This window comes from Sciurus carolinensis, chromosome 3 (assembly GCF_902686445.1).
Source record: "Sciurus carolinensis chromosome 3, mSciCar1.2, whole genome shotgun sequence".
NCBI classification, from domain to species: domain Eukaryota; kingdom Metazoa; phylum Chordata; class Mammalia; order Rodentia; family Sciuridae; genus Sciurus; species Sciurus carolinensis.
Window position 1 is genome coordinate 164,398,402 of NC_062215.1, and position 70,836 is coordinate 164,469,237.

Here is a 70,836-nt window from a genome sequence, read left to right on the forward strand (position 1 = left end):
TAACTGGGATTACAGGAGTGCCTGGCCAAAAACCATACTTTGAATACACATGAAACAAAGGATTCATTAAACAATACTTTTTCTTCTTGCAGTTTTTTTTTTTTTTTTTTTTTTTTTTTTTTTTTTTTTTTTTGGTGCCATTTTATTCTTTTTATTGAAAATAATTTTGGTCACAACCCACTAATTCTGGTTTCAATTTGTAGTTTGAAACACCCTGCTTTGGACAGGCTGGGGAGGTGTACGTGTGGGAAGAATTGCATTTTTGAAACTCCACTAATATTTAAATTTCTTTGTTCCCGGCTCCAGGGGTCAGATGACCTTGGCCGTTGGGCTTTCTCCTAGCTCAGCGCTCGGATTCCAGGATCTTTCCCGGAGACCAATAGGAAAAGCCAGCGGGCAGTGGAGCCTCGGAGCCGGTTCCAGGTCGGTCCGGGAAGTGCGGACCGCTGGGACGATGGCGCTGGGCCGGCCGCGAAGGCGGATCTCACTGGGTGGGGCCTGCGGGTCCTGGAAGTGGAGGACTGTACTCCGGCCTGCGGCTCAGAGCCTGCGGGAAGTTTCCCTCGGGCGTCTGCGGGAGCGTGGGCAGGCAGCGCCGGGGCGCTGTGGGTTCCACCAAGTCCCCTTGTCCCGCTCCTGCCTTCTCCCCGGGCCCGGGGCTTCCACCCCGAGAAGGTGGCTGCCGTGTGTTCGCTAGGCTGTACTTTGCTAGGGTGAGGACCGCGACGAAAGTGAGCAGGGAGTCCGACCCGCCTTTCCTTGGCCCGTCCCCCGGGTCAACCCTGCCTTTGAACCGCCCCTCAGTTCAGCCTCGCTGGCTCGCCCGGGTCGACTCCAGAGTACCATCCATGGCTGCGCTGGGCTGCGCGAGGCTGAGGTGGGCGCTGCTGACCACGCGAGCGCCTGGCCGTGGCCTCTGCCCACACGGGGCCAGAGCCAAGGCCGCGATCCCTGCCACCCTCCCGGCGGACCAGGCAGCCGAGACACCAGGCGCGGGTCCTGGCGATCGGCGGCGGCTGCGGAGCTTGGAGGAACTTCCTAGGCAAGGGCAGTTGGCCTTTTTTTTCCAGCTGTTCGTGCAAGGCTATGTTCTGCGCCTGCATGAGCTCCAGGTAACCAGGTGGGGGTACCAGGGAACCTGAGGGTGCGAGTGGGCAGTGGGACAGAGAAGCTGGAGGTGAGGGAGAATCGGACAAAAGTAAAGGGGACTTAGTTAAGGAAGTTAACTCTGGACCAACTGAGGAGGCTACGGTCATAAATTGGAAATCTGTAGGGAAAATGTGCAAAAGGCAGTTGAAATTAATAAGCAGATGGTGGCATGAATAAGAAGGGCACCAGCAAACAGGTGACTTGGAGGTTAAACTTGAAGTGGACAGGCAAGGTGGCACACCTGTAATGTCCGCTACTCTGCAGGCTGAGGCAGGAGGATAGCAAGTTCCAAGGCAGCCTCAGTCTGTTAGGGACAGCCTGTCTCAAAATACAAAATAAAAGGTCTGGGGATGCAGCTCAATGGTAGAGCATTTTCCTAGTATGTGTGAACCCTAGGTTTAACTCCTAGCACCCTCAATAAAAGAAGGGAGACAGAAGTTGGGATAGCAGGGAGCTGTCTTGAGAAGAGAATGGCGGATGCAAGTGTATAAACTGACAGGATGTGGAATCATCTGCAGTGATGTTGGCTGCCATGAACCTCTTCCAAAGGAAATAGCTTCAGGAGGATCAGCGCTACACCCTCCACACTTGCCTATGTGGCTGCCGTCTCTCTTGCTGTCTCTGTTGGATTCATGTTTCTAAGACTTGGGGGACAGATCATAAGGTATTGAGAGAGGATTAAGAAATCACTGCCTGCGGATTTGACTCTTTTAAGCCAAGACACCAGAGTCCTGTGAAGTTCCCCTGTTTGATTCAACCTCTAGAAATGTGAAAGGCCCAGTGAATGCCAAAGGCTAGGGACCGAGAATTTCTCAGAGGGAGATTTGCTCAGGATTAGCTCTAGAGCAGCAACTACCAACGAAATTCTAGATGGCCTTGGGAGGAGGAAGAGGAAGCAGGAGAAACCCAGGGATGTGTGGTCTTTTTTTGGGGGGGAAGGCTTAGCAGGGATTGAACTCAGGGGCACTCAGCCACTGAGCCACGTCCTCAGCCCTATTTTGTATTTTATTTAAAGACAAGGTCTCACTGAGTTGCTTAACACCTTGCCTTTGACTTCTCGTTCATCTGGCCTCAGCCTCCCGAGCCACTGGGATTACAGGCATAGGCAACCGTGCCCGGTTATATGTGGTCTTTTAAAGGATAGCCCCCAAAGATCTTGGATCACATGAGCCAGAGTTGCCCCATAGGAAATACATTAGCCCTCCCCATAACAGGAGGCTGGTGTAAGGTAATAAAGAGCAGAGTGTTGTATATCTGTAAAACCCAGTTAATAGCTCTATTAAGGAAGAGGATGTTTCAGTGACATACTTTGTATCAGTTATAATTGTTTTGGTTGCTATTCATACTGACTTAAACTCTAAGCACTTTTATTTGCTCATAGGATGAAAAACTTCAATAGTTGAATGTCCTTCAAGTGTAATTTGCTCTAGAGACTTGTCTTTGTCTTGTGTTGTTGTAACAAAGTATCCAAAACTGGGTACTTTGTAAAGAAGAGTTTATTTAGCTTGCAGTTTGTGAGGATGAAAGTCCAAGGTCTACAACCCCATCTGATTAGCCCCTGGTGAAGGCCTTCTGTCTGTGTCTGTGTATGCCACGGCAGATGGCATCTCCTAGCAGGAGGGTATGCTTGAGGGAGGTCAAATAGTGAGAGAGGATGCAAGAGACGAGTAAGGAACCAGGCTTCCTCTTTCATAAGAACTTGCTTTTGTGGGAATTAATTCCCCCTTGTTAGACCAGCGTTAATCCCTTCACAAGGATAGCCAGGGCCCAAACTCCTTCCACTAAGCCCCACTTCTTAAAGGTCCCACCACTTTTCAGTACTGCTACATTGGGAACCAAGTTTCCAACTCATAAACCTTTGAAGGGACAAAACATACCCACTGCTGGCCCCCGAAGTTCGTATCCTTTGCACAATGCATTCATTCCATGCCAATAGTTCTCAAAGTCTTAACTTGTTTTAAGTATCAACTGAAGTCCCAAGTCTCATCTAAGACACAAGGCAAACTTCTTGCAGAAGTGAACCTGTAAAATAAAAAACAAGTTCTCTATTTCTCCGATGCAATGACAGGACAGGGATAGGATAAATATTTCTGTTCTCTGACCCTCAGCAAGCCTAAAACTCAGCAGGGCAGACATTAAATCTTAAAAGCTCCAAGTCCTGCGTCCCTTGCACACTTGGGTGGGGAATGGTCCTCCAAGGCCTCAGGCAGCCTGCTCCCCTCTTCCCCACCTCCCTGCCCCAGACTTCCTGACTTCCAGAGGCTGAGGCAGTAGGATAGCTTGGTTGCATCTGGCACCTGTGACCTTCTCGGTTGAGTGTTGCACACCACAGATTGCCCTGGCTTTCTGGGGTCCTGGCTGTGTCTTCATCACTTTTGTGACTCTACTGGGCATTTTTTGAAGTACTGGTGTTTAAACCTGGGGTTCTATACCACTGAAATATATTCCCACCCTTTAAAAAAATTTTTTTTAGTTGTATATGGACACAAAACCTTTATTTTATTTAAGGTTGCTGAGAATCGAACCCAGTGCCTCATGCATGCCAGGCAAGCGCTCTACCACGGAGCTACAACCCCAGCCCCGGTCCCACCCTTTTTATTTTTGATTTTGAAACAGGGGCTTGTTAAGTTGCCCAGGCTGGCCTTAAACTTGTGATCCTCCTGTCTCAGCCTCCTGAGTAGCTGGGATTACCCGTGTGCCACCACAGTCAGCTTCTACTAGGCATATAATGGAGATTCTCTGTGGTGGTTCTGCCCCTGTGGCAAACTTCTGCCTGGCCCCTATGGTTTTTTTTTTTTTTTTTTTTTTTGAATTTTATTTTTTAATCTCACTGGAAGCTTGTGGTCTTGTAGCTCTTGCTTCCTGGGTCCTGCAGAATTAGCACCATGTGGACTCTGCCGAGGCCTGTAGCTGGCATCCTCTGGAGCAGCTGCGCACATGGCACCAGGGCCCATTTCAGCAGCAGCTGGAGTGGCCGAGTTCTGCTCTGGGTTAGGAAAAGCAGGGGCCCCCGAGCACCCTGGGTGTCAGTTCCTGGGTATTCTCTGAAGCCATCCTGCCCTCTGGGTCCTCTGGGACTGTGATGGAATGGAAAATGTGAAAGATTTCTGGGATGCCCTTGGGTCCTCTCTCCTGGCGTCCTGAAGCCCAGCTCCCTTTATCTGTCCGACTTCTTTAACAAGTAGTGGCTCAGCTTTTTCTTTTTCCTTTTGATGTACGTAGACTGACTTTTCCAAATTTGTACACTTGCCTTTTCTCCTCTTCCACCTCAGGTCATTGCCATTGGTTCTGAATCTTACTATACAGTTTTAAAAGTACCCAAACACCTGCTTCTGTATTTTGCTTAGAAATTTCTTTTGTCAGATGCCTATTAAGTCATCTCCTAAATTTGGCCTTTCACAAAGCTGTAGGGCATGGAAACCATTCAGCTAAGTTCCTTGCTACTTAATAACAAGGATGGCTTGTTCTCGATTTCCAATAGAATATTTTTCATTTTTATTTGAGATCTGGTCTGCATGTTCTTCACTGTCCTCATTTCTATCATCATTCCAGGCACAACAACTTAGGCAATCTCTAAGAATATCTAACTCCTTCTCAGTCTCTTTGTTTGCACCCTCACCAGAATTGCCCACAGTGCTTTGTTTAGAGCAGTATAAGTCTTTCCTAACCTGTTCCTCCAAATTCTTCCAACCTCTGCTCATTACCAAAACCACTTCTAATTCATAGGTATCATAATAGCAACAACACTACTCAGTGATAATTTTCTGTCTTAGTCCATTTGGTGTTGCTGTAATGAAACACCTGAGGCTGGGTAACTTTAAAAAAAAGAGGTTTATTTGGTTCATAATTCTGAAAAGTTCAAAGAGCATGGTACCCAGTGTCTGGTGAAGATCCCCTTGTCTGTGTCATGTAACATGGCAGAGAAGTAGGAGGGGAGGTAGGTATGTGCAAAGACAGAGGTCGCATGGCTAGAGAGGAAGAAAGAGCAGGAAAAGGTCAGCTCTGCTCTTTTATAACAACCTGTGCTCACTGGAACTAATCTATTTCTATCATGTGAGTGGTCATGACCCAGCCACCTCCCATGAACTTCTACTCTTACAGGTCCCACCACTTTTTAACACTATTAGTTTGGGGACCAGGCTTCTAGCACATGAATCTTTGGGGAGCAAAATACATCCAAACTATAGAAAGAGGAGTGAAGTTATCAAAGCTACAGTTTGTTTTTCTGCAGTTCTTTTGGATCTCCTGCCTTGTAGAAGTTGGTTGACTGGCTTGACCTGGGTTAATTGCCCATTCCTGAACCCATCATAATGACTGGAACAGATAGACACATTTTAATTAGCTTGGCCCCGTGCAGTGTCACTCCTAAAGCTGGGGTTGAGGCCCCGCACCCAAACTGGGTGACTGTCACACAGTGGAAGGTATTAAGGTAGCCAACTACAATGTCCTCTACACCCTATTTTTTAAAAAGCAGGGGCTGAGGGCATAGCTCACTGGTCAAGGACTTGCCTAGCATGTTCCAGGCCTTGGATTTGGTCCCTAACATGGGTGGGGAAAAAAAAATCCACCCCCCAAACCTCACAAAACAAACAGACAAAATGCTCCACATTATCCCACATAAGAATAACAAAATCAGCTTAGGGAAGCATTGAAGCATTTAAGGAATTGCCAAAAAATATTGTTAACAGTGCCAGAGGGACTGGGAACACAGCTCAGTGGTAGAGCACTTGCTGAGCATGTGCAAGGACCTGGGTTCAATCTTTAGCACCAAAAAAAAAAAAAAAAAAAAAAAAAAAGCTAGAAAAACAAAACATGCATATATATTAAATCTCTATTAAACATTTATCTTTCAAAGATGTTGATCTGAGAATTACGAGATGTTATCTGTTCTAGCTCTGATTATGGGATTGTGGACTACCTGGACTGGATTGGGGGCCCCTCCTCTGGACCCTGATTGCCTGAGCACATATTTGTCATTTCCCATATCATGTTTCTTGTCATCACCTGTTTATACGGCTTAGAGACTGGGCTGGTAAAGCTCCCAGAGCTGAACCTACGTCTTTTCCACCACTGTCCCCAGCACCAGGCACAGTCTTAGGTTTCAGGAGTGGCAGTGAGCGGTGGACGCACCTGGCGGTAAACTTCTTTGTGACACTTGACTTCCCAGCTCCCTGCTCCGTGTAGTTGGACCTAAGGTTCAGTGAAGGCGTTGGGCAGATTGGTTGAGCCTGGCCCTTCAGTTCTCAGTGGAAATGAAACTGGGGGCGGGGGTTTGAACCCAGGGGCACTCTACCATTGAGCTATACTCCCAACCCCTTCTGTTCTTTCTTTGAGTGAGGGTCTCACTAAGTTGTCAAGGCCAGCCTCAAACTTGGCAATCTTTTTGCTTTGGCCTCCCTAGTAGCTTGTATTACAGGCATGTGCCATCACACCTGACTCAGAAACTAAATTTTGTCAGCACATTCAGCATGGCAGATTTTTGGGGATTGACTCACATTGACCAAACCCACAAAAACAGCAGTGTGAACCAGAGTGCCCCTGTATTTATTTTGTGAGGAGATCAATCCTCTCAGGGTCATACTCTGTCATACAGAAATGCCCTGTTCTGGTTTTGTTGCATAATGACCTATCCCCAAATATAGTGGGTTAAAACAACAAACTTTTTGCCAGAGTCATGATCTTGTGGGTCAGGAATTTGAGCAGGGCACCATGAAGATGACTTATCTGTATTTTATGACAGAGTGTGGTTTCAGCTCAAATGGCTGAAGAATTGCTCAAGTAGAGCCTTATATCTGGGCCTCAGGTCTGGCTTTTGACTGGCATGTCACATCTGCTGGGGCTAAAATGACCAAGAAGGCTTCCATGGCATGAATGGTGGCTAGGCTGGTTTGACCTAGAGTAGCTGGGTCTCTGTCTCTCTGCAGGGCTGGCTTGGGCTTCCTCACAGCATAGAGGTATTAGGATAGTGCTCTTACATGGTGCTGACAGTCCTGAGTGAATGTTCAAGAGACAGAAAGTAGAGGTTATCAATTTCTTAAAGCCTGGGCCTGGCAATGGGCACAACAGCATATTCAGTGTATTCCATTCATCAGAGAAGTTACAGCACCCATAGACTCTGGAGAAGATGTAGACCTTACTTCTGAAGGGGAGGGATGTCCAAGAATCTGTAGCCGTGTGTAATCCACATGGTACGGATCCAGGTACCTAGGGAGAAAAGTGAATAACTGTATTAGTGGATTGCTTGTGTGCAAGGACCCAGAAGTAAGGAGTGGAATCATAGGAAAGGAAATTTCTTCTGGGCCTTGGAGAAACCTGGTCGAATGAGCTTCTGGGAAGTCCCTCCACTAGGTGAGATGAGGCTGTCCCTTGGATGGTGAGAGGTGAATGCTGCCACAGCCTTGCCGTTTGGCTCCCCTCTTCTGCATTTTGCAAAGACCACCTCCATTTTGTTAACACATTCTTTTTTTATTGATTGGATAGATCTTCTTCCCCAACACTAATGTCACCTTTACGCCTACCAGAGCTTATGGGAGTGTTTTTCAGTGCCATTTGGCAGACAATAACAGGTTGTCTATGAGGCTATGGGAGAATAGGGTCCGCTGCCTTTAAGCCTCAGAGATGGGAAATTGGAGCCTAAGTATCAAGGTAAAAAAAAAAAAAAAAAAAAAGTGGGAATCATACCAGCTTAACAATTGCACTGCTAGGGTTTTATCTTACACAACCACTGTGGTCAACGAGGTACTGAAGAATATTCAAGGCAGCATTAGGTGATTATGTGTGGTTGGGAAAGGTTAGAGTGACTTAAATGTTCCACAATAGAAGACTAATTAAATTATGGTCCATCCATAGGATGGGGTTTTAAGCAACCTCTAAAAAGAACAGGGCAATTCTTTATATTAGTATGAATTGTTTGCTAAGACTCAGGAAAAATATAAGGTAAAAAAAATGTAGCATGCCATCTTTTATGGATAAAGAAAAAGAATGAGGCAGATGTGCATAAAGCATTTGTGTATGCATAAAATATCTCTGGAGGACTGGGGGTGTAGCTCAGTGGTGGAACACTTGCCTAGCACGCACAGACCCTGGGTTCAATCCCTGTCACCATAACCACTGTCATTGCAGTCATGACGAGGATCTCTAAAAGAACACACAAGAAATGGGTAACAAGGGTTTCTTCTGTGTAGGGGTTTTGGACTCTGGAAGGGAGAGTCAGGAGGAAGACTTCCTTGCCATCATATGCCCTTTTGTATTCTTTGGATTTTAACAGTGTGCACATGTTTATTACCTTTTGTGATTAAAAACAAACAAACAAAAACAATAGCAGCCAGGCACCATAGTACACATGTGTAATCCCAGGGACTTGAGAGGCCAAGGCAGGAGGATGACAAGTTCAAGGATAGCCTGGATAACTTGATGAGACCCTGTTTCGACATAAAATTTAAAAATAGCTGGGGATGTAGCTCAGTGGTAGAGCACCCCTGGGTTCAGCTCCCACTAGCACAAAACAAAACAAAACAGCTAAGAAAATGAGAGCAGGAAATGAAATGATGGCTGACCATATGTATTTCTGTCCCATGTAATGTTGTGGAATCTTTTGGCACCCACTCCCATCCTGTACCCCTACTGGGCTCTGAGTCCTTACTTTTGACATCCTCTTTTTACTTTTCGTCAGTTGCTGGTCATCCACTCTTCTTCATGGCGTTCTCACTGATCAGCCTGGCAGGGTTAGCCCCCTGAAGGTTGCCTCTGGTTGCTGTGGGAGTTGGGCGTAGGGGTGGACAGTGCTTGTGGATTCTTGGGGGTCTCCTTGAGGGCATTCTAGGCAAAGCCTTTTCTTGAATCACACTGGGATGCTCCCCCTCCCTTCATTCCATTATATCCCATTGTTTTTCTAGGTCGCAAAGTCAGGGGGAAATTCTTACTGTCCACCTCTCTGGTATGTATCTTTATGACTTATGGTAGTTCTGTATTCTTTCATAAAAAACAGATACTTTGTGAGTATTGAAGTAATGGCATACACAAAAATGTCTTTTCATAATCTTTGTTTGTAAAATAAAAAAAGAAAAAATCATGGCTGGCCTGTGGTAAAGCACTTGTCTAACATGCATGAAGCCCTGGGTTCAATTCTCAGACCAAGAAAAAAAAAAAAGATCAGAAGTGTTAAATGTCCATCAACAATATGGATAACGCAAAGCAAAATTGAGTACAGAATAATATATACAATAGAATACCGCTTCTGTGATTTATTTTTGTTTGTTTGTTTGCTGCAGTACTAGGGGGATTGAACCCAGGGGTGCTCTATTACTGAGCTATGCCTCCAGCCTTTTTTACTTTTTATTTTGAGACAAGGTCTCACTGGTTGCTCAGTCTTGACCTTGAACTTGTGATCCTTCTGCCTCACTTCTATAAAGTGCAAACTACGCAGGAATTTTATACGTTATCATTAGATACATAGATATGTGTATCTACATGTTAATTTGTATGTGTTCTTGTGTGTGTGTGTATAGTAAAATTTTGTAAACATTAACAGGAAGAATTCACTTCAGATTCATGGTAGTGGTTACTCTGGAAAGGGAGGACAAAGGAACTGAGGAAGACTAAGAAGGGGACTTTGTATCTGAAAATTTTCATTTAAAAAATATTTGAAGCGTACAGGCTGGTGATGTAGCTCAGTGGTACTACCAACATTTTTTTTTCCATGGGATATTATTAGAATATATATGTATAAAGTCTTTTAAAAAGTCTAATTTCTATTATGTTATACTTTAGTTCAGTAATTCATGTTTATAATTTGAAAATAAATACATGAATATTGAAAAAAATATTTGAAGCAAATATGAGAAACATGAATATTTAATTCGAGAGGGTTGAGTACATGGGTGTTATACTGTTATTTGTTTGAATTCTCAACCCTAAAACATTCATAATAAAGAATGCAAGTAATCCTGCTCGTCCTGAGTCCAAATCACACCACCGACTTGCTCTGATCAGGAGGAGCTTGTTCACGGCAAGGTGCAGAGTGAGGAGAAGCTGGGAATGCTGTTAATTATTTAGCACCTCCTGTCACTTGGAGATGTGGATTCCACTTGTGTGAGGGGTTGGGGTTACCTCCTGATGACACTTTGGCAGCACTCAGATGGGGCTTTCCCCACTGTACTCTCCTGAGTGACCCAGAATGGGCCTTCTTTCTGTCATCTGTCAGCTGCATAGACACTAGTGACCTGTGCCTGAAGTTAGGTCACTCTTGCTTATCCAACTGATGGCTGCTAGATTTCAGGGCCTGATTCGTTGACCCTAGCAAAACAGTGCTGGGTATTTGTGAGTTTGCTTTGGTCGTCAGGGCTATTTCTTCTGCTTTTAGTGTGGTTTTGCTGAGCTGAGAGCTTCCTTAAGGAGCCACTATCAGAAAACCAAACAAACCCCCAACTAGGACACCATCCAAAAGCAGTCATTGGTTTTTTGATGGGAAGTAGTTTTCAGGTAACTTTAATTTCCTTTTTTTTTTTTTTTTTTTTTTGGTAACAGCTTGAGATAATTGCATACTATGCAATTTACCCATTTAGTAATTAAATGGTTTTTAGTATATTTACACATTTATGCAACCATCACCCTAGAGAAAAACCTGGTACCCCCTTAGCAGTCACCCCTCATTTACTCATCTCTCCCAGTCCCAGGTGACCACTAATCTACTTCCTGTCTCTGTGGATTTGTGTGTCATGAACATTGCATGGGAATGCAATCGTGCAGCATGTGACTTTTTATGACAGGCTTGTTTCATTCATGTTTGCAAGAAGCTTCATCCATATTGTAGCATGCATCAATACCTCATTTGTTTTTATGACTGAATAATGTTCCATTGTAGGAATACATCATAATCTGTGTATCCATTGTCCATTGATGGATATTTGGATTGTTTCCACTTCTTGACTCTTATCACTTCATGAGTTTTCAAAGTACACAAAATTCAGAGCTCAGTTATCTAAATCTGGGAGTTCCCAACACTTTGAAAAGCTGAATGCTTTTTCTCTACAGCATAAATAAATAAATAATAAATTTTAAAAAGAAAGTTTGTGCATAGCATATTATGTAGGACTTCAGTTCTATCCTCCTGACTCCCACCTTTACACCTCCTCAATTACAACCCTTTGCCTTGGAGGCAGATTAGTGCTTTCTGGACACCATCCCTATCATTTAATTAACAGCTTCCAGGGCCTCTTTGGAATTATCTACACTTTACAGGTGGACTAGCCACCGTGCACCTTTGGGGTCCACTGGTGGTATATTTCCTTTGTTTACCTGATAAGAAAATACGTAAGCTCACACATACAAGATAAGTCAAGGACAAGGCCTGAGAGATTCAACCAGGAATGATACAAAGAGCCACTTCTGAATTTGGACAGTTTATTACTTACATAGACAGTGAAAAAAGAATAAGCCAAAGGGGCCAGCTCCCCAAGGTCCTTGTCTCATGCACCTAAAAGGACAACACTGAAATACAAAGAGACAGATGACTGCAGCGTGGGTTGCAGGGTGTCCTCGGGGCCTCCAAGCCCCTTCCAAGTTGCAGCCAAGGGACTTTGTATTCTGCAGCTCTTTTCTGAGGTGGGTAGGGTTGAAAGCTTCATGTCTTGTGGGAGCTCAGGAGGCAGGCAAAGAGATGCGCGTTCATGACAGTCTCCCAGGTGAGATGAGGGCTGAGTAGAAGAGGAGGCCTCAGCAGCTCTTTACAGGCCTCCCATTCTGTCTTGTTCTAGGAGGATCACATTGTTCCCCACCTCCTCACCACTGGGGCTAGAACCCAGGGCCTCGTGCATGCTAGGCAAATGCTTTACCACTGGGCTATATCCCCAGACTTTTTAAATTTTTATTTTGTGACAGGGTCTTGCTAAGTTGTCCAGTCTGGACTTTGAACTTGCCATCCTATCTCTGCCTCCTGAGTAGCTGGGACCACAAGCACGTGCCCCCATGCCCAGCTTGTTCTGTTTGTTTTAGGCAGCATAAGATGAGAGTATGCACAGCCATGACTCCATGCAGGTTGGTCAGGCCTATTTGGAGGACAGACAGCAGCCCAGCACCCATTTGGAGTGCAACTAAAGCTGTAACCACCTGCACCTACCCTCATCAGTCAGCGGCAGGAACTGGCTGATAACCTTGGAACCACTTGTGACAAGTGTACCAAAGAGGCCAACAATAACAGTAGGAGACCAAAGAGACCAAATCAGAAAGTTAATATTGTTCTGCCCTTTTTCGGGGGGAGGCACTGGAAATTGAACCCAGGGGCACTTTACTACTGAGTTACATCTCCAGCCCTTTTTATTTTTTATTTTGAGACAGGGTGTCCCTAAGTTGCTGAGGCTGGCCTTGAACCAGCAATCCTCTGGTCTCAGCTTTCCAAGCTGCTGGGACTACAGGGGTGCAGTCTCTACAACCACCACTTCACCCTTTTCCCTAATCTCATGTCTTATCCACACATGTACCTTGGTATGTCCCAAGGCAAATCAGTAGATTTTATTATTATTATTATTGTTTAGGTGGCACTGGAAATTGAACTCAGGATGCTCTATCACTGAGTTACACCTCCCATTCTTTTTATTTATTTTTAATTTTGATGCAGGATCCTGCTAAGTTGCCCAGGCTGGCCTGGAATTTGTGATTCTCCTGCCTCAGCCTCCAGAGTAGCTGGGATCACAGGTGTTCTCCACTGCACCCGTCTCAGTAGTTTCTTCTTGTTTGCCTTTTACCATTTTATACAGGCTCCCACCCTCTGATGTGTGGACCGCATGAGGATCATCTTAGAAATTATCACCTTATACACATGATCATTATCATCACTATCCAAGATTGCCCAAGACCAGCAAGCATAGCTGGTGGCAAAAGAAGCACCAAGTTCAAGTCATTCACTTCCTGTTTTTGTTACTTGCAAATTCTAGTAGCTTAGTTTCCTAAGGAGTAGGAGTGGCAAGAAAAATAGCAGAATGAGAGGAGTTAACTATCTGGTTTGTGTCTCTTACAGCCAATCAGGGCCTCTTCTCACCTCCCCAATCTCATAATTAAAAATCATGCTCAATGTGAGATACTCTTGTGATGAATTGCCACATTCGCATTCCAAGCTGACTTTCTTATGCATATGATCAAGTGGGGGCTGAGCCCTGGTGGCCTTGTTAATCTTTTTCAGTTTCTCCTTTAACACATTAAGTCCCAAGTTTTCATTTCTGCAGATATCACAATGAAATTGACAGGGATGCATTAAAATAGGTTGGAAATCATGATCTAGAGCTTATTACATAATTTATTATCATTAATTATAGTAATTATATGACTAATATTATGTTATGTGAATATTATAATCACTCACCTATTTTCTTAAAAGAATAGATCTCTAAAAATGTAAATATTTATTTCAAAGTTATATGGTATATTTGCTGCTCAATTTAAGCTTTTTAGGTGTTCCATGAATGAGATGATGACCCTAATAAGTTAAGAGTCCATTCATAACTCTTAGTTCAGAGAGACAGTACATGGGTTAGGGTCCCTGGACTGTCCCCTGAAGACGTGAGGAGTAAAGGGCAAGTGTGACAGGCTCACAGGTCACTGTTGCACACAAGTCTCAGGATTTCTGCACAAGTCTTGTCCATTCTTTGAGCTCTGCACGGGGGTTTGCACTTGATATGATGATCTACTCATGCGCTTTGGGTCCCTCTGCACTCCACTCTGAAAAGATGGTGGACGTACTCACTACTGCCACTCCAAGAAAGTCGTACATAGGTCTAGTTCAGGCATGTTGCACACATGGGGGTTTTGGGAAAGCTTGTGGGGAGGAGTCGGCAGCTCCTTAACCTAGTCATTGGCGAGAACATTTTTTTTTAAAAAAGCAATTTGCCTTAGGTGGAAACCTTGGGGGAATCAGGAACCTCCCTTCTCTGTCCCTCTGCTGCCTGAGGATAATACAGGACATGAACGATGCAGCCAGTGTCTTGTAACTGCCACTTCTGGGTACTTTTTGCTATCAAGGTGGCACCGTCGTCTGATTAGATGCTTTGGGGGAATCCACATATGTAGTGTAGTCCATTTAAGGGTCTGTGAATAATTTACTGTGTGGATGAAAATAATGGTGCCATATTTATAGTAGTTAATACCTAGCAGTACTCTTGAGAAAATGGCAAGGGATCTATTAGTTTATTTTGCAGGACAGGTCAACACCAGTCCCCCTCACTGTGTCCCAGGGTTTCCCTTATCACCATCTTGTGTGGCTTGCAATTTGGGCCTATCTGTCAGGCTTCCTTGGCCTCATGTGCTATGATTCCTAGATTTTGTCTTGGGCTCCAATCTTGAATTGTACATGAATTACCATACCCTGTGCAATGGTGTATTCATGTGGCTATGGTCTAATAAGCTTGTTGATTCCACTGATGTTCATCCTAGGAGACTTTTTCCATGGGCTTCTGTTTAGATCACAAAGGCAGGGAGACGTGTGTGGATCTGGTGTGATCTGCTGCCAAAATGGCTATCTCCAGAGAGGCTGAGACATGCTAATCCAGTCAATCTGACTGCTGGGCACCAGCCCACACTGCCATGAGTCAGTGAAAATGTGATAAGGCACTTTTCAGTGTTTTTTTCCTAAAGCTAGTGCCATAGCCAGGTCCACTGAACAGAATCCTCTTTTCCATGCCAATTTTTTTGGGGGTACTTGGATTGAACCCAGGGGTTCTCTACTAAGTTGCATCCCTAGCCCTTTATATATTTTTTATTTTGAGATAGGGTTGTCAAGGTATAATCCTCCTGCCTCAGCTTCCCAGGTAGCTGGGATTACAGGCATGTGCCACTGTGCTTGGCTTCATGCCAGTCTTGAACAGTTTTTACTGGTACTACACAGTAGCAGTAGCCTAGTATACCCCACATGCCTTCAACTTGGCTGATCCCTCCCTGAATCATGCCTAGGAACCATCAGTTATCTCAGTTTACAGAAGCTCCCAAGAGACCCAAGGTGCTGACATAGACGCTGCATCTGGGTCAGCACCTGGAAAGTGACTAACCAATGCTTGGGTTTTTTCCTGCAATTTTTATTTGTGCATTATAGTGCACATAATGATGGGATTTATTGTTACATATTTGTGTATGTGCACAATATAACAATATAATTTGCTGATATAACTTCCAGGCACATCCCCCTTCTCTCCCCTCCCCGGCCTCTTGATCCCTTTCCTCTTACTCATCTCCCTTTGATTTTTAGGAGATCCACCCCAACCTGGTTTACGTCTTTCCTGGACATACCACTTCCACTTAAGAAGGAGGCTTGATAAGGAAATATATATATATTACAGTAGTCCTTGCACTCCAAATGGGTGCTGGATTGCTATCTGTCCTCCAAATAGGACTGACCAACCTGCTTGGAGTCATGAGTTGCATACTGTCATCTAATGCTGCCTAAACAAACAGAACAAGCTGGGTGTGGGGGCACGTGCTTGTGGTCCCCGCTACTCAGGAGGCTGAGATAGGATGGCAAGTTCAAAGTCCAGACTGGGCAACTTAGCAAGACCTGTCTCAAAATAAAATAAAGAAGTCTGGGGATATAGCTCAGTGGTAAAGCATTTGCCTAGCATGCACGAGGCCCTGGGTTCGAGAGTGCTCTACCACTGAGCGACAACCCCAGCCCAGCTAGCCACTCTTCTCTCTCTGTTAATTTGCTCAGGTTGCCACAACGGTACCACAAACTAAGTGACTTACACAACAGAAATGTGTAGTCTGGACACTGGAGGACAAAAATCAAGGCATTGGGGCTGGGGCTAGGGCTCAGTGGTAGAGTACATGCCTAGCATGTGTGAGGCACTGGGTTTAATTGTTAGCACCACATATGAATAAATAAAGGTCCATTGACAACTTAAAATTTTTTTTTTTTTAAATCAAGGCATTGGCAGGGTTTGGTTCCTCCTGAGAGCTATGAGCAGAAGATCTGTTTCAAGCCTTTCTCCTTGGTCTGCAGATGTCTGTCTTCCTGTTCCCAGGCATTCTGCCTGCACGCACGTGGGTCTGCCTCTGAATTTCCCCTTTTCATGAGCACACCAGTCTTATTGGGTTAAGGCCCACCCCAGTGATCACATTTTAACTTGTTACTTCTCTAAAGGCCCTATCTCCAAAGAAGATCACACTTGGAGGTACTGGGGGGTAGGAAAGCAACATAGGAATTCGAGGGAGGGACATGATTCAGCCCTTAACACTCTTCTTATCCTGAAGGGCACTCATCTTGACCTGTGTTTTCCAGAGCCTATCTCTGGGCTCTAAAAGTAGATTTAACTGTCCCCAGTGCGCCCTTTGAACAAACTTTTCAGTCTAGCTGAGCATTTGGGTTCTTGTGTTTTCCATTACAAATCCAGGTCAGAATACAGTGGCCTTAAAGGAAGTTATTGTTTCCGTCTTGACATCCATGAGCCCTCCCCAGGTACTGGAAACTCCTCAGGTGGACTGCTTCCTTAGGGAGTGAAGAGGTGGCAGCAAGTGCTGCCTGGTCTTCTTCATGCTGGTGTCATCAGTTAAGGTGTTCCTGAGGTATAAAGGCAACCTCAGCACACCTCTGAGGAACCGATTACCCTTGATGGCCAAGGAGGATTCTACCTATGACCACAGCCACGGGTCCCAGCAAAGCAGTGTCACTTTCCCAGTGACATAGAAGGGTGCAGAACCACAGAACGCTTCTCCTGACTTTATAAGACCCTCTTTCTTGACCTCGAGACAGCAACACAACTCACTGGTCCTCTAAGGGACAGTGGTCAAGGACTGGTCACTAAAAGTATCAGCAACCAGATTTGTGACTACCTTCCAGGATTCTGTACTCTACTTTGCTAATTGGTATCTTGGGTTATGCTGTCCTTTTTCCAAAAGGACACTTCCCTCAGCCTTGGGGAAGAGAGGGTCAAACACTCCACAGACTTAATCTGTAGTTAATCTGCTGGGAGCAGGTGGGCAGCTCCCCTGCTACTGTGGCCCTTTTGGCAGGCACAGTTTCTGTCTGAGGATCATACTAGTAGGTTCTTTCTTTCTTTTGTTTTAGTTGATAAAAGACAGCAATTTTCTTGGGCTGCCAGAGATTCAGTGTTGTGACTCCAGTGTTGTTTAGAGAACATTGACTTGGCAAGCAGGCCCTGAATCTTGGCAAGAAAGCTGTTTGCTAACCAATAAGATATTAGTATGCAGTGCAAACTTGGCATACCAGCACTTTATGAACCCTCACAATTAAGAATTTCCAGATTGCTCACACCTTTTGCAGCAGAGCATAGGTGGGATTGGCTCATAGGTCTGTCTCTCTTCCTTTTTGTGTTCCCTTCACTGTTTTTTGTTTTGTTTTTGTTTTTTCAGAAAGAGAACAAAGGGCTTTTACACAGGCTCTCCAGAAGGTCTGCAGTGACTGGAAGGAAGCTCAGGGAATCCTGGGGAACCAGGCAGGAAAGAGGCAGCTCAGAGGGAGCAGGTCTACCAGCAAGCACAGATTGGCACAGATTTGAAGTGGCAGTTTGTTCAACAAGAGCACTTTTAGCAGCCTAAGGTGCCATCGTGCAGCTGAGTCAATGCTCCTTTTGACTGTGTGACCTCCAAGGGATGTTGACAGAATGGGTAGGACGTTGGAAATCCCTACTTCTCTGCCTTCCTGGACCCTGGGAGTCATGTCTCCTAATCTGGCCTATGCAGTCCTATAGTGGGAGGACCCTGGCTCATCTCACTCTCTACCTGTCCTATCCACGGCATGTGCCGCTAGATCCTGGGACTCTATCTCCTAACTTGGCTCATGTCTTCAAAAAGGGCATTGGGTCCCATGTGGGGCACCAGATGTGTCAATTTCACACATAGCAGATGCACCAAAGCCAAGGCCTGGTAAAGATTCCATGAACACTTTGAGATTCAGACAGTTCATTATTTATACAGATAACAAAAAGGAAACCAAAGATTCCAGCTCCCCACAATCCTTGTCTCATACACCCAGGACAATACCATAACAGAGGGGCATATGATTGTAGTGGAACTCCATTGCCAAAGTGCCCTTTCTAGACCATAGGCACATGGCTTTATATTCTGTAGTTCTTTTCTGAGGTGGGCAGGGCAGAAAGCCTGTATCTCCATTAGAACCAAGGAAAGAGGTGTGACTTCATGGCAGCCTCCCAAGGGACATAGGGAAGGTAGTGGGGAGCAAGAGGAGGCCTCCTCACAGCCTCGTGCAGGCCATTCTCTCCTGTTCCAGAAGGATCACAGGGGCTTCAATCCTCAAGGCTTAGGGAGGGCTGGGTCCAAGCCTTTGTGTATAAAGACAGGTGCACAGTCCCAAGTGTACCCTGGAGAAATCACGCAGGCTGGTAATGCCGGGCTGGAACTAGAACAAAATCTCATGTCAGGCATTTTCTGACCCTTCAACTGATACTGCCAGCTGTGAATGACTGAACCGAGATAAAAACACATGGTGATTACACAGACACTTGTTTTTTCCTGTAAAGATGACCCTTGGTTGAGGATGATGTTAGAGCACTTGCCTAGCAAATGTGGGGCCCTGGGTTCTATCTTCAGCACTGCAAGGGGAAAAATTATCCTCGTTTTTAAGAAAATTATGTAAATATGTGTTACATGCTAATTTGTAATTTTATACCACATTTAAGAAAAATACCATTTAGACTTGTTTGAAATAACTTGCAGAAGTAACGCATGCCTATTTTAGAGAGATCAGAAAATAAAAAGAAACTGAAAAAAGGAAAACTCAGATCTTCCATAATCCCAGCCCCCAGCACAAAGCGTAGAGCCTGGGCTCACAGGTGCCTAATAAGCATTTGTGAAATGAATACATAAACACATCCGTGGTGTCACTCACAGCTGTCGTTGCCCACTTCCCATGTGTCATTGACATCTATGTCTGAAGTTTGATAAATACCATGTCACTTAATATTAATAATTCTCAATTATTTCCTTGGAATAAAACTCCTAAATGGAATTATGGTAAAAGATTTTGTTTGTGTGTTTGATATGTATCACTACCAAACTGTCCTCCTCAGAAGAAATTGTTTTTTTTTTTTTGAGATGGGTCTCACCATGTCCGTCACCCAGGCCAGCTTTGAACCCATGGTCCTCCTGCTTCAGCTTTCCAAGTAGCTGGGATTATAGGCATGCACCACTGCTCCTAGCTGTCCTTCCTTCAGAAAAGTTACAAAGGGAGTAGTTTTGTGTGTGAGAGAGCATGCTCATTAAAAATAAACCTGCAGAACTGGGTGCAGTGGTGCAGGCCTGTAATCCCAGTGACCCAGGAGGCTGAGGCAGGATGATCACCAAGTTCAAAGCCAGCCTCAGTAACTTAGCGAGACCCTAAGCAACTCAATGAGACCCTAAGTAGCTCAGTGAGACTGTGCTGCTAATAAAATATAAAAATGGGCTGGGAATGTGGCTCAGTGGTTGAGTGACTCTGGGCTCAATCCCTGGTATCAAAATAAATAAATAAATAAACCTGCAAATATCATACTTGAAAATGCTATGTCTTTGTGATACATGATCTACATGTCTTTGTGTGAAATTCACGTCACATACAAATATTTATTGGTACTACGGATTGAACCCAAGGGTACTTTATCACTGAGTTCACATGTCTTTTGTAAGTTCACTATTCTTACTTTTATGTCTACTTTCATAACATGTTTTTCTAATTTTCACATGGATTTCAGCACCCTCTTTATATAGGAAAGTTATTAACCCTTTCTCATATAAAGTGCAAATATACAGTCCTGAGTCACTAATCACATGGATACATTCTGAGAATGCATTTTAGGCAGTTTTGTGGTTGTGTGAGTATCATAAGTGTGTTTACACAAACCACGATGGATACTATGTTGATAGGCAATATAATTTTGTGGAACCATTGTCATCTATGCAGTCTGACATTGATCAAAACAATATGTGACTCATGATTGTCTTCCTGGGCTGATGTTTTTATAATTTTCTTTAATCAGATCAATCTTTGTACTGTGTTCTTTGAATTTGGGTGTGGTATTACAAAGTTCTTGCTCCTTGAAAGACTGTACAAATAGAATGTTCCTTTGCATTTTCTTCTGTTATTTCTTTTGAACTCTAACCCATCTGGGATTAATTATGAAGTATTGACCTGAGGTCTGCAGGACATAGGCACCTGACCAAGGGGATAAAGAGCAGAAATGGAACCTGCCTTGGGCTGTGACCTGGGTTATAAAGACATCCTCTTAGATCAGGTGCCTCCTCCTTCCCCTTCTCCCTTTTTTTCTCCTTTTCTGGTGCTGGGGATTGAAACTAGATGTGAAGGCCCTGAATTCCATCCTAAGCACTGCAAAAATATAAAAAATTAAAAATGTCACAAGCTTAAGCCATACACAGTGGCACATGCCTATTATCCCAGCTACTTAGGAGGCAGAGGCAGGAGAAGTTCAAGGCCAGCCTGGGCACTTCAGCAAGACTCCGTGTTAAATATAAAAACAAATTAAAAGGCAAATGAAACCAAGAAAAATTCTTCTAGGCTTAAAAAAATGTTGGGGCTAAAATTCATATTACATACAACTATTTATTTATTTATTGGTACTGGAGATTGAACCCAGGGGTGCTTTACCAATGAGCTACATTCCCAGTCCTTTTTATTTTTTATTTTGAGACAAGGTTTTGCTAAGTTGCTTAGGAACTCCCTAAATTGCTGAGGCTGGCCTCAAACTTGTAATCCTCCTGCCTCAGTCTCCAGGGTTTCTGGAATTACAGGCATGTGCCAAATTCAGCAACAGTTGACCATTTTAAGGTGCACAGTTAGATAGCATTTAATGTTTTCTCAATGTTGTGCAACCACAACTTTTTTAATACTTAGTACTCGTGCCATAGTAAACTATGGGTGTATTCAAAGAGGTTGAGGCAGGGGGATTTGTGGGGAGATGCCAGGGATTGAAGCCAGGCTGTTTACCACTGAGCCACATCCTCAGTTCTTTTTATTTTGAGACAGGATCTTGCTCAATTACCCAGGCTGGTTTTGAACCTGCTGTCCTGCCTCAGACTACTGAATTGCTAGTGCATGTGCCACTGCACCTGGCCTTTTTGGCTATTTGTATATCTTCAACAGAGAAATGTCTGTTCAAGTCCCTTTGCCTATTTTAACATTGGGTTGTTTGCCTTGTTGTTCAGTTATAATGGTTCTTTATATATTCTGGATATTAAACCCTTACCAGAAATATAATTTGCAAATATTTTCTCCCATCCTATAGGTCATATTTTCACATTCTTAAAAATGTCCTTTGATGTACCAGAGTTTTGAATTTTTTTTTTTTTTTGTACTGGGGATTGAACCCAGAAATACTTAACTACTGAACCACATCCCCAGTCCTTTTTAAATATTTTATTTAGAGACAGGGTCTCCCTGAATTGCTTAGGACTTCACTTGGTTTTGAACTTGTGATCCTCTTGTCTCAGCCTCCTGAGTTGCTGGGATTATAGGAATGTGCCACCACACCCAGCCAGAGTTTTAATTTTTATAACGTTCTATTTATCTGTCTTTTCTCTTTTTATTGCTCAGGCCCTTAGCATCAAGTCTAAGAATCCATTGCCAAATTCAAAGTCATAAAGATTTATTTCTGTGTTTTATGCAAAGAATTTTATAGTTTCAGTTCTTATATTTAGGTTGTTGATCCATTTAGAGTTAATTTTTGTATATGGAGTGAGAAAGAATTCGGACTTCATTCTTTTGTGTTTGGTTAAACTGTTGCCTCAGTGCCACTTGTTAAAGAGACTTTTCTTTCCTCATTGAACAGTCTTGGCATTCTTGTTGCATATTAAATGACTAGAGATGTTTGGGTTTATTTCTGGACTATCAATTGTATTCCACTGGTCTCTATGTCTATCCTTCTGCCAGTACCATACTGGGTTTTTTTTTTTGCGGTGCTGGAGATTGAACCCAGGGCCTTGTGCTTGTGAGGCAAGCACTCTACCAACTGAGCTATCTCCCCAGTCCCCATACTGTTTTGATTACTGTAGTTTTGTAGTAAAATTTGAAATCAGAACGTGTGGGCATTCCAACTTTGCTTTTTTTTTCAATATTGTTTTGGCCATTCAGGGCTCCTTAAAATTGCATATAAATTTAAGGATCAGCTTTTCCATTTATGCAGAAAGGTCATTGGAATTTTATGGGCTTTATAGTGAATCTGTAGATTGCTTTGGAGAGTCCTGTCATCTTAACAGTATTAAGTCTCTCAGTTCATGAACATGGGATATCTTTCTATTTATTTAAGTCTAAATTTTTACAGTTGTCATTGCATAACTCTTTTACTTTATTGGCTAAATTTATTCCTAAGTATTTTATTCTTTTGGATGTTGTTGTCAAAGTTGTCAGAATCAAAATGGAGTCACATTTGTCAAACCCTGACCAAAATAAATAAATAACTAAATTCAGGATCTTATGAAAGAGGGGATCTCATGTATGTTTGCCTGGATAACAAGAGCTAGTCATGAAAGACTCTGCCAGAACCATAGTACTGTTGCAACTTTACACAAAAAGAATACTTCTGTAAGGACATTTGCCCAACAACTGTCTGTTTAATCTTGGGGCAATGCCACCCTTATTCCTGGTTTTTGTAGCCAGGATGATTATTTCAGAATATCTTATGTAGTCCTCCTTATTTCACACGTAAAAATTTACCCTTGCCTCAATCTCTTTGAATACACAGAGTAAACTATATGCATTCTCATTGCAAGAGATTCTTTGGAGAATGTCTCTCTGGTTGTTATTTGGATTAACACTATGTATCTGTCTGCTTGGGCTGTCATAACAAAATACCACAGACTGGATAGTTTAAATAACAGAAATTAATTTTGTCACTGGGGAAGTGGCTCAGTAGTAGAGTACTTGCAAGGCATGTGTAAAGCTCTGGGTTCAATTCAATTCCAAAAACAAATTCTTTTTCCTCCCCATTCTGAAGGCTAGAAGTCAGAGATCAGAGTACCAGCATGGTTGGTTCCTGGTGAGAACACTCTTCCAGGTTTGTATGTAGCTGCTCAGTGCTTGTGTGTAGAGAGGGCGCAAGCTCTCTGGGCATCAATCCTATCAGATCAGAGCCCCTATCTTTATGATCTCACCTAACCTCAATGACTTTCTCTGGAGTCCCCATCTCCAAATACAGCCAAACTGGAGGTTAGACTTCCAATATAAAAATTTTGAGGGGATGCAAACATTTCGTCCCTAGCAGAGGCTATTATAAAGGAAATTGTTTTCTTAATTTTCTTTCCAGATGGTTCTTCCAGGTTTCTAAAACAAATGTCTACTGTGAAAGAGTCAGTGTTACCAGGATCCTGGCATTCTCTCCCTCAACTCCTGCCTGTCTCTGCCTTGTCTATTTTTGTAGTTTGGTTCCCCTGCTCCTGCTCCCAGCCTGGTTCACTGACAACTGCTAAGTATTTATTGAGAGTCTATAATGTGCCTAGCATTTTGGAGTCAAGCAATACAGAAATATGACATGGTTCCTGCCCTCAAGGATTTTCAATCTAGTTGAAGGGACTAGACATCCACAAAATCATTAGAAAATCATTTGGGAGCACATGTAGTTAAATTCTCACCTATTCAGCACATGCACCAAGATGCAAACTCTCTAAAGGTAGGTCTTTTCTGCTGTGTGCTGTGTCCTTGTCCCCTCAAATGGTATAAAAGAAACAGATTAGGAGTTTAATAAATGAATATTGAATGAATTCAGCACTTGCTCTTTGGAGTTCCACCAAGTGAAGGCTAGTTCTCTCATTCATCCTGAAAGTGGATCTCCGTTCTGCAAAGTGGTTATTAGGGCCCATCTGAGAAGCTTGGGCTTTCTAACTGGCTCACGTTACCACCTAATGGTAGGCACAGAACATGTCTCTCAGCAAGTACCCCGGTGTCTTTCTAAAATAACTTCTTACATAAGTAGATCCTTGTTAAGTTCTACCAGTAAACTGAGAAGAGAAATATGAAGGAAGAAGGAAGAAGGCATGACCTGGACAAAGGGACAAATGTCCTAGGAATCTCCACACCAACAGCCAGGAAGTGGTCACAGAAACTTTGGATCCCAGGGAAGAAGCTAGTACCCACGAAAACGAGTCTTTAGTCAGTCTTTTTTGTTGTTGTTGTTTTATTTTTATTTTTTTTAAATTTTTCTGCAGTGCTGGGGATTGAACCCAGGGCATTGTGCTTGCAAGGCAAGTACTCTACCGACTGAGCTATCTCCCCAGCATTTAGTCAGTCTCTTTAAATGTAACATTTTTCTTTTTTCTTTCTTTCTTTTTTTTTTTTTTTTTTCTGATTTTTAGATCATGGTAGAAAATTTGAAAAACAAATCATGGTGTAAAGAAGAAAATAAATTTATCTATACATTGCTCTTTGCCACCACTGAGATCACCACTGTTCACATTTTTATAAAAATGTTAAATGTAATTTTACTTGAACGTTGAAGGAAAAGAAACCTAAACTTCAGAGGACTAGTTCTTCAAAAAGGACTATTATTTCCTAAAAAGAGTTTTCTAAAATTAAAAAATGAAGAGGCATTTTAAGAGGTTGAGCTTGCTGTAGTGATTTTCAACCTGAGGTGATTTTGCCCCTCAGGAGATATTGTGGCAATGTCTAGAGACATTTTTGGTTATTGCAACTTGGAAGATACTGCTGGAAAGAGGCCAGGGGTGCTGCGAAACAGCTTGTTCAGTAAAGGACAGTTTCTCAGAACAGAATTATCCAGCCCCAAATGCAAACAGTGACCCAGGGGAGGAACATGGATATTGCATGGTCACTGTAGTTTCAAAATTGCAGGTGTCTTAAAAGGGTCTAAGTTTGTTTCCAGTCGGTAGGACACAGTCACTTTTCTCAGGGATCAGTGGACTAAGTGGTTGAGAGCGTGGCCTCCAGCCAGGTGGTCTGAATTTGAGCCCTGACTGCCACTTACTGGTAAAGGGAGCTTGAGCAACTTCTTTGGGTCTCCGTTTGCTTATCTGCAAATTGAGGTAATATTAAACCCAACTCATGTAACTGTAGTGAGGATTAATGCGCTAATTTAAGTAAGGTTCTTGGAACAGTGTCTGGTTTATGGTCAGCTTCATAGAAATAGGTGTAAATATTATTATTAATGTCATAAACCACACTGGAACACAAATTAAGCATACTTTTAGCATAAGACTCCTAAGGAATTTAATAGAAAAAAATAGACTTGTATATAAAATGTTTTTTTTTTAAACTTTACTGATGCAATTAAGTTAAAGAGTTTTTTTTTTTTTTGTAGTTATAGATGGACAGAATGCCTTTATTTTGTTTATATTTATGCCATGCTGAGAGCAAACCCAGTGCCTCACACAGGCTAGGCAAGTGCTCTGCCACTGAGCTATAGCCCCAGCACTGTAAAATGTTTTATTTATTTATTTTTACCAATATCTATCTATTTATCTATCTATCTATTTATTTAATTATAAATATGGCTAGGGCCCACTTATAAATCTAAGGAGTTTATATGTGAATTCAGAGGTTCAACAAGGTTTTCCTGCCTTCTGAAGTTATCTGATCGATACTGGGTGACTTGCTGTTTTGTTTTCTTTTAAGTTAAAACAAATTTGAATAGGTAATATATTCTCCTGGTTCAACTCTCAAAACAATATAACATGATCTACATTGAGAGTATTCTTCCCACTCCACCGCATCCTCCTGTAGGGAGTCCTACAGTTCTTACATATCCAAGCAGCATTTCTCTATAGACGCAAATATTCTTATTTAGTTGCTCTTTCTTTAACAAAAGGTGTTATACTTTTTTTTTATTGTAAACAAATGGGATACATGTTGTTTCTCTATTTGTACATGATGTCAAGGCATACCATTTGTGTAATCATAAATTTACATAGGGTAATGTTGTTTGATTCATTCTGTTATTTTTTTCTCTTCCCCACCACCCCTCCCACCCCTCTTTTCCCTCTATACAGTCCTTCCTTCCTCCATTCTTACCACCCTCCTTATCCCTAAACCTAACCCTAACCCTAACGCTAAACCCCTCCCACCCCCCATTATATGTCCTCATCCGCTTATCAGCGAGATCATTTGTCCTTTAGTTTTTTGAGATTGGCTTATCTCACTTAGCATGATATTCTCCAATTTCATCCATTTGCCTGCAAATGCCATAATTTTATCATTCTTCATGGAGGAGTAATATTCCATTGTATATATATATGTCACAGTTTCTTTATCCATTCATCAATTGAAGGGCATCTAGGTTGGTTCCACAATCTGGCTATGGTGAATTGAGCAGCAATGAACATTGATGTGGCTGTATCTCTGTAGTATGCTGATTTTAAGTCCTTTAGGTATAGGCCAAGGAGTGGGATAGCTGGGTCAAATGGTGGTTCCATTCCAAGCTTTCTGAGGAATCTCCATACTGCTTTTCGGCTGCACTAATTTGCAGCCCCACCAGCAATGTATGAGTGTACCTTTTTCCCCACATCCTCGCCAACAAAAAGGTGTTATACTTTTTCACTTAACAATATGACTTGGGTATCTTTCCATATTAGAACATAAGGAAATTCTTAATCTTTTTCTAAGCTGATCTAGTATTTCAATATATGGACATCCTGTATTTAGTTCATTAATTTGTTAGCAATTTTTATAAATAGTAGTAAACTGCCCTCTAAGAAAGGATATGTCCATTTTAGCCTCCCACCAGCAATATGTGAATACAGTTACTTTCCTGAAGGGAAAGACCATCAGGTCTTCAGAATCCTACCACACTGGCAGGTGTTTCTGGGAAGGAGAGATGGGAAATGAGCCCACGTGGATGTTGGGGGTTTGTCATGACTGTCTTCGGGAGAATGGGCAGAATCAGCCATTATTTCAGGATGGATTCTGAGCAAGTAGGGAAGTATCAGGAGTCATTATGGTCTTAGGAACAATGCAACATAAATGATATTGGCCAATAGTGAGATTCAGTAAAGACTGGCATTCTTCTCACTATAAATTGGGTAATGTTTGATAGATTATAACTTCAGTGTCTCTTTTTTTTTTGGTGGTACTGGGGATCCAACCCAGGGCCTTGTGCTTGCAAGGCAAGCACTCTACCAACTGAGCTATCTCCCCAGCCAACTTCAGTGTCTCTTTACAGAAGCCCTCTGGCTTCATTTCTTTAGTGCAACAGACTCTGATCCTCTTTTTTAAAAACAAAACAGAACTCTTCAATAGCAATTGTGAAAGAGGGAGTACCTGGGAAACCACTGTTTCTTTTTCTCTCAGTTTGTGCATATGACTTAGTACATTTTTGTTTTAGATTTGTGGATTCTATTTGTTTCACTACCACTCCAAATACCAAAATGTATTTCTTTCTGTCTCATTTTCAGCAACTATAAGTACACTGTGGCAATATCAATTTCATAGATGCATGAGTTTTAGTTACCAAGTGCTTTAGAAATTCTGGATAGTTTCTTGCTTTTGTTTTGTGCTTGGGCTTTGTGTATGCTAGGCAAGTGCTCTACACTGAGCTACATCCCCAGTCCTTAAGACATTAAGATAAAATATTTGGAAATTATGTAACACAACCAATAAATGTTTTTGTTTAAAAAATACACACTACAGAGCTTACTTCATGCCTTTCTCATCCAGTTTCTTGTTTTTCTTGGAATTTCTCATCATGTAATGTTCTTTTTTTTTTTTTTTTTTTTTTCTTGTCAATTACACAAGACATTTATCTTCGTCTCAGAGCTACAAGCTGCAGTAGACTTAAATGCCGAGAAGGAATCAAAGACTTTCTACCTCATCTTACTAAAGGGTTCAGTTTTCCTAAAATGCTGGGTCCCAAATATCTACAACTCAACGTCATGCACATTCCCACATATCTTTATTACTTCAAGGATCTTGTTCCTCCAGCTCCACCAGATGGGCCTTGCTCTTAATAGCCTTGCTCTTTGTGTGGCGGTTTTTTCCAGAATTATGCCTCCAGAACCATTGGCCATCCCGCTGCCCGCCTCACACTGCATTTTGCTCCGCCCGTTTGCTCTCTAGTGTAGCCACGCCCCCATCTCCTCTCAGAAATGCCTGCCTCGCCGGACCTCAGTTATTCAGTTTTGGTTGACTCCCACAGGTGATGAACAAGGCCAAGCATGGGCCAATGTGGTTATCCAGCTTTGGGTCTCATACCCTTGTGAACCTGGCCAGCGCGCCACTCGTGGAGCAAGTGATGCGGCAGGAGGGCAAGTACCCCGTAAGGGACTACATGGAGCTGTGGAAGGAGCACCGGGATCATCAGGGCCTGTCGTATGGGCCCTTTACCACGTGAGCTGGGGCCTGAAGGGACTGGAACAGGGCCTCAGAGGACCAGGTCAAGAGAGTGGGCACAGAGCAGCCCGTGGGGGAAAGGGCAGAGTGGCATCTCCCTGCATCCTCTGAGCCTGATACTCAGTGTGGAGCAGTTGTTGGGACTGGCTGAAGCCCAGGGGCCATTCACTGGCTTTTCCCTTAATTCATTGCATGACTTTAGACAAATAGATTCAAATCTGAGTATGTTCTTGACTCAAGAGCCAATAGAAGTAAATGGGGATCATTGGCGATAAGCCATGCCCAGTGCTGCAGGTTGTAATTGGTTATATTACAGCTTTCTTTTTGCAATAGTATATTAACAGAATTCCAAAAAACGATGGAAGGTTTTCCCCATTCATAATCAACTTGACAACCATGTTTTAGTTGCTTCTCAAGGGATGAATGTTGATCCTGGTGTAGACAACCACACTACTACAATGGTAACTGTGTGACACGGCAGACACCAGGCTGGTCTCCTTACATTTATTATTTCTTTTTATCTTCACAACAAACCCATGAGTGGGTTGTATTTTTGGATCAAGAAACTGAGAAAAAAATAAAAATTCAAAAAAAAATTTTTTTTAAATAAAAGAAACTGAGGTTCAGAGAGGTTTTACATCACATGTTTGAGGTGACACAAGTAACCATGGTAGAATCAGATCTTTCTGGTTCTGGAACTCAAGAACTTAAAACCTTGAGACTTTGGGAAAGAAAATGAACCTGGTGGAGGGGTCATCTCACCTGTCCCTGATGGTCACACAGTCACTCTCCCATTGAGTGTTATTCTTTCTTTTTCCTGGTTTCTTCATAGGTAGACAGTTTCAGAACTAAAAGCAACCATTCCTGGGCCCTTTATTCTGAGTTCCCGGAACTGAGTAGCAGATGTCTGTTCTTTAAAACGACCTCTTTAACTTGACATCTGATTCAGAGGCAAGATTTGGATCCCATGTTTTCATCAAAACAGGCCACCTCTGATTCAGTTGAGCACTATGTAGACCCCTTTGTGATCTTTTTACAGTTTTTACTCTGAAGCCAGTTTGCTAAATATATTATATCACCAGTATCATACCTCTGATATTTGGAGTTTGTTTTGGTTTGTTTTGTTTTAGCATATATATTTTTGAAATCTCATTTTTCTCTCAGTAAGTGGCTTAACAACCACAGAAATGCTCTCAGTTAAGTTCTGCAAATCTGATTCCTGCTGTGGGAGAGTTTTACTCTTGTAATAGCACAGTAATCCTTGCCTCTACCCTCTGCTTGGCTCAATGTATCAAGAGGACATGGAGGTCCAGAATCTGAGCACTCCAGGAACCTAATTTGCTCCTATTTTATTCCTTGATTTCCTCACAGAAGAACTGGACAAGTGCAGCTCCCCCTTATTTTGCATATGGGAGATTCAAGAGAAAACTGCTTATTGGCAACATTCATTAAGCATTCTCCACATGCTGGGAACTGACCTAAGACTTTAATGATGTGCACAACCCTACTACGATAGGCATCGTTATTATCCCCAGTTCATAGGCACACTGGAGTTAAGTTACCTGCCTAAGGTAATGCTCAGATCTGTGATTTGGTTCTAGAAGTCTGGTTCTAGATGTGCACTTTACCCACTTACACTGTGCAGTAGTGAGATTTTCAAGTTTTGCAGTTCTGATTCTGTCATTGAAAGCTCTGTGATTGTGTAATTCTAAATTCCAGGAGCCACATTTCCCTCAATTCTATGGAGGCTTTGGGTGGGAAGATAGCATTTAACCAAATCCCTGTCAGAGGCTTACGTCTGTGCTGCCTCTGGTCTGGCAGACAAGGACAGAACTGGTACCAGCTGCGCCAGGCTCTGAACCAGCGGATGCTGAAGCCAGCAGAGGCTGCGCTCTACACGGATTCTTTAAATGAGGTGATCAGTGACTTTATGGTTCGACTGGACCAGGTGAGAGCGGAGAGTGCCTCAGGAGATCAGGTGCCCGACATAGCTCACCTCTTCTACCACTTTGCCTTGGAAGGTACCCTTGCTGGGAGAGGGGCTCAGAGTGGGAATGAGGCAGGGGAAGGAGGTGCTCCTCCTCTTCAAGGCCCCTGGGTTTTGTGTCCCCTGGCTCTATCTCCTGTGATGGCCTCTGTTCTTCCCAGCTATTTGCTACATCCTGTTTGAGAAACGGATGGGCTGCCTGGAGACCTCCATCCCCCAAGACACTGCAGCCTTCATCAGATCTGTGGGACTCATGTTCCAGAACTCAGTCTATTCAACCTTCCTCCCCAAGTGGACTCGTCCCCTGCTGCCCTTCTGGAGGCGATACCTGGCTGGCTGGGACACCATCTTCTCCTTTGGTGAGGACTCCCACCCTGGGGTCAGGGAAGGAAGCTGGGCTTGGCTCTCAGGTCTGTGCCTCTCCGAGTCTCGCCCAGGACCATCTCCCTCATGCTACCAGCTGTTGCAGTGGTGTGACCCTTCCTTTGTTATTGTCCCATGCCCCTGCAGGGAAGAAGTTGATTGATCAGAAAGTCAAGGAAGTGGAGGCCCAGCTGCAGGCTTGTGGGCCAGACAGGGTCCAGGTATCTGGCTACCTGCACTTCCTGCTGACCAGTGAACTGCTCAGTCCTCAGGAGGCTCTCGGCAGCCTGCCTGAGCTGCTTCTGGCTGGAGTGGACACGGTGCGTGAGCGGGGCTGGCAAGGGGACCAAGGACTCCCAGCTCCCATCCGAACCAATTCCCCATTACCCCCGCCTGACCCTGACCTCTCTCCCTCAGGTAACTTCTCTTTCTGTAATATGGATACGATGCTGAAAGGGGAAAAGTCATTCAGCCCAGCCGAGGCAAAAGGGCTGGTCCTTGTGTTAGGGGGGATCCCACCACCTCTGAGGGCTCCTTGCTCTCTGATAGTGTGGAAGTGTCATCACACACCTATGCAACTCTCTCTCGCTGCTTATCCATGGAGCGTGTCCATGGGCACCTTTGTCCCTAGCAGATCCCTTCTGAGCCCCTTTGTCACATGGGGCTTCTCCTTGCTACAGTCACCTGTTAAGATGCAATTCTTCATTGTACCAGTCCTTATCCCATTCATGTTTAGCATCAAGGTCCCCGTGAACCCTCATCTCCTTGCCTGCTGTATTTGTGGCAGATTAACTTTCTCCCACATTTGTATGCTTACACTGTACAAATCCTCCCCGCACCTAGCTAGGCTCTCCTCTAGAAATCCCCCTTCACTTTATCTCCCATTCTACCTCCTAGACTTCCAACACACTGACGTGGACTCTGTACCACCTTTCAAAGAACCCAGCGATCCAAGAGGCCTTGCATGAGGAAGTGGTGGGTGTGGTGCCCACTGGGCAGGTGCCCCAGCACAAGGACTTTGCTCACATGCCTTTGCTCAAAGCTGTGATTAAGGAGACCCTGCGGTAGGATGCCATTCCCGTGAGCTCAGGGTCTTCGGGTTGGGGAGAGCATGAGGGACAGGAATGGGCAGTGGCAGTTGCTGAAGGGCCAGGGCCAGGAATAAGGGTGAGATGGGAAGAGGGGCTAGGTAGGGAAGGAGTGGGCGCTCTGTCCCTCCTTGGCTCCAGAGGCAGACCCCAGGCTTTCTGTTCCTTGTAGCCTCTACCCTGTGGTCCCCACAAACTCCCGGATCGTGGATAAGGAAATTGAAGTTGACGGTTTCCTCTTCCCCAAGAATGTGAGTGGGCCTAGAGCGTCTGAGTGCCTAGGAGTGTCCAGGAGTGCCCAGAGCCCTATGCTGATGGATTCACGCTGCTCACTCCTCCCTTGTAGACCCAGTTTGTGTTCTGCCACTATGTGGTGTCCCGGGACCCCAGCTCCTTCTCTGAGCCTGAGAGCTTCCAGCCTCACCGCTGGCTGAGGAAGAGTGAGCCTGCCATTCCCAGGAACCAGCACCCATTTGGCTCTGTGCCATTTGGCTATGGGGTCAGGGCCTGCCTGGGCCGCAGGATTGCCGAGCTGGAGATGCAGCTGCTGCTGGCAAGGGTGAGCTGGGACAATTGGGAGGTTGTGTGGGCCAGGGAAGGGTGAAGGAGTCTGAGGGGGAGGAGAGGCAGGGAGGTTCAGGGTCAGTCTGCAGCAGGCGGGGGGACAGTGGATAGAGATCAAGACTCCAGCCCTGCCTGTGCTCTTTCCCTTTCAGCTGATGCAGCACTATAAGGTGGTCCTGGCCCCTGAGACTGGGGAGGTGAAAACGGTATCCCGCATTGTCCTGGTTCCCAGTAAGAAGGTGGGCCTGCGTTTCCTGCAGAGACAGTGCTGAGCAGGCACCTGCCTTCTTGAGTCTTGTCCCAAGGTCCCAGTCCTGGTACAATAGTCCTTGCCCACTGCCGGGTCTCAGATGAGGAGGAAAGTAAGGGGACTGCCGACTCAATGGACTGGAGGAACTCAGTGTCCTCCCACAGAACGCTGAGCTTTTGACACGCTTATACCACTGTGAGCAACTCCCACTTGGATGAAAGACCATCTCCTATGCATTGCTATCCTTGGTACAACATAAACTAAAAGGACTTCTACTAATTATTTCGAGTCAGTTTCTTTTTGACCCCTCAGCATCTGAACCCTTTTATATGGTTGGGGAACACGCTTTCTGCACCTCCCTCATGGTAGGAGGCTCTTGCTGCCTTCTCTGTCTCCTTGGAGACAGAGACCTCGGTGTGCTTCCCCAGACCTCAGTGAGAGGCCTTAGCTTCACCTGGTTAGGGCCATACCAGGGCAACAGCAGCAGAATGATTCCAGGCACCCTAGAGAGTGGTGCTGAAGCAGGAGCATGGCTCAAGCCAAGGAGTTTGAGTCCAATCTGGGCAACAGAGCCAGACCCTGTTTCCAAAAAAAAAAGCCCCCTCTATTGAGGAAAATTCTGAGAGCCAAAAGAACACCACACAATTTGTTGGAGGAGTCAGGCTGCAGTGGCCTCTAAAAGACAGGGAACTGCTTGAGGAGCTGAGGGTCACAATCAAGAGGATGGGAGTCAAGAAGCTGTGGCCACAGCTGTTGGCTCTAGAATCACTGAGCTTCACCTTGTTTCAAATAAAGGGGGGAGAACTTAATCCCCAAGCACGATCGCCTCGTTGTAGACCTGACTGACATGCCTATCACCACGCCAATAGTGACTGTCTTGCCTCCTGACTGCGCCTGACAGCAGGAAAAAAGCACTATTTAGGGGCTGGGGAGATAGCTCAGTCGGTAGAGTGCTGGCCTTGTAAGCACAAGGCCCTGGGTTCGATCCAGCAGCCCCCCCCCAAAAAAAAAAAACACTATTTGGCCTCATCTCCACCTTCCAATCCCTCAAGTATACTCATACAACTGCCTGAAACCTCAGCTGCAAGGGAAGCTGTAGTTTTTAGATTTGCAGCCTCTTTCTTAGGAAATGGGATTGGCATTGAGATCCAGTACACCACACCACAGGCCTGGAAAGTTACGGAGTCCCAGCCCCAGTGGTACATTGCCTCTGAGTAAGAAAACATAAGAAACTTGACTTTCTCCTGCTATGGGGACGAGTTTGAAGTCATTTTATTGTATTTTAATTTTTTTTTTTTTCAGTACTGGAGATTGAATCAGGAGTGCTCTACCACTGAGCTACATCCTCAGCCCTTTTTATTTTGAGACAGGGTCTCACTAAGTTGCTGAGACTGGCCTCGAACTTGTGATCTTCCTGCTTCAGTCTCCCAAGTCACTGGGATTACAGGTGTATGCCATTGTGCCTGGCTTGAAACCCATTTTAAAAATTCAGTCATTTCCCTGATTCAGATCCTTCAGTGGCTCTCCTCAGCCATCAAGCCAAATAGAAAATCCTTTCTGTGACTTACAAGACTCATCCTGCTCAGGCACTGTCCACCCCGCTGAGGACACGCTTGCCATAGCTGAACCTGACTTCTTGCCTCTTCCAGAGCACGTTATGCTCCTTACTGGCTCAGGACTTTGTACTTACTGTCCCTTCTCTTGGAAAAACATGCTCTTCATCAATTGTCATGTTGTCCGAGGGCATGTACTTACTGTCCCCTCTCTTGGCACCATCCCCTCTTCATCAACTGTCATATTGCCCTAGGGAATTTGCTCTTCCTTGGATCAAATGTCCTGGCCTCTGCAGAGCTCTCCCTGGTCACTCTGGGTGATTCCTGTGCCCTCTACCTTACGGAACTATGCATGCAACATTTCTACCTTGTTGTAGACCTGACTGTCTCCCTGGCCAGCTGTGAACTCCCTGGAGGGCACAAATCAAGCTCCTTTCAGTTTGGATCCCAGTCTAACTGTCCAGCATGTAGGAGGTGTTAAATAAAGGTTTGTTGAGCCAGGTATAGTGGCGCATGCCCATAATCCCAGCAGCTCGGGAGGCAGAGGCAGAAAGATCAATGCCAGCCTCAGCAATTTAGCAAGGCCCTAAGCAACTTCATGTTGCAAAACTCTGTCTCAATATGAAAAATAAAATGGGCTGGGGATGGGGCTCAGTGGTTAATTGCCCCTGGGTTCAATCCCTAGTACAAAACTAACTAACTAAATAAGTAAATATTTGTTGAATGAGAAGAGACTGGAATAGGAGGGAGAAGAGGAGGAAAGAACACAGTGCTTTTCACTGAGTAGAGTAAAAGAACATCCGGGAGATTGGGAAGAATTCCTGATCATGACACATGGCCTTGACCCCATCGGGGCAGTAGGTTCACCTGTGAGGGCTCCTTATAAATGCAGAGGATGGAGGCCGGGATCAAAGGGTGCTAGGATCTCTGTCACAGAGTCAACCAGAGGAGACTTCTGCCTTTTCCAGTGTGCTGCTTCATGAAACCAGCAGGGCCCAGCTGCTGAAGCCATGTGAACTTCCCCCCTGCTGGCGCTTGGGTGGGAGACGCCTGTGTGATGTGACTGGGGATTGGGGTTTTATAGCAGCTGTGCAAGAGCATGTCTGTGCTCATGATCTCCAACTTGGTTAGTGAGCTAATCTAACAATTTGACAAATCTCACATTAAAATCCATGAAGGTACTGCCATTATGTAAAGCGCTATAAAGATTCCTCAAAAAATTAAAAAGAGTCACCATGTGATCTAGCAATTTCAGAATATATACCCAGAATGTATACTTGATATATAGTCAAAGGAAATGAAGTTAGCATGTTGAAGTGACATCTGCACACCCATGTTGCAGCTTCATTCACAATAGCGGAGATACAGAGCCAACCTCACTGTCCGTCGGGGGCAGAATGGATAAAGAAAACGTGGTGTAGATACACATTGGAATACTATTCAGCCTTTAAAAAGAAGGATATCCTGTTATTTGTAACAACATGGATGAACCTGGAGAACATTATGTTTCATGAAATAAGCAAGCCACAGAAAGAAATATGTATTATATGTGGCATCTGAAAAAGTCAGACTCATAGAAACAGGGAATAAAATCCTGGTTACTAGGGACGGGGACAAGGTCAAGAAATTAGGGAGATATGTCAAAGGACACAAAATCTCAGTGAAGTAAGTTAAAATCTATTCTACATCATGGAGATTAGAGTTAATAGCAATATATGTATACTTGGGAATGAACGAGGGACTAAACTTTGAATATTGTTTCCACATACAAAGAATGATAATTAGGGGTTGGGGTCTTAGCTCAGTGGTAGGGGGCTTGCTTAGTATACACAAGGCCCTGGCTTCAGTCTCCAAAGTGACAAAATCATCATCATTATCATCCTGTGAACTGATGCTTACATGGAATGCATAACTGGATTTAGCCATTCCCCAATATATACAAATATCAAAAAGTATTTTATACTACATAAATATATATAATTTAAATTTGCCAGTTTAAAATATTTTTAAAAGAAAACGAGTCCATCCAAGTGTGGTGGTGCATATTCTGTAATTCCAGCAGCTTGGGAGGCTGAGGCAGGGGGATCATGAGTTCAAAGCCAGTCTCAGCAACTTAGCTAGGCCCTAAGCAACTTAACTCTAAATTAAAAACTAAAAAAGCGGCTGGAGATGTAACTCAGTGGTAAAACTCCAGTTCAATCCCTGGTGCCAAAAAAAGAAAAGAAAACAAGTCCATAGCTACAACAACCCATAAAGACTGTGTATGCATGAATGAATATTTATGTGTGTATATCCATTAAATGGAATATTATTCAACCACACAAAAGAAATACTGATTCTTGCTACATTATAGATCAATTTTTTTTAATGGAAAATTCAGAATTTATGTTGCTATTAATTTCAAATCATTAATAAACCTCACAAAATTATCATTTGGTTTCTACAATGGTCTTGTCATAGCATTAATGGGATTTGTGTGTGTGTGTGTGTGTGTGTGTGTGTGTGTATAAGAAATATGTCTTAAAACCAGGTTGATTTTAACTGGGAAATGCATGAGAAAAGAAAAAGAAAAAGCTGATCAAGGAAATTCTGGTGATGTTTAATAGCTGTTTCATGAGTACATATCTGTTAGATTTTTTAGATCACAATTAAATGTGATTTTAATAATCATTAGGTATTTAAACAATATTTTTAATTTAATTTTTTTAGATGTTGATAGACCTTTATTTTGCTCATTTATTTACATGTGGTGCTGAGAATTAAACCCAGAGCCTCACACATGCTAGGTAAGCACTCTACCACTAAGCCACAACCCCAGCCCCTCAATCTTGAAAATATATTAAGTGGAAGAAGTCAGACACAGAAGACCACATATTGTATGATTCCATGCATTATGAAATATCCAGCATAGGTAAATCTATGGAAACAGAAAATACATTAGTAGTCACCAGGAACTGGGAGGAGGGGAGTGACCGTCAGTCAATGAATCTAGGGTTTCTTTGGGGAATGATGAATGTTATGGAATTACATACCAGGGATGGTTGCACAACTTTGTGAATATACTAAATACCATTGAACTGTATACTGTGAAAGGGTGAATTCTACAGTATATGAATTATATCTCAACTTTTAAAAACCTGTGAAGATCAGCTGGGCAAGATTATTGCAGAATTAGCTTCCAAGGCCAGGTGTGGTGCTACATGTCTGTAATTCCAGCTACTCAGGAGGCTAAGGAAGGAGAATTACAAGTTTGAGGCCAGTCTCAGAAACTTAGGGAGACCCTCTTTAAAAATGAAAATAAGCAAATAAATAAAAATAAAAGGGTTTGGGATATAACTTAGTGGTGAAACACTCCTGGGTTCAATCCCTAGTACCAAAAAAAAAAAAAAAGCTTCCAGTGGAATCAATACTGTTGAGGGTCACCAATATCCTGCAGGTACCACAGGAAGTTCTGAGGCAACCCTGCCTGGTGTGTATCTCCAGGGCTTATAATCCAAAGTCAAATCAGAAATAAAAAAATACAGAGAAACACAAGCTAAGTAGACTGGTGAATGAATAGAGTCCTTGGGAAGATTAATTAAAGAACATGCTACACTTTCTCGCTCTCGGATGTGGTGTGGGCAGGGCGCAGTTTCAGAGGCCTCTTAGAAAGCTTTTGCCAAGTTTGGTTAGTCAACTTTCCATTATTGCAACAAAATACCTGAAATAATCAACTTACAAGGAGGAAAGATTTATTTTGGCTTACAGTTTGGGGGATTTCAGTCCATGATTGATTGACTCCATAGTTTTGGGACCTATGCCAGGACAGCATATCTTGGCAAGAGTGTGTAGTGGAGCAAAGTTGTTCATCTCATGGTGGCAGGAAGCAAAATAGAGAGGGAAGAGCTGGGTCCTCTAACCCCTTCAAGGACCTGCCCCCAATGACCTAAAGACCTCCCACTAGGACCCACCTCTTGAAGGTCCCACCACCTCCCACAGCACCAAAGGCTTGGACTAAGCCTTTGAACAAGTGAGCTTTGGGGAACATTTCAGATCCAAACTATAGTATGTGCAGAACATAAGATGTAAGTGCTGAGGAGTGAATGACATCTTGGCCACAGGGGCTAAGAGCAGAAAGCCCACAAACACAGCAGCAGTGGAAGAGGCGAATCAAAGACTCCCACACCAAGCCAGGAAAAACCAAACACAGCCTGGCCAAAAGCCTTGCACCTTGTTTGTTTTTTTCCCCCCAAGATTTTTGCTGATCAGTAATAGATCTACAGAAAAATGTACCCGCATTGGGCTGGGGATGTAGTTCACAGGTGGGGATCACTTGCCTAGAATGTGTGAGACCCTAGATTCCATCCCTGATACCAGGAAGGAGAGAGAAGAAGGAGGAAGGAAGGAAGGGAGGGAGGAAGGGAGGGAGGGAAAGAGGGAGAAAGGAAGGAAGGAAGGGAGGGAGGGAGGGGAGGGAAAGAGGAAGAAAGGAAGGAAGGAAGGAGGGGAGGGAGGGAGGGAGGGAGAGAGAAGGAGGAGGGAAGGGAAAGGAAGGAAAGAAGACCCACCATAAGTGTACGTGAAATTCTTTTGCTCATCCTGGGAGTTGAAAATGACCTCTGTCTAAGTGCATTCCATCACAATGTCCGGACAAGACCACTGTAATGTAGTGATGAAAACATCACTTTATTTGACAGTGATTTGTTCCAGCACACGTAAGAGCAACAGGATGGCTGTGATGTCATAGGTGGGTTCCTGCCCTTGAAGTTTTCTCTGTGCAGGGTGCACAGTGGCAACCCTGTTAGAGGGTTGGCACAGAGCCCATCAATGGCCAGTGATGGCACTCCCTTCCAGAGTCTGGGAATCTTGGGATCCCCCAGAGTCACAGCTAAGGGATGTCACAGTGAGGCTTCCTGAGGACCCACCCTATCTGCCTCTATAAGGAAAAAATATTAGCAGGTGTAGGATAATTGCAGATATATCTTTAACTGAAAAGAACACACTTCTTGTCACTCTCAGTCCAGCTAATTGGAATTGGTTGGTCAAATTTAGGTCAATATTTTGAGTAAGATTTTTAAGAAAACAGCTTGTCTTATATATCTAGGCAACACGCTTGTGAATAAAAATAGACAGGGCACCAGCATTACCTGGATGTCTACTTTATTAGAATGCTCATGTTCTGTAGACAGTCTAGCTCTGAAAGCATCTTGGTTTGATAACAGGAGTTTATTTCCAGGTTGGTTTTTTATGATTCCAGTTTTAATATGTCTGTCAAGCAAAAACTTTGACAGTTTGTGTCCATCTTGGGACAGACATAAATAACATTATACTGAATACTGCTGCACTTAAGGATGTTGGGGAGACGATCTGTGAGGATGCTAATAAATTACATGTCCTTAATAGCATGCTTCCATTCTTAGCCAGTGCTTGTAGACTTTTAGACCCAATCATGTGACAAATGACTTTACTATGACAATGTGGCATCCATCCTGCTTTCTCAGCACAGTCTCATGCTCATCATGTGTTAGTAATCATAAGTTTCTTGTTTTTATAGGAAATAAACATAGATGCCCAGGTTACAGTCCAAAATCTGGAAATGGGTATCTTGACAAATGAGTCCCTGGGCTCTGAATTTTACAAAGCTTCCTTGGCAATCCTGAAGCACATCCAGGGCTGAGAACAATTGAGAGGGCTGAGAGAAGAGATGGGGAAAGCAAAGAAGGCCTGGAGAGCCCGTTCCCAAGGACATGGAAACTCAGAGAGGACCTGGAGGCCTGAGGAGAAGCTGGGGGCAACAATGCCTGTTAAAGCAGCCGGGCCCCCGCTCAGGAATGGTGGGACAGCAGGCAGGCTGCACCTTAGGGCAGGGTTATTCTGAGCTAGGGCGGAAGTAGTTGCAGCCCCCATGGAAATTCTACACCTCTTTTTCTGGTAGCCATGATGGCTGTAACGGCAGGCCAGGAGTTGAGGGTCAAGCTTGGTCAGAGGAGGGATCTGAGACAGTGAAGAGGGATGGTCCCTCACAGAGGGGCCCAAGGAGGAGTTCTGCCAGGTCCCCAGGATGGTGAGCCCAGACAGGTAGAGATGTATATGTTCTCAGGAAGGTGTGAGGGGAGCCAAAGGGAAGCTGATGACTTCCTCAGCCTTGCTATCACCCCTGAAGTTCTGTCTCAGGCATAGCCATTCAAAGGCACATCGACAAGGGACCAACTTATTACACTCTCCAGCCAGCACTTGCTGGAGGCAGCCCACCCCAAGCTCCTGAAGGACATTGTCACTTGAGAGATCTTCCTTTGGCCCAGACCCAACTATCACCCCCATCCCATCCTCCCACTTGAGCCTAAGACTTCACACCTTCCTGGGTAGAGACAGAGCAGAGTCAGCACTGACTCTTGGTATCTGGCAAAGTGATTGGTGAGAAAATAACTTCATTTACTGCCTGACAGATCAAGCACAAATGTCTCCACTCTGCAACTCAGGGAGGTAATGGGGGCAAGATCACATTTCAGAAATATTAACCTACCCTTCCTGCATGAGACAACTGGAACTTCAGTACCTATTCCCCAGGGGAGGGTGACAGAGGAGAAGCCTAGTCTTGGCTTTGGAGTTTCAAAGGGTTGATCCTCAAGTGGGTGGCAAGAACTCAGGACACAGACAATGGATTTGGTGGCATATATGATGGGTTAGAGAATGAAGGCTTCCTCTCTCCCCATTGGTTAAAGATTCCATAGGTGGGGATGGGCTGGAGAAGAAGAGACTGTGGACTTTTATAGGGTCCCTAAGAAAAGAGGGAAAGTCTGAAGGGGAAGGGGTATGTATGACAAACACCCCATACAGGTCTGGAGAGTTTAGGAGTAGAAGAGCCCTGGGCCCTGTGTTCCCAGTAGACAGTAGAAAAATGGTAAGATGCAGGATAGAACAGGCTACTGACTGTACATCTCAGTATGTCAGTACATGGGCCTGGAACAGCCTCAAAGGACTTCCAAAGCCCAGAGGGATGCAGGGCCAGGAGCTAAAATGTCCTGCTTGCCCTAAGCACAGGCAGGCCCTAAGAGGTTCTGGGAGTGAGGGAGCACGTGGGAGTGACCATGCACATCAATGGCCGACCAACCACCAACCAGATGGGAACGGGGATGTTTTAGCAGGTGTTGGCATGGTGGATGCTGGACTGAGGAACACATCCTTACACTACTTAAAGCCCCCAAAGCTTAGTCCCAGGAAAACATGGGGAAAAGATCCCAAATTGACTGAGATTAATTTCCACCACCTGGTATGGGGTTCATAATAGAAACTGCATTCAGTGTCAGAAAAATAGGTGTTTCTTGCAGGTTAGAGTTTGTAGACTGGGTTTTACCTACCACGTAAATAATTAATAAATATTTTATGATTGTCACTTTAAAGAAAAGATTTTTAAAAAGTCAGTGGAATAACATTCTATGCACCAAAGAAATGCCATTTGTTGCTTTTGTCAATTGCAGGCTTTTCCTTCAAGTTTTTACATTCAGAAAGTCATAAGTTCAGGTTAAACAACTAGCATTTTGAGTGGAATCTATAAAATACAAGTTCATGGCTTGTTCTTTTTGCATTTGTCTGATTGCTTATTCTCAGGGTTCCAAATACAAGGCCATCTGTCACTGGTGAGAGATAAGTAGTTTTCTGGACTACCATGGAGAGAGGACCTCATGCCAACAGACAATTCTACAATTAACTATTGTTCCATTGTGACCCTAGCAGCCCTAAAATGACAATGCCAGGAGGGCAGTGGCAAAGTTGTGGGGAGCCACTAAAGTGGTACCCACAGGGAAAGAATGACTGGGACTCCCAGGAGCTTGGGGCACGAGCCAAACAGTCCAGAAGCCAAGGAGTCCAGAGTCCTCAATAAGCCCACAGGCTCTGACCAGCTGGGATCCAGGTGGGGGAAAGGCATATGAGTGCATATGGGGCACAGATGGCCCTGGGGTAGTTCCAGTGCCTCTGCTTCAGGGACTTCCAGACTTGACTCAGTTGTTCTCCTTAATGTCATCATACAACAGTGACTGGGCATGCCCAAGAACTTTTGGGAGTATAGACAGGGCAAGGAAAATCAGGGAGGCTGGAGAAGCCTGTGAGGAAGAGAGAAGGGAAGATAGTGACCAAACAGGGAGGGGAGTTGCCTTCCCAACAGGGCGGCCATGACATCCACTGTCAATAGTTGGAACTTGTGCCCCATCTTTCTGCAAACCTGTAGCAGACATGTTACCAGGAAAGAGTCTGAAATCACATTAAATTTACCGAGGTAAGCACTAGGTGGAAACTCCCTACTTTGAGTTTTAGTTCTTACTGAGGATGGAAATTCTATTTGACAAAGGTTTCTTGGCTTGCTTCCTCCTGATGCAATTCCCTGCAGGTGGGAATCAAATGATGAGAGGGTACCTATAGCCTGTCCACCCGCTTAGGGAGGCCTCCATGACCTCAGCTTGGAAGGGGACAAAATGGAAGCCTGTGAGTTTCCAGGGGCCTGCTAGGCTATGAGAGGGACCACTGCGATCTTCATAGTGCCCCAATCTGAGATCTTGGAGTCCAAAAAGTTGGAGGAGCTGATCCAATGGCCAGGGGCAAAGCCTACCTGGACCAGAGCTGAACTGGCAAACAGGTGAGGGAAGATGAAGTCTGAGTCCCCCGGCTCCCTTCATTGTCTTCAGGGTGTGGAAGGCGAGGGGTATGGGAGTGTGGACTCCGGTCTTCTCAGGCACCGAGGGCGTCAATGCCAGCAGGGCTGAGCACCAGCGCCTGAAGGATGTCGGAGAGGGAGACCACGCCCAGGAGATGCTGGGTCTCGTCTACTAGCACCAGCCGGTGTACCTGTGGGTCCACATTGTTCAGTGAGGAGCAGAGCCTTTGGTCCCCAGGCAGCTAACCAGCACCCCCATCCCCCACCGCCAATAAGCAGGGGAAACAGTTTGACATAACTGGAGGATAACAAGAGGATGTCTCCTGGGAACCATCTGGCAATGTCTCTGAGCACTCAGCTGACTGTGGCCCTTGGCACAAGAACTCCATGGACAGGACTAGGTGCATACCAATGTGGATGCCAAGACTTGGTCTTAAAATGGGAGGACAGGCCAGGTGTCTACTGTACAGGGATGGCTGGAGCCAAGCATGGAAGAACTGGGCCATCTGTATTGGGGGCATTCCTGGAGAGGCACAGGGTACCTGTTCACGAGCAATCCTGTCAATGACTTCTCCCAGGCTCTCATGGGGCTGGCAGGAAAGGACTCCCTCCAGACACAGCGTCCTCTGGCGCAGGGCCTCTCCCACACTCATGTCTAGGTGGTTGTAGGTTTGCTGGGCAGCCAGATGCTGGTGCAGGGAAAGAAGGAGAGTTTCGAGACACCGCCTTGCTCAAACTCCACCTCACCAATGGCACCCCTTACACTTTTATGAAGTGTGTCCACAGATGCTCCTCATCTGTCCTCATACCACAGCCTCCCTTCAGCACCCCAGGCCCCACAAACACTTACGATCACATCAAAGCGGGAGTAGAGTCCCACGACCTGACCTGCAAGGGAAGGAAGAAGAAAGACAAGGAAGAGGGCCACATCAGGACCAGGGTGCTGGGCAGAGGTCCTGGACCCGGCTCTTGGAGTGAACTCCTTGACATCCTCCAGGCTGTGGCTTTATACTGAGGCATCAGGTCACCCCTTCCTGAGCCACGGACCAACCTGGCATCACAGAGTGAGACCACCATCTCCTGCCTCCTGAGCAGATGCAATAGGAGAACAGCATATCACCTATGAAGTGAGTATGCAAGTCCCAGATGTGTAGTGCCCACTCATCAAGCCTTTAGATCTCATTTCCAGTTTCCAGAAAATGGAAGCAGAGAATAAGGTGAAGGCCACCTCTAGGAAGCAAATGGACAAACTAGAGGAGGGATAGTCTATAAGACAACCTATCTGGGTTCTTCAACTCACCTGTATTATAAAAAATAAGGGGAAAGGGAACAGTTTTAGATTTAAAGAAACTTAAGGGACAAAAGACAAAAATGCAAAATATGGACTTTTAGTTGGATACTGGTTTAAAAAACTAAATTGTAAAAAAAGAAATCTAAAAAAATTCTTGGGAGAAATTGGGAAATGAGAATAAGCATTGGACCTTAAGATCTAACATTAATAAATTATTCATGGTTTTGTTAGGTAGTGTAGAAATTATATTAAGAGACATCAAAGAAAGTAATTAGGGGTGAAATGATAATATTGTCTATAATTTAAAATACTTTAGAAAAAAGATGAATTGATTATGGCAATACATTAACAATAGTTGATCCAGGCAATGTATATATGGGGTTCATTATACAATTTTTAAAAACTCATTTGAAATTTTTCAAAGTAAAAAATAAATTAAAAGTAGTTCTTGCCAGGCATGACAGTATATACCTATAATCCCAGTAACTAGGGAAGCTGAGTCAGGAGGATGGCAAGTTCAAGTCCAGTCTTGTCAACTTAGAGAGACCCTGTCTCAAAATACAATAAAAATGGATGGATGGGGATGTAGCTCAGTAGTGGAGTATCCCTGGTTCAATCCCGTAGTGAAGGGGGAACCCCTTGATATATAGCATTATTATGGTGAAATTTTATGTTGTTGTTATTATTATTATTATTATTTCATGCTGGAGATTGAATCCAGGGGTACTATACCACTGAACAACATCCCCAACCCTTTTATTTTTTTATTTTGAGACAGGGTCTCACTAAATTGCCTAGGCCAGCCTGAAATTTGTGATCCTCCTGCCTCAGCCTCCTGAGTCACTGGGATTACAGGTGTGCACCACCACACCCAGCCAAAGAAGAATTCTTATAGTCCCTCTGCTCCTTTCTGAAACAGGAAATTGACCTCTGGCTAGGAGCCCAAGATTCCATGACCTATTTTAAGATGAACTAAAACCAAACAAAACTGGTCCTGCTGTTTCGGCTCACTATACTGATTTTATTGGAACTAATCTTGTAAATCCTGTGAGGTCAGACATATGAATCTCGGTAAGATTCCCAATTCACAAATGAGGAAACTCAAGCAAAGAAAAGTTAAGTAACTGGTCCAAGGCTTCAAGCAGTTGACTTCTACCCCACTCCACCCTGGGCCCCTAAGTTAATGCCACATGGACTCCTGCCACCCCATCCCCACCTCATGTTGTCCCACCACCCTGTTCTTGCTCTAGTGCAGGTACCAGATTCATTGACCACAGGCAGGGCAGACACACGCCGGTCCACAAAGATGTCCAGTGCTGTAAGGACAGGTGCAGTTTCTAGCACCACAGCCAAATCCCGGAATGTGCCAATACCCAAATCTTGGATAGTACGGTAGAGGAAGGAGGGCCGGGGCAGCAGGGCACCCTGGTTGGGTGGAGACAGGCAATGATCAGTGGTCAGGCAGTCCCAGGAGGACTCGGGGCTGTTCCCTCTCCCATCCCCAGGCTTGAAGACTTAACCCCTCTGGTCACCTTCCTGTGGCTCCCCCTGCCTCCCCACTGGCCCTGGGCTCACGAAAATGTGCAGGAATTTGAGCAGCCGCTTGTGTGTGAGGATGTAGAGCACTGTGCCAGAGACCGGGTCCAGGACCGGCAGACGATGGATCCGGTTCTTAATGAGGACATAGACGGCTTCGAACAGGCTGCAGAGGTGAGATCAGTGAAGGGGAGGGCAGCGTGGAAAGGGACACTATCCACTTTGGCCCCCGCAGATAGGAAGGAGGTCGGGCCACCAAGCTTGTCTCATCTGTCTGCTTTCCAGGATGGGGCAGGGGAAGGGGACAGGGAAAGAAAGCGGCCAGGTAGTTGGTGGGGATGCTTACCTGTCATTGGGAGAGATGGAGACCAGAGGCTTGAAGCAGCCTTGAAGGTAGATCTCTGCAGAAAAAGTCAGAGTGAGGCCAAGGGAGCTGCTGCTGCGTCACCCTGCAGCTGGACTGCTTGTCCTCCCCCAGGCACCCTGAGGCTCCCTATCACCTTGCACCCCGCAGGAAATCCTCTCAGCTGGCCCACCCTCTGCCTCCGGCCCTGGGCCCCAGCCTCAGCCCCATAGCCCCTCTCCCCGCTCACCCCTCCAGGTCTCGATTTTATGTTCTTCGATCTCATAGATCTGGACCTACAGGCATCGACAGGATTCTGGAATTCAGATGTGGACCTTGCAGGCACCAGGTTCCCCTCCACCCCAACACGACTGGCACCCAGGGCTTCAACCTGCTTCTTACCAGGGGGGACCTGTAGTATCTGTGCAGAACCAGGATGAAGTCCGTGATGGTGAGCATCCCTGCGGGCAGGCAAGGCACAGGGGGGAAGGTCAGCTTTCTGTCCCCGGGCGTGAGGGAAGTTAAAGGTGCCACCCTGCCAGCGCCCTTGCCAGTTCTCGCCTCCTCTCTCCCCAGCCTCTCCTCACCCACAAAGCTCTGCTTCTTGCTGTCCCATAGAGGTGCTGCCCGCACACCATTGGCCACCAGGGCAAAGAAGGCCTTCTTGATCTGAAGGATGGGACAGAAAGTGGGTGGGCAAGTCCCAAGAGGCCCTCTTCATCCCCTCTCACTGCCCCCCAGTGACCACTCCCCTGTCGCCTGCTGTCTTCTTTGTTGTTCCCACCAGTGTCCTTCCATAGGGTCTTCTCTTGGGTTCTCCTCCACAGGAGCCTGCCTGTCTTTCCCATGTCATGGCACACACTAGTCAGTACCCCTGAGGGGCACACTTACAATACAGATGAGAGGTACAGGAGGACCCTCAGCAGTGACAGCAGGGTGTGAGAAGTCCTAATTCAGAGTTTCCACTTGGAAATGTATATGTGGAGACACAGCATAATTTTTACTAATCTAAATAAGCACTAGAAGTGTAATTATTACATAATACATAATATTTGTCTCTAAAATAAAATTGTTTTTTCTCTGAATATTTTTTGTCTCTAAAATAAAATTGGCTCATCTAAGCAATACTATCTGTACATGTTGATTGTACTTTTTAATATGCATTAAAATAAATACAAAGCTATTGAAATAAAAGTATTTGTTCATGAACAAATACAAATTATGTACTGTAGGTGACACACAAACCATGCTTTGAATATACATATACCATTTGCTCGACTGTACCAATGACTAGAACAGAACCACAGACATTTGGTAGCTTAAACTAATGAAAGAGCAGGTACCAGAGATCATTCTATTTCTTTCTACTACCAAGAGTCTCCTACTCTTTGTTCCTAAACAACTCTGCAATGTCTTACACATACTTAGAAGATTACAAAGGGCTTTCACTTTGTATTTGGTTGTCCTGAGACTCTGAAACACAGGGGGCAAAGCAAGCATTCTATTCCAATTTTCAAGATAGTGGCGATAAAGTGACCAACTAAAGGTTTTGTAGATATTAAGTTGCAGAGATTAGGATGACGGAATGCTCCCAAAGAACAGAACCCCTCCCTCTCCCCCTGGGCTCCACGGTGCTAAGGAGCTCTTGAAGGGGACTTGTAGGGGGACTTGTTTTGGATGCAGCATGGAGACCCAGCTCAGATGTGGCAAGCTAGGTCTCACCTCCAGCGTGGTGTCAAAGATGACCAGCTTGGAGCTGGTTGCCATGGCATCATAGCAGGTGTGTTCCTGCATGAAGTGCATGTAGACCTGGGCCCCTGGCTTCCGCAGCTCATCCTCCCAACCCAGGCTGAGTAACGGGGCCTGTGGAGATGGGCACGGGGCAGGCCTTTCTTCCCTGGGGCCTTCAAGTTCGAAGCCCCAGGCTTCTGTGACTGGGAACTCTATGGCCAGCTCCAGATCATCTGTGCTGGAGCCGGCAGCTGAGGCTGCAGAGTGAAGGGGGGAGAGGTCCCACCCTGTGGGCGGGGTGCCCACCCTGGCCAAGGGAGCAGCTTTGGCCAAGGGTGTGGCCTCTGGGAATGTGGCTTCCAGCCTGGTGGACTCAGCAGCTGGCCTGGACAGGGGACCTGTTGGAGAAGAAGGGGGAGAAGATAGTAACTCCATCTTCAAAGCACTTTCTCATCTGCTGTCTCAGTGAGCTCATGGCAGCCTTGGGAAGCCTGGATGCTGTGACTTCATAGTGCAGTAGAGGAGCTGAGTCTCCGAGAGTCACCTCAGGTAGCTGTCTGTCCTGTCGTTCTCAGTTGGCCACACGGGGTTCTGGCTCTGCAATGCAGTTGCTCTCTCCCATGTGGGAAAACACAAGATGAGGGTTGGGTCTAACTCTGTGCTATGGAGGGATCCACCACAGAGCCCCTGCCCAGGCTTTGGTCTTCCCGCTGCCCTGGCTACCACCTCTCCAGAACTGGCCTTGGCCTTACCTTCCTCCAGACCTGATGACTCTCCTTCCTCCACAGCCTCCTGCCTTGTCCATCTCGATGCCTTGGCCCCCCGTTTCCCATGGATTATCTCTGAACTGGTGGTTGTGGCTAGTGAAGGCCATGAGGAACTGTCTCCTTGCTCTAGGAAGCTCATCTCTGGAAGGGGCAATGGGGCCGGTTTGGTTAATAGTGGGTAGTACAACAAAATCAATTAAAATGTTGTTAATAATACTATTTGCAAACTTCCAAGGAGCTTTTTCTCCACCATATTTCTCATTCCATACTCATACCAGCTTTATAAGGGAGGCATTATCATTTTCCCTATTTTATGTGTGAGGGACCAGAGGTTAAACAATTTGCCACAAATCACACAGCTAGGAGGTGGTAGAGTTAGGACTGGGGTCCAGGTCTTCAGAGGAGAGGAAAGAGGAAATGAGGAAACACACTGGGGAAAGGAGGAAGAAGGAATGGGGAGGTAGAGAGAAGGAAAAGAATCTCTCCCAACACAATTGAGGCTAGGAGCTGAGGATTGGCGTACCAGAATGGGGCAGACAAAGGAAGTGGGAGAAGATGCAGGTCCACAGAAGGGGGGCCGTCTACCTACCTTGATGCTCAGGCTCCCCTAGGCTGCTCCAGGACAGGGTCTACAGGGAGAGGAACGTCTGAAGGGGAGGGGAACACGCCTTGGGTTCCCGGACCCCAGCTCTTCTCCCCTCTCCTGGTGCAAGTAGGCACACACATACACACACACAAACACAAACACACACACACAGAAGCACACATATCTAACCACTCCTAGACACACATAAGACTACATATACGCACACAGAATGTATATACACAGGCGCCAACATGTTCCCACACACAGAGAAAATGCAGCCCAAACAACACACACACACATACACACACACACCACATACACATACCACATACACACTCCCCCCCCACACACACACACACATTCACACGCGGTGCTTTCGATCCTCGGGCCCAGTTGCCCTGGTGCCAGTCCCTCTGGGACCCCCGTACCCTGCACAGTGCGTGCTCCAGCTCGGGCTCCATGCAGCCGGCCCCAAGCAACCGCGAGCGAGTGCGCGACACCGCGGCTGGGCAGCACTATTCTGGGCCCGGCTCCTGGCGCCCTGCCCTGGCCAGATCGGTTTCTCTCTGATTGGGTGTCAGGCAGCGGGAGGGAGGGGGCCGCCCGCAGCTGCTCCAGCCCAGGAGCCCAGGGGCGGACTGGGGAGGTGAGGGGCGCACCTGCGAATCTGCGAATCTTGAATCTCGGAGCCTGGTCTTTGGCAGCCTTCCGGGTCTCCGAGGACAAATAGACGGACCTGCTGCAGAGGAGGCGGCTTGGGGTATTGAGGGAGCATGGACAGCGGGAGAGATTGGGCTCTTGCAGTCCCTGGGCCTCGCTCACCTTTGTCAGGCGCCGAAGGTCTGAAAGTGGAGGCCGTTGAGCTTAACTTTCTTCCCAGTACAAATTTCGGTAGGGGGTGGTGCTGGCTTCGAAAGGACCAGTTGTGGCCAGTGTACAGGCTGGGGATAAGATGAGGAGCTCATGCGTGCTCCTGGCAGAGCTGCCAGTGTATGCCCATATGCCTCCATTTGAGCCTGGGATCCTGTCCCTCTCTCAGGTGGAGGAGGTGGAGTGGGTGGGTCAGGAGGTGTGGAGCTACACAGGTCACCTCGAAGGTGTGAGGTGGACTTCAGGGCTTGGGGCCCAGGCTTGTCCACAGAGGGAGACACCTGTTGATATCTTCCTGTGGTTGGAGGTGTCTGGGTGTTCCGGAATCCCAACCCCCACCTCTGTGTGTACTGTCCCTACATCTCCTGGTGCCAACGGAATCCCAGCCTGGCTCTGGTGGCTGCCCACCCCCTTCCTTGGCATTCCAGGAGCCTGAGTCAGCGTCCAAATCAGGAAAGCTGACCCAGCTGCTCCTGCTCCCTTCTCATTCCCCCTCCCTTCTCACTCCCCCTCCGTTCCTCTCCTCCTTCCAGCCTCTTCCATCCTGGCCCCTGGCTTGGGAGTAGACGCTCAGTAACGAACTACTGGATTTCTTGCTGAATTTATGAAGCATATTTCCCTCCCTCCCTAGGAGCACCTGCACTGCCTGCGGGGAGGGTGGAGGAGAACAGAGCAGGAAGGGGACTTTACCTTTTCTTGTGTGTTTCAAATAGCACAGGATCCCAGTAGCCTGTCTCTATGTGGTCCCTGACGATGGAAACTTCCAAGGCACAGCTACTGGGGACATCTCAGACCGTGGACAGACCATCAGCATGTGATCTATTTCTAAGGCATCACGGATGACAGATATTTCCTGTACTTTGCAGAAATGTGACAATGGTCAACATCTTACCAGCAGGGAATATCTATCCTTGTCTGATGTTCAATCTCTAATTCTCTGACACTTATTTTAGGATTTTAAGCAGCACCCCCTCCAAATACCAAATTCTTCATCTGTTAGTGGACTGGAAAGCTGGTAGAGTGATTCTTTAAAGCATCTTCCATTTTGGGTACAATATGGCTGCTCTAGCTCTTGTCGTTAATGAACATTCTAGGAAGGAAAAGGAAAAAAAAGGAAAGGGGAACTCATGCTTTTTTCTTTTAATGCCTGACCTGGAAGTTGCTACCATTACTTACACTCACATTGCATTAGTAGTCAGGAGGTCATGACTTCACAAAAAAGGTTAGGAATCAAAGTCTTTATCATAGGTGGCTGTGTTAGACAGCCTTTCATTCCTGTGACAAAATTCCTGAGAAAAACAACTTAAAGGAAGAAAGATTTATTTTAATTTATGGTTTTAGGACATTGTCAACTGGTTCCATTGTTTCTGGGCCTGTTGTGGGGCAGAGTATCATGGTGGTTAGGAAAGAGGAAGAGAGAAAGTGAGAAAGAGTGGGGTCAAGGGGCTGGGGACAAGATACATTCCCCAACAGCACATTCCCAGGGACCCATTGCCTTCAACTCTCTCCTGCAGTCTCCACCACCTCCCAGTAGTCCATTCAGCTATGAATCTGTCAATGGATTAATCCACTGATGATGTCAGAGTCATCATGACCCAGCCACTCCCCAAAGCCCCACTTCTGAACATTGCTGCACTGGAGACCAAGCCTTCAATACGTGGGCCTCAGGAAGACATTCCACATTCAGACCCAAACTATAACAGCAGTCGTTTCAGCTAAAATTCAAGCGATTCTATTACTAAAGAAAGAAAAAGAAACAGATGTTAGGAGGTAACTGGCAGTCTGTCACAGTGTTTTGTCCTTATCCTCATAGGAAAAGACCCCAAGAAAGAAAGTAACACTTCCCAAGGTCATTTGTTAAGCAAATGACTGAGCCTATGTTTGAATCAAGTCTGTCTCTCTCCAAATCACACTTCATCACATCCAGCCAACATATTTTGGTTTGCAAGGGTGAAGATGAATGACATTTTCATGTGGAATAGTTGGGTGAATGCCAGTTCAGCTCTACCTGAGGTGGACATGCAAGGCATGCACTGTAAGGAGAGCAGTGCAATTTGGGTTGATAATCCAGGAAGACTTCCTGGAAGAGGAGACCCTGCTCCTCCCCTGCAGGGTGGAACCGAGAGAATGGAGCATAGCAGTGGTGTGAGCTGTCTGCTCTGTGCCTGTGAAGGTGACTCAGAGCATAAGGGAGTGGGGGTCAGGAGTTGGAGGTGTGGACTTGGTGGGTTCACTGCATCATGTGTCTTTGGGGATGGTCCAGAGAATCTGTAACTCATAGGAACTGATTGGAAATGCTGAGACCACTGCTGCATGTTGGTTGAAACTTGCTACTTCTAGCAAAGTCCTACAAGAGCTGGCACTTGAGCTACCTGTAAGAGGTGGTTTGACAAAGACAGCCCTAGGAAGGCAGTACCTAGGCTCCAGTCCTTTTCAAACCCATCCTGTTCAGCAGACAGTGGGAACCGATTCAGTGGGTAGACATCAGAAGAAGGGAGTTCCCTTTATAGCCATGTGTGTTTTCTCAAATAGCTTCAAGATTGCCACCATCCATTTGAGAGAAAATAGGAAGAATACAAATCCAGAGTATTCCAGCTTAAAAACCATGTTTGCATGAAACTATTGGCTGCTGCTACTCAAACATGGAACTAATCAGAAGCCTTCTAAGAAACCCTAAATCTGATCAGCAAAGACTGGTTTGACCTTCCTCTCAAATTTTCTTCCATCCCCCAAATCTACACCAGCAGGAAGAGGGCTGGGGAAGCTGTAAGGTCTGGGAGAAGGCTTGTTCCCTATGCACAGGGGACCTTGGATAAGGACCAACTTCCCACAGGGCAAAGCCAGAGACTTTGCCAAAGCCTCATAGGAAAAGACCCCAAGGTCCCCTGCAGGTTCCACCCTGCAGGGGAGGAGCAGGGTCTCCTCTTCCAGGAAGTCTTCCTGGATTATCAACCCAAATTGCACTGCTCTCCTTACAGTGCATGCCTTGCATGTCCATCTCAGGTAGAGCTGAGCTGGCATTCACCCAACTATTTCACATGAAAATGTCATTCATCTCCACCCTTGCAAACCAAAATATGTTGGCTGGATGTGATGAAGTGTGATTTGGAGAGAGACAGACTTGATTCAAACTTAGGCTCAGTCATTTGCTTAACAAATGACCTTGGGAAGTGTTACTTCCCATGTGGGAGAGCAGAAAGGGGAGATCCTCCAGAGAGCAGAACTGGGGACAACCAGATGTGTTCAACTGGATTTAATTATTGTTAGATTCCAGTGGCCACTGGATGTTTTTCATTTTTTCCTGTTCTGGGGGTATTTGATTGAGTTTATCTTATTCCTCCTCTACTGTTAATGGGACTGTGAAGGACAGGTTACCTGCCTTTTAGTTTACGGGACACCAGAACTTGAGGAACTGGTAGCGGGCACTATTCATCCCTCAGAGATCCTAAGTGCTATATCTGAGTGGAACCCACTCCTCTTTGAGGGGTGGTAAATATGTTCTGTCAGATGGATAGACTCTGGCAGAGCAATATCTATTCTCCTCTTCTTCCTCTACTAGTTAACTGAGTGCATGATGATTCTTCCCAGCTTCCTTTGTAAATAGTGTGACCACATGACTAAGTTTGACCACTGAGTTTGAGCAGCAAATATATGCAAATTATAAAGGTGTCCTTCGAAGGAAGGTGATTTTCCCTTCCTCCTGCCTGGAATTGTGATGTGAAGGTGGGAGCTGAACTAGATAGTTGAACCTAATGGTGGAAGATGCAGGACCTCCCCATCCCATCCTGGCCTGCCTACCTGTCTCTGTCAGTTTTGTGTTGCTATAGCAGAGTACCACAAAATGGGTAATAGTTAAAGAAAAGAAAATTAGTTCTCACAATTCTGGAGGTTGAAGAAACCAAGATCAAGGGTGTGCATCTGGCAGGTCCCTCTTGCTACATCATCCTGTGGCAGAAGGTCGAATGGCAAAGAAGTGTGCGTGAGACTGAGAGAGCAAGGGAAGCCCAATCCATGTTCATAACAAACCCACTCTGTGAAAACACCATGAATCCATTTCTGAGGCCAGAGCCCTCATGACCTAACCAACTCTTAGAGGCACCATACCTCAACATTGTTGTATTGGAGATAAATTTCCAGCATATGGTGTAAATATGTCAAACTAAACTCTACCGCCATGTATAACTAAAAAGAACAAGTAAAAAAAGTTTCCAACATATGAACTTTGGGGGACACACTCAAATCATAACCCTCCCCACCCCCTCTGGACTGTTACGTTAAAAATAAACTTCTGTCTTGTGTAAGCCACTGACAAGTGGAACCTTTGCTGTAGCAGCTAAATCTTTCTCTAATTAATATATCTACACTGCAGAATTGGGGTAGCACTAGAAATTCCATATGTACAGACTGACCCTTTTTGTTTATGCAGACCCTGCAAAACACATTATATGCGGTATCCCACATAATCCCTTGCAACCCTGTGAGATAATACTTTTATTACTATAATTTCACAGATGAGAAAACCAAGGCATAAATAGATTTAAGTAATTTGATCAAAGTATCAAAGCTGGTGAGACGGAGCCAAGAATCAAATCCAGGGTTTCTGAACTCCAGTGCCCATAAGTAATCACTGAACTTTATGGGGAGCACAGGCTTGGCATGTAATATGTGCTCAGTAAGTGGTTACTATTATTATTATTACCTTGTCACCTGCTCCCAGTGCCCCCAGACCTCCACTTAGGAGGTCCAAAGGCAGCAGGCTTGGGAGGGCTTTGGCACTCCAGGAGTCATCTCAATCTCATGTTGCCATCAAAGTCGGAGGTGGACTCCGGCTGGGGGTGGAGGCAGTGCTGCTCAGAACAGAGGCCAGAGTGATTTTTTAGTGTAAAGAGAGTGCTCTGTCCTGACCTTCCTGCCCCTGCCCCTGTCCTGCCTCTGCCCTCTGCCTCTCCATCTCCCACACCTGCTCACTGCCAGCCTCCACCTGTCACCTTTGGCAAGGCAAATCGGCAGAACTCTCTGGCCTTAGTTGGGAAATGTATACTTCTTGGGTGATTGATTTTAACCTCTGGCCATGATATTACATTTCTTGAAACCTCCTACTTCATGGCTACTTCTCAGAATGGGTGGATAATAAAGACCCTGTGCCCTGATCCTAGGGTGAGTTTGGCTGCCACCTCTGGAGAGCTGATTTGTCTAGTACATGGAGTTGGGGATCCTGTTTAAATGTTATTTTTATATCAGAGGGAGAAAAACAGCTCGAGGAGGCCAAGAGAGTAGCCTGGATGAGACCATGTACTGACAAATCACAGATGGGGTCCCCTCCTGCCAGAGCAGTTGAGAGGCTGGAGAGTAGCCTTTGTTCAGAGGCCCAGGCACATCGGCTGCATCCTTCCTGGGTGTGCCGGACACTGTAGCATGTGTGCCAACATCCCAAGGACTGAAAAGAACCAGCACCTTGATCACACATTTCAGTTGGTCCACAGGCCCATTGCTGAGCTTTTTCTGGGAGCTGCTGGGGATGGTAGTGCCCAGGTGGTACTTGTACCCACCCAGTATCCCTTTGTCCCTTTTTTGGCAAACCTCCAGGATTTTCTTCAGGAAATTCCAAGTTCCCCAATCTTGGGGCACATAATTTTTGGCGGGTTCAGCTATGGGTGGGTTCCAAAAAGTGGACCTCTGATTCAGACTAAGCTTATTACACACTTAGTGCCTCTGGCCACAGTGAGTTGGGCATTGGCAGAATTAGTCAAGTTAGGGTGAATCATGGTACTTTTTCTGGAATTAATAGTGACTCTTTTCAATTGATTTGAAGTATGAGGATATATAGTGTAGAGAATCTGGAGGCTACTATGGAGAGTGGGGGTGGGAATGAAGACAGATCAGTGTGCAAAAGAATATGGTGGGGAAAGACCAGATCCTCTTGGCATTCACTGCATACCTGAAGAACTACCACAGGGGTTTTTCAATTACAAAAGCCAATAGAAACGTTTGATTATTGGTTGGTTTAAAGAAGTTTGAATTGTGTCATTTGTCACTTGCAGCTGAAAGTGTTGTAAGCAAGAAATAGTGTACATTTGAAAAAGCAATTAGAGTAAATCAGCAGGATGTCATGGGGATTTTTACAAAGTGCTTAAACAAAATAGAGTAAAAGAAAGATTAAAATAGAACAAGGTTATTGAAGTAAGATTTCATGAAGAAGATGAGTTTGGATAAGAAACAATAACCAGCAACTATTTACTGAGCTGTGTCTGTGTGCTGGATGCTGGGTTAAGCAGTTTATATATGTGGTGGAAGAGTATTTAACAATAGTAACAAAATTGGGAATGGGAGTACTTCCTTCTAACCTATTGATCTTTTCTCATTCAAACTGGAGCGTCTTAGTTTATTGCCTCCAGAAAGAAACAATATGGTGCAGAGGAGCATCTTCTGGCTCATGCATTTCAAAAATGAGGGCTTCTGGAAGAAGTGGAAGACCTTTGACTTAAAAGATTCTGGAGTTGGAGAAGATTAGATGATTCAGAAAACATTTTCCACTAGGAATGACTAAAAATGCTGGATAAAATATAAAGAGCATTTTCTAAAATCACTGAAAATATAAGAGCCAACTGAAAGGAAAATTAATGAGAAAAGAAGTGATTTTTACTCGAGGGCATTTGCCAATTCTAGCTGATGGGTGATGGGGGCACATGCAAATTGAGATAAAAGACTCCATCTGTAGAAAGCTGGTATCTCAAAAAGACTGCACCCTCAGAGCAAGTGCATCCAGGAGCAAACTAGCTTTGATGTGGCTTGGTAGCCAAGGTGAAAGTCCAGACGGTGTTAAACCTTGAACTTGGTGTAAGGTGGGACTAGATCATGTGCCCAGCAGAAGCAAACATAAATATTCTCTGGAGAAACTTACCTTATTCTCAAAACACAGGTTATTCCAAAAATATCCAACACATTGTTGAAGATAATTAGGCACATAAAGAAACAAGGAACCATGAACAAGAAGCAGCACAAAGACAGCAGAAGCAAATCCATAAAAATTTCAGAAAGTGGAATTATCAGACCTTTTACACCTAACATTATGCTTACTATATTTAAAAGAAATATAAGACAAGTTTGAAGAAGTATGGCACAAATAACAAGCTACAGAAAGCAACTTAGCAAGCCAGACATGAGCCAGCATAGCATGAGCCACAGGCATGGTTGCTCATGCCTGTAATCTCAGTGACTCAGGAGGTTGAGGCAGGAGGACGTCGAATTAAGGACAGCCTCAGCAACTTTGTGAGACCCTAAGTCATTTAGTGAGCCAGTCCCACAATAAAAAATAAGAAGGGCTGAGGATGTATTTCAGGAGTAAAGCACTCCTGAGTCCAATCCTCAAAAAAAGAAAAAAAGAAAGAAAAGAAAAGAAAGAAAATGCACCATGATAGATTCGCGGATTTGAAAAAAGTGAGTAGAAATTCAAGAAATGAAAAATACATAAGTAAAAATTTAACAGATGAGTTTAACAATAGATTAGGCAGCACTAAAAAGACAACTAAACATTGAATCAGAAGAGGTTACCTAGAGTGTAATACAGAGTTGAAAGTACATACAAAAGACACATGAAAGAGAGTTGGAGATACAGAAGTTAGAGCAAGAAAGTCTAAAGCAAATTTCAATAGAGTTCCAGAAGTAGAATAGTGAGAAAATGGGGCAGAGCACAATGATGAGGGATTAGCAGGGGTTTTCTGGAACTGATGAAAAAGTACAATGTCTATGAATGCCAAAGGAGATAAAGAAAAAGAAGCCCACAACCAGAAACATCACACATCAGAGCAGCAAAGACAAAGAGAGAACACTTTAAAGCTGTTGGAGAAAAAACTGATTGGTTATTTTCAAAGAACCTCATTTTCTTCATGTATCAAATGAAAATCATAATGTAATAGCTGACTTCTCAATGGAAGGTAGAGATCTGACAGCAGTAGAATATCTTCAGTGTGCTAAAAGTAATTTCCAACTTATAATTCCATTTATTTAGAGCACTGGGATTTGAACTCAGGGGCACACTGCCACTAAGCTATATCCACAGCCTTTTTCATTTTTTATTTTGAGACCAGGCCTAGCTAACTTGCTGAGGCTTTCCTTGAACTTGTGATCCTCCTGCCTCAGCCTCCTGAATCACTGGGATTACAGGTGTATAATACCATGCCTGTCTCCCAAGTATAATTTTATACCAAGAGAAAATTAACCAAGAAAATAAAAAATGTATTTTATGACAAAAACAAAGAGCTCATCACCTCAGTAAATTCTTAAATATATGCTTCAGAGAAAAGAAAAATAATCTTATATGGTAGATCTGAGACCTGAAAAGGAATAAAGAAGTGGCAGGAGTAGCTTGCTAGTACAGTGCTTACCTAGCACCGCATAAATAAATAAATAATAAAAACAAAAAATAAACACAAATAATAAAATTATGATGTCCTGTGAAGTTACAGAATTAAAATATTGGCAACAGTAACATATAAATTAAGAATAGTTGGGCGTGGTGGTCTATGCCTGTAATCCCAGAGACTGGGGAGGCTGAGGCAGCAGGATCTTGAGTTCAAAGTCAGCCTCAGCAAAAGCGAGGCACTAAGCAACTCAGTGAGACCCTGTCTCTAAATAAAATACAAAATAGGACTGTGGAAGTGGCTCAGTGGTTGAGTGCCCCTGAGTTCCATCCTCAGTACCCACCCTCCACAAAAAATAGGGGAGAATGTAGTGAAAGTATTTGGAAGTTCCAATGTTGTCTGCAAAGAGAAAAAGGGTTTGATTTGCTTTAGATTTTGATATATTAATCATGCAGGTTGTAACACCTAGGAAAAGCATTAAAAGAACAGAACCAGAGTTAGTAAATGAAATAAAACAAGAAATTGAAACAAAAGAAAAAGAACAGAACAGGTGGGATAAAGAGAAAGCCCAAAAGATTTACAGAATAAACATGAATTAGACTTTTTCAGACCCAAGAGGAGATAAAGGTCTTGGGGCCAGGGAGCCGGGGATGGGGAGTGGAAGGGATGAAAGTCAGAAGGAAGCAGAGGAAGCAGATTCTAGGTCCTGAAGGACAGTCCTGCCCACCCTCAGCCCCTGGTTCATGTACCCATCATGCCTCACTTCCTGGATGACACCCAGAGTAGAAAGGGCTACAGAGCAAGTCTGGGGGGATGGGCTCTGAGGCAGCCTTGTGGTATGGGAACAGCAGAAACATCCTAGCACCAAGAGCCATACAGAACCACCCAGGCAGCAAGCCTTTGAAAACCTTAGGAAGTTTCCTGTGACCTAGCGTAGCACCCAGGCAGCAAGAATGTCTGTGATCCAGAGCAGGACAAACAGGGGAAGAAGAGAGAGAGCTGACCGGAATGAGGACCAACACGGCTGCCCGCGGGGCTCAGGAGCAAGGGCCCCATGGACGGTGGATGCTGCAGCTGAGATGAAATTTCACAGAAGGTAAGCAGTATCACTCAGGATGATTTCAGACACATGATAGAAAATTTCATTCAACTTGGTTTAAATAGTTTGGAAATTTATTAGTTCACTAGGTCATTGAGAGGAAGGCTGGGCTTCCACTTGATGTAATCCAGGGGCTCTGATATATTTTCCCTTGATTTTCTTAGCTCTGCTTTTCTCTGGTGTCAACTTGAAGTACTGAGGTAATAGCAGCTCTGGGCCCACTGACCAGTGCCTACAAAATCCAGAAGAAAAGAGACCATCATTTCTTGCACCTCCTTCTAAGAGAAGAAAACATCTTTAAAATCTCTTATTTACAATGAGAAATTCTCAAAGGACTGGGGTTGTAACTCAGTGGCAGAGCACTTGCCTAGCACCCGTGAGACCATCCCCAGACCATTCCTAGCACCAAAAAGAAAAGAAAGTTGTTATAAGGAGAAATTTTCATTAGTTCAATCTAAGCCATGCACTCATATCAGAAACAGTCCCCATCTCTGGGAAAATACCATGTTTGACTTAGACAAATCAGGGCTACTTCTTTTCTTTCTTTCTTTCTTTCTTTCTTTCTTTCTTTCTTTCTTTCTTTCTTTCTTTCTTTTTTATTCATTGTACAGAAATGGGGTACAACTGTTGTTTCTCTGGTTGTACACAAAGTAGAGTTGCACCATTTGTGTAATCATACATGTACATAGGGTAGTAATGTTTGTCTCATTCTGTTATTTTTTTTCCTTCCCCCCACCCCCTCCCAACCCCTCTTCTTCCTCTATGCAATCCATCTTTCCTCCATTCTTGCCTCCCTCCCACAGGGCTATTTCTTGACTGGAGTCAGTTCTCCCAAATGCATGACGACTACAAAGTAAGTAGAGATGGAATGGGTGTTGAAATGCAAGAACAGCTCTTCCACTTTAGCTGTCCAATTGTCACACACTCCCTCCATGCTAGGTTCCCAACAACTGTAGAAATGCCTGTGCCTAAGCCAGGTGTGGTGCACACACCTATAATTCTAGCATTTGGAAGACTGAGGCAGGAGGTGTGAGTTTGAGGCCATCCTTGGCAACTTAGTGAGACCCTGTCTCAAAATAAAAAATGAAATATGGGCTGGAGAGCACCCTAGGTTCAATCCTCAGTACCAAGAAAAAAAAAATCAATGCCTAATAAGATGTATTAATTCTCTTCTAAAAATGTAGTACCTAAACATCCCATTTTATATGTAGCAGCAAGCCCAGGACCTCTGGGAGAGGGCAAGCCTTGACACTAAGTCAGTTGCCAACTTGTACCTGGGTTTAAAAGAAACCAGGGGTAGGGGAGATGAGCTCTGTGAGCTGGGTAAGCTCTAAGCCTCAGTTTCCTCTTATATTCAATGAGAATTGTAATGTCTGCTCTGCAGGTTGTGATGCTGATTTTAAATAAAATAAATAGCGATGGAAATAAACCAAAGTGAGCAGTTTCCTTGTATCTCAACTACTGATAATAAATATGCCACATTTGCAGCTTGTATGCCAAATCCTGGAGCTCAGAGTGTTACCCTTTTGATTAAAAGAAAGACCTGTCCCGGCAATTTCTTCTTGGAGTCTGAGTACCTTTGACACACAGACTTGGCATGCTGGCCCACTGCCCTGTGGCCCTCTGCACTTGCATCTCTCTTTTCATTGGCTGAGGTCACTCTATTGTCTACACCATTGCCTCTGCCATTTCCTTACTTCTCTGGCACAGGCCTCTGTGGCTTCTGACTTTCTTAGGCCAACAGAAACTTTCCATGCACTTCTTCAGATCAGTTCTTTCAAAGAAGGTTCCCACAGCCCAGCTGCTGACTCCTAGTAATACCCTTGTGTTACAGCCCTGTCCTTCCCAGAGTCTCATATGTGTGTGTGTGTGTAGGGGGGTGCTGGGTTCCAGTGATGGTCAAGTGCAACCTCATTTCTCACCTGGATTGATAGCATTCTCCAACATCTCAGTCTGGTTTTGCTGCTAGTACAGTCTTTGGTACCACATTTCTTTCATGCACAATGTCTGCCTCAGAGGTCAATCATCTCCCTACCCTCTCTCTCCCTTCCTCCCTCATTTTGACCTTCATAAAATCTCAGCCCACTTGCTGCACTTGTTTAAATACCATTCATAAGACAGGTTCAAGTTCTCTCCCACAGAGCTCCTGGGTAGCTTGCAAACTAGAGTGGACATGTGTCCTAAGCATTCCTAGTTCATGGGGATCCCACAGAGAACCTTTGGAAGGAATGTTGCCTCATTCTTTCAGGATCTCAACAGAGTTCTTGCTCTATCAGTCAAAAGATGTGGCTGTACTCATCCTTCATTGAGCCTTGGTTTCTACATTGCTCAAATGGGTATAGTAATACCTACCTGGCAGGGTTGACATTTCAGAAGTAAGCCATGCGCATTGTTGGAAAACTCCAAAGCAATGTAGAGAGTTATAAAATTAAAAAGATCTCCCTTTCCCCAAATTCTCTAAGCTACCCCTGTTAACAGTTTATTGTGTTCTCTTCCAGAAATTTACCCATTATAGGATTTTTTCCCTTTAAAGATTTATCCTGGATATGCTGTTCCTGCTTTCTTCAGTGAAAGTATGTCTTGACCCTGTCAGTATAACTAGAGCCCATACTTTATAGCATTGGCTATAATAAGTGCAATTATTTTCCTACTGATGAACATTTAGATTGTTTTAAGGGTTTTGCTTTTGCTATTGCTATCAATGCCCTAACAGTCTATTTTGTTTAAATGTCTTGAAATTACAAATTCACTTTGAACTTGGAGGTTAAGAATGATGCATTTGAGTCTTCTATAGAATAGTTTTTCATAATGCTAGATTTATTTTTTCTCAATGATCCCTTAAAAACTTTTTGTAAGCCAGATACTCAGGAGGCTGAGGCAAGAGGATCACAAGTTCCAGACTTGCCTGGACAACTGAGTAAGTACTTATCTTAAAATAAAAACAAAAAGGGCTGTAGCTCAGTGGTAAAGAACCTCTGGGGTCAATCCCCAGTACCAAAAATAAATAAAATAAAATACAAAGGAGACTGGGGATGTATGTAGTTCAGTGGCCTAGCATGCTCAAGGCCCTGCTTCAATCTCCAGTACCACAAAGCAAAACACAAAAACCAAAAGTTCCAATCTTTTTGAAAAACGAAGTCTCATCTTAGTGATGTGGAGGTCCCAAAGAAAAAGTGGTGCTGGAAGGGAATCTTGCATTTGAATGTTGAGAGTTCATCTCTAATTGGTGTTCTCACAGAGAGAAAAAATGCCTTGCCCGGAACCAGGCCTGGAGCCTTCAGGCTCACCCTGTCCCTCCTCAGAGCTCTTTTCTCCTGAGCAGCTGTCCTGCCTAGTCGGATGCTAAGCCACTTGCCCTGGCTTCTGGTGACCCTTCCAACTCTCCCCTGGGGAGAACTAACCAGTGCATCAAATCTGCTCCTTAGGGTCTGGCGCCCTCTGCTGGTTTCTAGGATTCACCACGATCCTTAGAGGATATTAGGACCTACACTGAATTTAGGGCTCATCCATGTCCACTTCTCACTGTCACATGGGGAAAGGAAGGCAGCAAGCAGAGAAGAGGCTTGCTTAGGAACAAAAAGCAAATACTAAGCTCCTGGGACCAGAACTTGGGCTGCTGACTTTTCTTCCAGCCTGTCATCTTAGAAAGAATGGAGAAGACACCAAGATGCCAGCCTGGGTGACCAACCTCCGGGAGGAAGCTTTCAACATATCCCTGGGGCCCTCACAAAAGGGCCCCTGGGCTGGAAGGAACACATGCTCAGCTGGAGCCAGTCTTTGATGTGCTCAGGGACAGACAACCCTCCTGCCCTCCTTGGGCTGCTGCATTTCTCTCCTCAGAGCATGAATGAGTTAAAGAATGCCCAAGGCATAGGCCATGTTCCTCCAAATGCCAGTATTGAGGTCCCCTTCATGTATTTTTTTCATATCCATGTACCACCCAGATTATTATTTGCTTATTTTTCTGTAAAATGTCTCCAATGAAATCATCATTCTTCTGTGGGCGATGATCCATGCGTGCATCTGGTTTTCTGGAAACTGTCTCTGAGTCCTCATTCAGTGCAAGAAAATTGATCTTCACTGAGTTCTCCACTTGAACCTGGTAGTGACCTTGCCTTGTGCCTTCACAATGCTATTTAATCCTCATCCCAGCTTTGTGTGGTAGGCATTCTTGTCCTCATGGGAGATTGAGGCACAGACAGGATTGTTACTTAAATCCCCACAGTTGGAAAGTGGTTGAGCTGAATTTGATCATACCCCAGCTGTTTCCAAAGTTAACTGATCTTGCTTGAGTTCTGAAATTAAAAGTAAAATGGTGCAAAGGAATAATTAAGAAATAATGTCAAGGGCAGCATCTGTGCCATGGTGTCCCGCTGTGCAGGGGGGACAAAGAGTGGCCACATGAGGGCAGTAGGTGGGCCGTGCTGTGATAGAGGCAGGAACAAAGTGCAGGGTCCAGACACACAGGAGAGTCAGGGATTGTGTGGGCCATAAGTCCTGGTTATGGTGGAGAGAAGAGGGTAAGAAGAAGCATCCTGGGTTCTACGCTTGACATCATTGACCTTGCTGGGTACCCCTGTGGCTCCCTTTGATCACCTATCTACAGACCATCGGTAACCTTGTGTCCATGGGGAACCTACTAGATGGGGTGGTTCACCTGGGGTTGGTTGCTGGACCACTATGGGATAGCAGGGAGGGCAGGGTAGGGGTACAGGCAGAAGCACAAGCTGAGATGATATTACTCAGTGATAATGATATTGGTCTCTGTTTCTTTATATACCAAATATCCTGTCTACGTAAACAGACATGTACCACCCAGGTTCCCCTTCAGGGAAGGACTTGCTTACCAGCTGGAGGAGTGTGGTCAGCAGAAAGTCTCCAGCTGTTGGCTCCACTGGGGTCAGCTTCAGTAGCAGAAAGCACCCCCTACCCTTCCTGGGACTGCCCATATAGCTGATGACTGGATGAGGCAGGAGTACAAAGGTCTGGTCATTTCAACCCAGCAAGAGATACTCTGGGGCCAAACTCCCTCCAGGGCTCCAGGATCCTTCCTCTTCTGGCCACAGGTGTTGATTCCAAGTAAACCTCAAGCATCCCAACTTATCTCAGCGTCAACTTCTGGAGAACGCAGCCTGTGATCTGTCTGTTTTATGTGCCCAGAATGTAAGAAGCATGTAACCAGTTTGGATTAAACAATTCCATATATGAATTCAAAATGTGAGAATTCCCCTGCTCATTGGGAACTACCTTCTGGCTGGTCTTAGATTTGTTTTTGGAGAAGCACTGAAGGTAGGCAGCTAGGAAGATCAGTCACAGCCTCCCTGTGTGATCAGGCCCTCAGAGAACTGGGGTGAATAACTTGAAGCCATAGGCTAAGGATGTTTCTGGACGGCAGAATGGCAATGAAGAAGATGGCCACTACGGCGGGGCCCAAAGCATGTTCATCCAGGGTCTCCACAGACAGTTACCAGAGCGTTATGAGTCAGATGTGTGCTAGGAGGGGAAGGCATTTGGAGAAATACCTTTAGTTTGTTATTTCCACAACCCCAGAGTGCTGGGGATTTGCCTCCAGAATGAGAGGCAAGCACTCTACAAGTTGGGCTATACGGTCTGCACTTGGAGAAATACCTTGCAGAAGGCCTCTGACATCACCTGTACCCTAAAGGACAGTCTGCAGCCCTTTGAACTTTGGGTATTTTCCTAGTCGATTCCTTTCCTGTTTGACTTTTTTTTTTTTTTTTTTTTACTGAATAACGATGTTTCCATAATAAAAATAAGCATCAACCAAAGAGTCATTAAATAAGCAAAAATCCAAAATTCTTCTTCACCATTTAATAACATTGACTATAAGATTTTAAATCCTCCCCAGGTGCTTATTGTTGTATGCATGTCTACTTCACAGTCTTTATTATAAAAATAGCGTTTGGGGTGCTCTTTTTGTCACCTGGCATTATTTCATGGAGACTGTTTCTTGTTTCAATACAATGAACATATTTGCCATCTTAAGGCCTGAACAGTACTTTATCCTGTGGTCAAATCAAGCTTAGTTTAACCATGACCTACTTCCAGCTGATCATTGCAGATGTTTCTAGCTCTGCCCTAACAGAAAAATTTTTCATAGTTATATTTCATGTATAGATAAATCACACACACCCCAACTTTTTTTTTTTAAACTGGGATTGAACCCAGGGGCACTTTACCCCTAAGCTACATCCCCAGCCCTTTTTTATTTTTTAATTTTATCCCCAGCCCTTATTTATTCTTATTTATTTTTTAGGCATGGTCTCACTGAGTTGCTGAGGCTGACCTTGTACTGTGGTTCTTCTACCTCATCCTTTGGAGCCCCTGGGATTACAAGCACATACCAACACAGCCAGCGAATTTTCTTCCCTCTTTGAATAACTTCCTTTGAGTATGGATCCAGAAGAGACTTTCTACAAAATAGATCATCAGTTTTGTCAGTATGCTCTCCAGAAAACATGGTCAAATCTCCAGCTTATCATTACCAGCACCCTCATCTAAAATGTTGCTAATGTTACAAATTGAAGATCATCCTAGGTCTTAATTTTTCATATGCATTTCTGTCTTGGAGACAAGCTTTCTCTCTTGAGGAGCAGTGTTCTTGCCAGGAGATGGCGCTGTGGTTCTGTGCTTAGACTCCCTGAGCCTGCCTTGGAGTTAGTGGTGGTGGGGTCCACCAAGTGAGGTCATCCAAGAACTCCTGAGGGCTCCCCAGTTTTCCATCTTTGTCCAGAAGACTTGGTTTGAGTGAGGAGGTGCCACTCTGCCTTCTGAATCCCCTGCCCTACAGGCTATCACTCCCTCTCTCAAAGTTCAGTGAGAGCCCAAGTTTATGAAGTGTCCATGGCAGGCCAGACTCAGTTCATGCCCTCCCAAACTCCTCAAAACCCACGGGAGGAAATGTAGAGATCAAATTCACTCTAGATGCTGTATTTCCTTAAGGCAGACTATTGGGCATTGAAGGGGTACCTGAGATCTTGGGGGATGTGGAGGCTGTCTGGGGAGGAGGAGGGAAGCCAGTGGGGGCCAGGGATTGGGGTCTGACCAAGATCCCCTATGAGCCTGGAGCTCTCCTAGAGACAAAATGCAGGAAGGTAAGCAAGAGACAAACTGATCCGGTCTCACTTTGGCAGACATATACCAACATTGGTATGATACAGATTAACACCCCTGAACAAGGAAGACACGCAAATTTATGAAGTGTTCCATATTAGAGAGAGAGAGACAGACAGACAGACAGACAGAAACTGTTGGGCCAAGCTAAGAAATATGACCCTATTTTGCAAGCAAATTGTGTTGGTGAAAGATGGAAATTTTATAGTAAGAAGATGGTGGGATGGTGTTTGTGCCTTGGTAAAATTGGCCCAAGTTTAGCTAATCCAGTGGTGTTCCTCCTGTGTTCTAGAACATGTTTCCCCTCATGACTGATGTCTCAGAGGGGTCAGCAGGGTTGCCCACTTTCCTCCTCCTGAGTGCCCTCCTTCCCTGATTTCTGTGAGCCCACGCTCCTCTCAGCCTGTCCTCTCCCCTGGGTGATCCACTTTAATTGTATCCTACACCAAGATGACTCAACCCAGGCCTCCCCTCTGCATTCAGACCAGTATAACCAACAGCCTGCTTGACAGCTCCTCTTGAGTGTATCAGAAGCATCTTGAAATTTATGTCCCAAAGTTTACCCAATGCTGGTTCTCTTCTGGTATTTATTGCTGGGTGGACAACACCAGTATTCATCCTGTTAAATAGGTTAAAGCTTTCAGAGGCATCCTTGAGACCGCCCCTCATTTCCAACCAGTCCCCAGGTTCACTTGACCCTACTTCCCTGACACTAAACTACTCTTTGCCTCTTCCTATCTCCTCTACCACTCACCCAGGTCAAGGCTGCACTGTTTTGCCTTGCCCCCACCCCTGCCCAGCCAGTCACCGAGCCTCCTAATTGGTGTTCCTGCTTCCACTTGGGCTGCTTTCCAACCTTGTCTTCACTCTGGGTTGGACTGAACCTTCAAAGTATAGAACTGACCACGGGACCCACTGCCCCACTGAAATCTCCATTGCCAAGGTATGTCTTAAAAAATCCTTTTAGGGTTGGGGTATAGCTCATTTGGTAGAGTGCTTGTCTTGCATGCTCAAGGTCTGGGTTCAATTCCCAGCAAAACACACACACACACACACACACACACACACACACACACACACATACACATATCCTTTTAGTGTTAAAATAATGAACACAGAAAAGAGCATAAAACAAATGTACAATTGAACATCTGTGAAATGAACTGTCAAGAAAGGAGACGGAATCTTGCCGGGTTGTCCTTCTTTGTGTGTCCCTCAAAATAGAACTGTCTCCTTACCCTGCTTCCAGAGCTATGACCCCAACTTCAATGGTGGTCAGTAGCTACTTAGGGACTGTCCCTGGTGAGTGGTGGTTCCACTCACCACTGTTTGACTTCATAATGGTGTGAAAGCATATGAATTCAGTAAAACCATACCTGGAATTTTGAATTTTGACCTTTTCCTGGGCAGGTGATAAGCAGTAAGATACACTTAGGAGATCTTAGCTCCCAAACAGTCCGCCACCATGAGGGGAAACAAAACTTAACAGTATACTGTGTTGCCAGCAATTTTCAGATATTGTGTTTCCACATCCCTTCGTGTCTATGTCTACAGATGTGTTCACTGTACCCATACATTTTATGGTTTGGATGTGAGGTCTCCCCCAAAAGTTCATTTGTGAAGCAATGCAAGGTTTAGAGGACAAATGATTGTGTTATGAGAGCCTTAACAATGAATTAATCCTTTGATAGGGTTGAGTGGTAACTGAAGGGTGTGACTGGAGGAGGTGGGTCATTGGGGATGTGCCTTTGGGGTATATATTTTATATATGGTGAATGGAGTCTCTCTGCTTTCTGATAATCATGTGAGCTCTCTCTCCTCCACACTCTTCCACCATAATGTTCTGCCTCACCTTGAGCCCTGAGAAATGGAGCTTACTATCTATGGATTGAGACCACTGAAACTGTGAGCCCCCAGATAAACTTTTCTTCCTTTAAAATTATTCTTGTCAGGTCTTTCGGTCACACCAGCAAAAAAAGCTGACTAAAATACAACAATTCTGATTTTCACCTTCCACACTATATAAATTACAGGAGATATTCAGTATGTTATTATAAAATAGGATTTGTGTTACAGGATTTTGCCCAGCTGTAGGCTAATGCAAATGTTCCCAGCATGTTCAGAGCAGGCTAGGCTGAGCTATGATAGGTTAGGTATATCAAATGCATTTTCAAATTGAGATATTTTCAGTTTATACTGGGTTTATCTGTAACCTCATCATAAGTTGAGAAACATCTATATTTTTCTTTGTCATGCAAACATGCATTCCTAAATACTGTAGTTCCAATTTGCCTGTTTTGTTCTTTATTTATATGCCTGTTTGGTTTCCTTTAATCTAGATGTCAATTTCCTTCTCTTTCTCTTCCCTCTTGAAATTCATACAACTGTAGAGTTCCCACTGTGTTTTTGTTTGTTTGTTTGCTTGTTTGTTTTGTTTGGTATTAGGTATTAATCCCAGAGGCACTCAACCACTGAGTCACATCCCTAGCCCTTTTGATGTTTTATTTAGAGACAGGGTCTTCCTAAGTTGCTTAGGGCCTTGCTAACTTGCTGAGGCTGACTTTGAACTTGTGATCTTCCTGCTTCAGCCTCTGGAGTCACTGAGATTACAGGCATAAGCCACCATGCCTGACTCCACTGTTCTTAAAATAAGGGAAAAAATATTACCTTCCATGCCTTTTTTGGATCACCTCAAATCCCTCCAACTTATCTGCCCCACCAGACTGTACTTTACACCCTCTTCCAACTTCCTGCAAACCCTGTTTCACCATGTCCCCTGCCTGCAATCCTCCCTCCATGCTCAGGCAGGACTTTCACAATGGTTATTTCCTCTACTGGAAATGTCCTTCCCTCCCTGCATCTACCAGTTAACTCCTTATATCTCAGTTGGAGTAATGCCTCCTCAGAGAAGCCTCCTCGCTCCCCGACCTAGACAGTGCTCACCCCTCTCTCAAAGGCCCCTCCTTCCTCCTCCCAGCATGGTCTAGGCGGTGGGTTTCCTTCTGTTTGGAAGATGACAGTGTTAATGACTGCCAGCTTCATGAGGGTAGGGGTTAAATCTGCCTGCAACCAGCAATACAACCAGGAGAGAGACTGGCTCTGGACACCTGGATTGAGGAGCCCTGTTGCTCAGAGGCCAGAAGGGGAGCAGCAGTGGGGAGCAGTCAGAAGAGCAGAAGGTGGGAGCTCCTTCCCAGCATGATGGAAGTCATGCCAGAGCCTGAAAGCCCAACAGTCAAAACCAGAGGAGTTGACCTGCGGGTGTGGCTCAGTGGTAGAGCACTCGAAAGGCTCTGGTTTGATCCCCAGCACCCGCCAAAAAGAAAGAAGCCTGCAGGATGGGTCAACCACTCCCATTCGGTCACTGGGGTTGAGCTAAGTGGAAGCCAACGTTCCCTGATTTCCCCCCAGCCCAGTCCTGTTCCCTCTTTGCCCCTGTTCCCTGAGCCCTGACCCTTCTTTCAAGCTCACCTGCAGTTCTTTCTCTGTTGAGGGAGGGGGTGATTGGAGGGTTGGCGGCATGGATAGTGCTGAGAGGTGTGGAAGATGCGAGGCAGGTGGGCTTTGTAGGGAACTGGGTGTAGGTACCCTTGGACAAAGGCTCAGAGGAAGGGTGAGACACCAGCTGGAAAGGCACACCCTCAGGACTTCAGGTGGCTGGGGAAGCTTAAACAGAGCTGCCTATGATGTAGGAGAGAAAATGAGTCTCTCTTTCTAACTTTCTCCTTCCCCCAATCTCTTTCGGGGGTTAGCCTTTCCTTTCTCTGTTCTCCTGGGACTCAGAGACCTGGGGTTTTTAGAATTCTCAAACCCTGTCACCTCCCTGAGAATGAGATATCCCACCATTGGTGAGGGAGGGAGGGAGAGAGAGAGAAGAGAAAGGAAGGTTATTGAGAGGGGAAGGGTCATAAGCCCAAATTCCTGGGCTCCTGCAGCTTTGGTCATTTTGAGAAAGAAAAAGAAGGGGAAAAAATAACAGAGAACGTGATTTAGAGACAGGCACAAATAGAGACCCAATTCTGGTCATGGGAGAAACGTGAAAAGACACAGAAAAAGCAGCTAGAGAGAATCCGACAGAGACACAGGGCTCTGCTTTCGCCCGCAGTCATTCCGATGTTATCTGTCTCCAGCTGCCTCTCTCCCCCTCCACAGTCCCCACCTCTGCCCCTCCTTCTTCTTCAACCCCTCAATCAGACACTCCTTCTCTCCTTCTCCGTCTCTCTTTTGCACCAGGGCCTAGAAGTGGAGTTTAGAGGTTC

The 70,836-nt window shown here is 44.9% G+C and overlaps 2 protein-coding genes and 1 pseudogene across 4 annotated transcripts; 2 read left to right on the top strand and 1 right to left on the bottom strand.

Annotated features, from left to right (window-relative positions):
* Positions 1–531: 531 nt before the first annotated feature.
* Positions 532–32,958, top strand: LOC124981023 (sterol 26-hydroxylase, mitochondrial). The gene is made up of 9 exons (XM_047547182.1): positions 532–1,112; positions 28,233–28,423; positions 30,248–30,447; positions 30,575–30,772; positions 30,924–31,096; positions 31,674–31,840; positions 32,037–32,115; positions 32,211–32,423; positions 32,581–32,958. The coding sequence occupies exons 1-9, from the start codon at positions 849–851 to the stop codon at positions 32,698–32,700; spliced, it is 1,605 nt and encodes a 534-aa protein (XP_047403138.1). The 5' UTR covers positions 532–848; the 3' UTR covers positions 32,701–32,958.
* Positions 32,959–38,818: 5,860 nt separating this feature from the next.
* On the bottom strand, positions 38,819–49,976 carry Prkag3 (protein kinase AMP-activated non-catalytic subunit gamma 3). 3 transcript variants are annotated; one of them, XM_047546534.1, is made up of 15 exons: positions 49,937–49,976; positions 49,774–49,853; positions 49,118–49,157; positions 48,514–48,669; positions 47,753–48,159; positions 46,618–46,699; positions 46,433–46,491; positions 46,281–46,326; positions 46,034–46,088; positions 45,727–45,853; positions 45,411–45,576; positions 43,711–43,748; positions 43,403–43,549; positions 42,816–43,051; positions 38,819–42,312 (listed from the first exon to the last, which is right to left on the bottom strand). In XM_047546534.1, the coding sequence occupies exons 4-14, from the start codon at positions 48,665–48,667 to the stop codon at positions 42,935–42,937; spliced, it is 1,398 nt and encodes a 465-aa protein (XP_047402490.1). In that variant the 5' UTR covers positions 48,668–48,669; positions 49,118–49,157; positions 49,774–49,853; positions 49,937–49,976; the 3' UTR covers positions 38,819–42,312; positions 42,816–42,934. The 3 variants fall into 3 exon arrangements, with proteins under 3 accessions (XP_047402490.1, XP_047402488.1, XP_047402489.1); XM_047546532.1 differs by lacking the exons at positions 49,774–49,853; positions 49,937–49,976 and adding an exon at positions 49,543–49,636; XM_047546533.1 differs by lacking the exons at positions 49,774–49,853; positions 49,937–49,976 and adding an exon at positions 49,543–49,626 and having other exon boundaries at positions 49,118–49,175.
* A 16,606-nt stretch (positions 49,977–66,582) lies between these two features.
* Positions 66,583–66,679, top strand: LOC124981510 (uncharacterized; annotated as a pseudogene).
* Positions 66,680–70,836: the final 4,157 nt, after the last annotated feature.

Coding starts and splice junctions, on each gene's coding strand:
- LOC124981023 (XM_047547182.1), top strand. CDS start 849: ATGGCTGCGCTGGGCTGCGCGAGGCTGAGGTGGGCGCTGCTGACCACG. Junction 1,113..28,232: donor TGCGCCTGCATGAGCTCCAG/GTAACCAGGTGG, acceptor TGACTCCCACAG/GTGATGAACAAGGCCAAGCA. Junction 31,841..32,036: donor GTGATTAAGGAGACCCTGCG/GTAGGATGCCAT, acceptor TGTTCCTTGTAG/CCTCTACCCTGTGGTCCCCA.
- Prkag3 (XM_047546532.1), bottom strand. CDS start 49,575: ATGGAGCCCGAGCTGGAGCACGCACTGTGCAGG. Junction 48,670..49,117: donor AGGGGAGCCTGAGCATCAAG/GTAGGTAGACGG, acceptor TGCCCCTTCCAG/AGATGAGCTTCCTAGAGCAA. Junction 46,700..47,752: donor TCTTTGACACCACGCTGGAG/GTGAGACCTAGC, acceptor CCCATCCTTCAG/ATCAAGAAGGCCTTCTTTGC.